Below are 72,089 nucleotides of genomic sequence, written 5' to 3'. Positions count from 1 at the left end.
TTTGGATTTGAATTTATGGCACATAGTCGAAAATGGATTTGAAATGTCTTCTCTCCCAATGAACCATTGGAATGATTTGGAGAAGAAGATGTTTTCTCTAAATGCAAAGGCTATGAATGCCTTATATTGTGCACTTGACAAAAATGAATTTAATCATGTTTCGATGTGTGACTCGGCTTTTGATATTTGGAGAACTCTAGAGGTCACTCATGAAGGCACTAGCCGAGTGAAAGAGTCCAAAATCAATATTCTTGTGCATTCTTACGAACTTTTCCGGATGAAACCAAGTGAGTCCATCGGAGACATGTACACCCGGTTCACGGATGTCATCAATGGACTCAAAGCTCTTGGTAAAAGTTTTTCTAATTTTGAACTAGTCACTAAAATCTTAAAATCACTTCCAAAAAGTTGGGATCCAAAAGTTACGGCCATTCAAGAGGCCAAGGACCTTAAAACATTCCCTCTCGAAGAACTTATTGGGTCTCTAATGACCTACGAAATGAACAATGTGACAAAAAAGAAACGCGAGAACAACCTTCCAAATGATAGGAAGGATTTGGGACATAGAATACATGAAGACCACTCGAGCATAAGCTCAAGTGATGGTGAACTTAAACTACTAATGAAACAAAAATTAAAAAGTAAAAAGAATGGAACTACTTGCTTTGAACGCAAGAAGAACAAAAGTTGGGATGAATTGAGCTCTTCCAAAGACGAGGAGAAAATCAAGAAAGGCGAGGTGGCAAACTATGCCTCACCCTCTTTCAACAATGAGGTAATCAAAATCCCACTAATTTATTTCGATATTACATAATACTTTCTTGAGTTATTTTTAATTTAGTTTAGGATTAATTTTCTTGAAAATTGCATGTGTTATGTTAATGCAGTAAAATGTTAAATATAAATCTAATGCTTATACACCTAGTAAGATTAATCTTATATATGTGCTTGAGAAGCAAGAATTTGTATTTTGACGATTTCCATATTGATTTTCAATGACGATGCATGACTTTTGAATGGAAGGCTTGATGATTTTTTTATGAACCTTATCTTTGGTTTTCAAACATGATGTATAGTTTTGACAAAAGAACAAAAATTTGAAGCATGCTAATATAAAGTCAATCATATAAAGTAAAACTAAAGAAATTTTAAATATCTATAAGAATCATTCAAAATTATGTTCAATAAAACCTTACTTGATGTTGTAATGAAACCATTGAAAGTTTTGATGCTATGATTTGATGATTTTATGCATGAGATTGTAAAGTTATACATGATGATTTTTATGATTTATTGGTCTTGATGGTTTTTATAATAAAATTCATTTTTCGATCCTAAATGTTGATGCACATTTTTATCTAGCATAAATGACATGAATTTAAATAACTAAAAAGAGAAAAGCATTGTTCTTGAAAATTATTTTTCTCTATCTTGTTGATTTATATGAATCCCTTGAAAATGATTTTGGTTTGATGATTTGAATTAGAAATGAGTTATATCAAAATCATGATATTGATTTGACAAAATTGAATGAGTTGAAAACAAATGATGATTTTTCTCTTGAATACAACTTGTAATATTTTTACATATATATTTTCATCTTGATTTCTCGATATTCGATACATGAAATTTTTTCATGAATCAAAATTCTTTCATGATGTGATTCTTCTCGGTATTCACTAAAAATGATACATTCAAATTAACCTACTCTACTTGACATCTTGATAATTTATGACTTGAATATCATGTATAATATGCTCATAATGATGATTGAGTTATGTATGAAAAATGGAAGATATAGTTTTGAAATTTTGCATGTTCGAATTTGAAAATATTTGATATGCATGAAAATATTAAACATTTTGAAACCATGTTTTAGTGTTATGCTTAATGATCATGCTTAATAAATTTCGAAATTATGGATGATGAATCTTTTACGATTTATGGATCATTGATTTTTACCATAATGAAAGTACCTTATTGATTTTTGTTGTAATAAATCTTACTCTTTCGGTTTTAAACATGATAAATATTTTTATTTGGTATAAATGAAACAAAATCATATGTTTTGAAATAATTGAAAAGAGGATAACATTCTTGAAAATTATTTTGCTCAATCTTATTGATTTTGATGAATCCATTTGTATCATCTTTGTGAATCTCTTGGATTTTGATAATGATTTTGATGATTTAAATTTGAATAATTTTTTATTGAAATCATGATCTTGATCTCTTGAAATTCATAACATGAAATCCTTTATGAATCAACATTTTCTTTTCTATTTAAAAGGAGATTTGTCGAAATGTTTCATAGTCTTTTAGTATTCATAATCTTGACAATTATGTTTTGAAACTTTATGTAAACCAAGAATGTTCATCATGATTCTCTCTTTGAATATTTAAAGAGGAGAATTTTCTAGATGGTTCATGATTTTGATGATTGAATATTTGATATGCATGAATTGAGATCTTGCTCTCCAACCACTCTTTTTGCTATTCACCAAAAGGAAGACTAATTCTAATAAACCATGATATGCTATATGAATTTTATTGTATTCATGAAGATCTCATCACTAATTTTTGTTTATATTCCTTCATGTGATGATATGAATGTATGAAACACTTATGATATGATTTTATACAATTCCATGTATTCGTGAAATATTAATCTCATCACCCAATTAATTCCTCTTGATACTCCTAATGTGATGAAGTGAAATTATGCATGAAATACAAATGGGGATAAGTTTTTGGTAGGATATAATTTGACAAATTGATACCATCATGATATGAAACATTTATTATTTGCAATGATATATACAATACTTGTGCTTTCTAATTATGATGTGATGTATTACATATGATGTAAATCATGATTTAAAATACTATGAGTTGTCGCTAAAATGATGTATTATAAATATTGATTTAATGTTTTGTATCATGAATACTCTAAATGATGAATATTTGGTATCATGATCAAAATGTTGACAAATAGTTAAAAATTTTAGTATCATGTATGATATCCTTATAATGTTGATCGATTTATTCAGTATCATGCATGAATGAATATAAGGTTTTTGAAAATGTGCATATTCTAATTTGAAAATATGATGATGCACAATTAAGATTGATACTTACCTTTGTCATAATTGATGTAATGGGTCTTCCCTTCTTTTTGACAATGACAAAGGGGGAGATAGCTTGCTTGCACAAGTCAAGAAGATGCAAAAACTTGATTGCTTGCTTGCCTATCTTAAGTAGCAAAGATTGCTAACTTGCTTATTTCAAGAAGCAAAAGTTGTCTTCTTGAACATCATTATCTTGCCCATCTCAAGAAGCAAGACTTGCAACCTGCACATTGCAATAGGAAGTAAGAATCGATAGCTTACACACTTCAACAAGAAAGCTATCTTGTATTTGCTTTTGAAATTTTTACTAGCTTGTATGTTACAAAACTTGCTCACTTTTTCAAATACTTTGCTAGCTTGCACTTTGTAAAGGAAGCAAAAATAACACTTCTCAAAAGAGAAGAAAAACTTACTGTCTTGAACATCTTTAATATGCTAGCTAGCATGATGTACAATTTGCTATTTTGAATATTACAAAGAAATACTATCATGCACATTGCAAAGAAAAGCAAAGTGCAATCGTGCACAAAAAGCAAGTGTTGAATTGCCATGATTGAACTTAAGAATCTTGCTATACTTTTGTGCTTATATGTTGTGATGAAAATCTAGCTTTATGTTGCAAAAACTTGCATATCTTTTAAAATAGCTAGAGCTACTTCTCCTTTTTGTTGATGACATAGGGGGAGAAGTATATTGATGACTTCATGCATTGAATTAAATATTTTATATATTTGCATAATAGTTTAAATGTTTTTCATAACATGTGATGAATGTTACTTGGATTTGGGATAATCCAAGTGTTCTATCAATGGCATATTGATAGGGGGAGTTTAGTTAAACTCCGGGGAGTTAAGGTTAACTCCGTTAGTCATCAATTAGTTGTCATCATCAAAAAGGGGGAGATTGTTGAATCTCGGATTTTGATGATGAAACTAATTGATTGTGTTTAAATGTTTGACTACATTTTGAGTGATACAGGTCTACTCGATCAGGATTAGATAATTAACGCAGGAGGAATTGACGTTGCGTCGGAGGAGATCACGTCAGGATATTGGATGGTAGAAGGCTTCGGGTGTTGGGCATCGGGCCAAGGAGAGCGAAATTACGCCAAGGATATCGGGGTTGCGGAGGTCAACCGCCGATTGGGCAACAAGCCGCAAGAGAGGACGATGCACTGAAGAATCGGATGAAGCGCCAACCAATGACGTGCCGGGCAACAGAATGTCAATTTGCGTTATAATAATTGTCTAGATCGGAGTAGAGTGTTTACTTGTGTGTGCAGGATTAACTACGATAACGACAAAGACATAAGGCAAAACAAAGTGCCGGAGTCAAGCGCGAAGGATTCGTTGGGAGTTCGAGAGTTCGACGGAAGTCCAAAGGTTCGTCGGGAATGCTGCCAGAACTAACCGAGAATGAGTAGGGAGCTTGCCGAAGGGTTTCTCGGAAGCTCGCCGGAAGGTTCGTTGGAAGTTCGCGGAGCTCGCCGAGAAAGATCGGAGCTTGCCGAAGAAGCTCATCGGAACTCGCCAAGATCAAATCGTGAAGTCTAGGAGCTTGCCGGGAGTCCGCAGAATGGTTTCCGAGAGTTTATCGGAAGACCGTCGGAAGTTCGCCAGAAGCTCGCCGGAAGAAGTCTTGACTTACGGACTTTGTAATAGCTTAGAAAATGTCTTTAAATTCGTAGTTAGCATGTTAATTAGGGTTAGGATTAGGTGTTAATCCTATAACCCAAGTAGGGGCCAATTGGACCCGAGTTCGGACTGGTTTGGGCCAAGTTTGGAGCCCAACCAGTGAGCTGATTTAGCCTAGGCGGTGGCACCGCCCAGCACCCGAGAGCTGGGCGGTGACACCTCCTGGCTGGGCGGTGGCACCGCCCAGCACCCGAGCGCTGGGCGGTGGCACCGCTTGGCTGGGCGGTGGCACCTCCAGCAGCGGGAACCCAAAGAGAATTCAAATTTTGAAGCCCAAATTTGAATCCTCTTGAGGCCTATAAATACCCCTCAAATCTCAGCTGAGAGAACAACTTTTTGAGCAGCAAGTGTTTGAGAGAAAGGCATTAGAAAAGTCCTAGCTAATCTTGTTTTCATTTTGCTAGTGTTCACCTCCTTCATTCTTGCAAAAAATTTGTAAGAGAGTGAACCGCTTGTAAAGAGTTGTAAGAGGGGTATTTACCTTTCGCTTTCAAGAGATTTGCTAGTGGAAGGTGGGAGCCTCATCGAAGAGGGGCCTCGCAAGTGGATGTAGGTCATTTGACCGAACCACTCTAAATCGGCGTAATCTCTGGTTTGCATTTCATTATTGTCATTTACATTACTGCAAATCTTCTTACTGCTTTAGTTCCTTATTACCCTTGTTGCGCAACTTTAAGAATACGCTTTCAAGTTAAACTTTTCAAGTTCTGTTCTTATCGTACGAAAAATTTGTCGAAATCAACGTTTTAATCCGCTGCACTAATTCACCCCCCCCTCTTAGTGCCGCTTCGATCCTAACACAACCGCCTCTGACAGAGGTGCAACCACCTGAGTTCGGTCTTCGAGCTCTGGCTGGGCGGTGCAACCGCCCCAGTCAAGCGGTGGCACCACCTGAGCTCCGTCTCTGAGCTCTGGCAGGAGGTGCAACCGCCCCTGATAGGAGGTGGCACCATCCAGAGGCTCAGTCTTCGAGCTTTGCCAGGCAGTGCAACCGCCAGACCTCGGAATTCCGGGAATTGATAGTTTTGAGCTCGGAATTCAAACTGGGTTGGGGCCTATAAATACCCCACCCTTTCAACAATGACAGAGTAACAAAAAACCACCGAAATCCTGATCTTACTCTATGATTTTTATAGCTCAAAAGTGTTGTATGAGTTAAAAGTTCTTCTCCCTCTTTTCTTCCAAGTTCTGATCTTTCAAGAGAGGAGAAAAAATTCTGTAAGGGTTGTCTCCTAAGCCCGTCAAAACGAGTGAAACTATAAAAGGGTGGTTGGCCTTCGCCTATTGAAAGAAGGCCTCTAGTGGATGTCGGTGATCTCATCAGTTGAGGAAGCCAGAAGTGGATGTAGGTCAAGATTGACCGAACCACTCTAAAATTATGGTGCTCTCTGGTTTGCATTTACTTTGAGCATATTATCTTTAATGCAAACCTCCTCAATAGCATACTGCCTTCTGCGCCTTTACAATTGTGTTTCAAAGTTTAGTATTTTTCGAATTGGCGTTTAGACATAAATCAGTTTTATCGTACGAACATCATATTTCAATTTACGCTTACATTCTAATTTCCATCATAACTACAAACTGCCTCCATAGACTTGCTTTAACTGCATCCTGCTTGATCACAAGTTAAAGTGATTTACGAATCAGCTTTTCTACCGAAATCGCTCTTATCGTACGAACACAATTTTAATCGTCGAAAGTTTTCTGCTGCACTAATTCACACCCCCCTCTTAGTGCTCTTGATCCTAACAATTGGTATCAGAGCGGGGTTAACTCTCAAACGGATTAAAACCCAAGAGAGATGGCATACGTCGGAAACCAAGAGGGCCATTCTATTACACGTCCACCCATGTTCAATGGGACGGACTACACCTATTGGAAGACCCGAATGAGGATTTTTCTTATTTCTATGGATTTTAAACTTTGGATTCTTGTCGAAAATGGATTTTCGAAGTCTTCTCTTCCAATGATCGATTGGAATGAATTAGAGAAGAAGGCTTTCGCTCTTAATGCAAAGGCTATGAATGCCTTATTTTGTGCGCTTGATAAAAATGAGTTCAACCGTGTTTCGGTCTGTGAAACCGCATTTGATATTTGGCACATACTCGAAGTGACTCACGAAGGCACAAGTAGAGTGAAAGAGTCAAAAATCAATCTTTTGTTACACTCTTTCGAACTTTTCTGAATGAAACTAAGCCAGACTATTAGCGACATATACACCCGTTTCACGAATGTCGTCAATGGTCTAAAAGGACTTGGCAAAAGTTTTTCGGATTTTGAGCTCGTAAATAAGATTCTAAGATTCCTTCCTAAGAGTTGGGACCCTAAAGTCACTGCTATTCAAGAGGCTAAAGATTTAAATAACTTCCCTCTTGAAGAACTAATCGGGTCATTAATGACCTATGAAATGACATGCAAGGCTCATGAAGAGCAAGAAGACATCCTTCCAAAGAACAAGAAGGATATGACACTTAGAACTTTAGATGACCACTTGAGAGAAAACTCAAGTGATGAGGACTGTGATGATGACTTGGCATTTCTAACAAGGAAATTCAAAAAATTCATTAAGAGTAACAAGTTTAAAAATGACACAAAAAATAAACTTGAACCCAAAAGGGACCAAGTTATTTGCTATGAGTGCAAAAAACCGAGACACTACAAAAGTGATTGTCTCTAGGCCAAGAAGAGAACATCAAAGAAGAAGGCATTCAAAGCAACGTGGGATGACTCAAGCGCATCCGAAGATGAGGAGTCCAACACCGAGCAAGTTGCTTATTACGCCTTAATGGCCATCGGAGAGGAGGTAACAAATTTAATTGATATAGATTTATCATTTGATGAGTTATTAAATGCCTTCCATGACTTATTTAATGAATGCAAGATTATTAGTAGAAAATACAAATTACTAAAAAAGGAGCATGATAGTCTTACTTGTAATTTTGATAAGTTAAAAATTGAATATCACGATAGTTTAGGTTCTTGTATAAAATGTCATGATCTAGAAACTATCCAAAAAGAAAACTTGCTACTTAAGGACACTTTGATGAAATTCGAGGTTGGTAGCAAGTCTTTGAACATGATCCTTACAAACAAGGGTCACGTTCCCAAAAGAAGTGGAATCGGATTTGTGAGAAATCCTCACCAAAATCCAACCACCTTCATAAAAAGCCCCATCCTACATGTTCGACACCAAAGCAATTGTAACTTTTGTTGTAAACATGGACACAAAACGTATTATTGTCCATTCAAGAAAATTAGTCCGAACAAATTAATTTGGGTTCCAAAAGGAACCATGATAAACTCTATACAACATGACAAACTTTGTAGATCAGTTTTTGAGGCACCCAAAAGTAAATGGGTACCTAAAAATTATCCTTTCTTGTAGAGACTATTGAATCTCGTATTTTGATGATGAAACAACTTGATATATGTTTATGATTTAATATGCGTTTTGAGTGATGCAGGATGCTTTGATCAGGATGAGATAATTAAAGTAAGAAAATCATGTTGTGCCGGAGGAACATGTCAGAAGATTGGACGTCGGGCCGGTGGATCGGTCGATGTATCGATAGAAGGCTTCGGGCCGTGGACTCGGGCATCGGGTCAAGAAGAGCGGGTATTGTGCCAAGGATATCGGAGTTGCGGAGTCAATTGGCCGACTGGGCAATAGGCTGCAGGAGAGGACGATGCGCCGAAGAATCGGACGAAGCGTCGAGGGACCAATGACATGCCGGACAACTTGGTTAATTGCTTAGGATTAATTGTCTCGATCGAAGTTTTGTTTTAAGTGTGCAGGATTAACTAGGATAGAAGAAAGACATGCAGCAAGAGTTGCGCCAGAGTCAAGACAATGATCAAGTTGGGAGTTCGAGAGTTCGACGGAAGTTCGGACAATCGTCGGAGGTTCTGCGGGAACAAATCCGAGAAGTCCATGAGCTTGCCAAAGAAGCTCGTCGGAACTCGCCAAGTGGATCGTCACAAGTTCAGGAGTTTGTCGAAAGTCCGCAGGAGCATCACCGAGGGTTCATCGGATGATCGACGAAAGTTCGCCGGAAGCTCGCCGGAAGAAGCGATTGACGCACCGGAGCAACTTGCAGTAAATGTCTTAGGAAAAATTGTAGTTAGCACAATGATTAAGTAGGAAATGGGAGGTGATCCCATTAACTTAATCTTGGGGCAATTGGGCCCCTGAAAAACCCAAATTGGGTCGAATGGATCAACCCATTCGGACCCTGATTTCTGGCGGGAGGTGCAACCGCCCAAGCCAGGAGGTAGCATCGCCTGGGCTAAGTCTCCGAGCGAGACTGGGCGATGCAACCGCCTCAGTCAGGAGGTGCAACCGCCTGAGCTCGGTCTTCGAGCTCTGTCAGGAGGTGCAATCGCCCCTAACAGGAGGTAGCACCGCCTAGAGGCTCAGTCTTCGAGCTCTGCCAGGCGGTGCAACCGCTCCAGTCAGGAGGTGCATCCGCTTGATCCCGGAATTCCGGGAATTGATAGTTTTGAGCTCCAAATTTGAACTGGGTTGGGGCCTATAAATACCCCACCTATTCAGCACTGAAAGAGCAAGAACAAACACCGAAATCTTGATCTTTTTCTATGATTCTTAGAGCTCAAAATTGTTGTAACGGTCAAAAGTTCTTCTCCCTCTTTTCTTTCAAGTTCTGAGCTATAAAGAGAGGAGAGAAAATTCTATAAGGGTTGTCTCCTAAGCCCGTCAAAAGGAGTGAAACTGTAAAAGGGTGGTTGGCCTTCGCCTATTGAAGGAAGGCCTCTAGTTGACGTCGGTGACCTCGTCGGTGGAGGAAGCCAAAAGTGGAGTAGGTCAAGATTGACCTAACCACTCTAAATCTCGGTTTACATTTACTTTGAGCATATTATCTTTGCTGCAAACCTCCTCTAAAGCTTACTGCTTTCTGCGCATATACGATCGGGTTTCAAGCTTTGCACTTTCCGAATCAGCGTTTAGACGTAAATCTGTTTTCTCGTACGACCATCATATTTCAGTTTGTGTTTACGTTTTGATTTCTATCTTAACTGCATACTGCCTTTATATCCTTGCTTAACCTGCATCTCGCCTAATCAAGTGATTTACGAATCAGCATTTAGACGTAAATCAGTTTCTTCGTACGAACGTCATATTTCAGTTTGCACTTATATTCTGGTTTTCATCATAATTGCAAACTGCCTTCATAGATTGACTTTAACATCATCTCGCTTGATCTTAAGTTAAAGTAATCTTAGAATCGGCTTTCACACCGAAATCATTTTTATCGTTCGAACGTTTTTATCGTCGAAAGATTTTTGCTGCACTAATTCACCCCCCCCCCCCCCCCCCCCCCTCTTAGTGCTCTTGATCCTAACAATTGGTATCAGAGCCCGGTTTTTCTCATTTCGGATTTACACCCAAGAGAAATGGCTCTTCATGGCTTTCAAGAGGGCTTATCGATCTTTCGTCCACCATTGTTTAACGGATTGGACTACACTTATTGGAAAACTCGAATGAGAGTTTTCTTGATTTCTATGAATTTGGATTTATGGAATATCGTTGAAAACGGTTTTCAACTTCCCTCTAAACCAATGAACGAATGGTCGGATTTGGAGATGAAGTATTTTTCTTTAGACGCAAAGGCTATGAATTCCTTATTTTGTGCTTTGGACAAAAATGAGTTCAATCGGATTTCTACGTGCGAAACGGCTTTTGACATTTGGCGAACACTTGAAATCACGCACAAGGGAACTAGTAGAGTCAAAGACTTGAAAGTTAACATTTTATTGCATGATTTTGAGCTTTTTCGAATGCAACCAAGCGAGACTATAGGTGACATGTACACCCGTATCACGGATGTCGTCAATAGTTTAAGAGCTCTTGGAAAATATTTTTCAGATTTTGAACTCGTAAACAAGATTTTGCGTTCTCTTTCTAAGAAGTGGGATTCAAAAGTAATTGCAATACAAGAAGCTAAAAACCTAAACAACTTACCACTTGAAGAACTAATTGGTTCGTTGATAACATATGAAATGGTGCATAATGCACATGATGAACAAAATCACCTTCCAAAGAACAGGAAGGATTTGGAACTCCGGACAAATGAATACCACTTGAGCGATGACTCAAGTGATGAGGACAATGATGAACTTGAACTTCGAACACTAAATCTTAATAAGTTTATTAAAAAAAAATCTAAAATAAATAATAAACTTGAACGAAGGAAGAGGCCAAAGAAGAAGAACATAAAGTGGGATAAATTTATTTTGATGTATACAAATGAAATGTTATGATCATGCATGGTTGGATATAATTTGACAAAATTGATACCATCATGATATGAAGCATTTATGATTTGCAATGATGCATGCAATACTTGAGCTTTTTAATTATGATGTGATGTATTGCATATGATGTAAATCATGATTTAAAATGTTATGAGTTGTTACTAAAATGATGTATTATAAATGTTGATTTAACGTCATGAATACTCTAAATGATGAATGTTTGGTATCATGATCAAAATATTGATAAATAGTTAAAAATTTAAGTATCATGTATAATATGCTCATAATATTGATTGATTTATTCAGTATCATGCATGAATGAAATATAAGGTTTTTGAAATTGTGCATGTTCGAATTTGAAAATATAATGATGCACAAATAAGATTGAAACCTACCTTTGTCATGATTTAGAAATTAATGTAAAGGGTCTTCCCTTCTTTTTGCCAATGATATAGGGGGAGAAAGAGTTGCTAATGTGCATATCTCAAAGAGAAAATTGCTAGCTTGCGTGTCTTAAAATGTTGAAAATTTTTTGCTAGCTTGTATATTGTAAACTTGCTATCGTACTACCATGATGATGAGCATGTCTTATCTTCATGATTGTATTTGAAAATCAATAGCACAGCCTTGTCCGAATGCATGAAAGTGTTAATTTCATTTTCGGATTCTCTTAACAATTGGATTTTCGAATTATCCTCTTCCAGACTTAATAAGCATATGTCATATCAAGTTTAATTCATATCATTGATTTTTGACATATGGAATCAACTAGCAAATACATCTCTCATACACTTATTATGTGAACAATATTTTGTTTTGAGAAATGGATTTGATGAAATGATTCCTGCTTATAAATTCCTTCTTGAAAAAGGAAGTCATTTTTACGTACAAAGATTTGATTCACATACATATCTTGATACGTGTAAAAATGAAACGTGCTTTAATATCTTATCAATTTTAACTTCATTCGAGTAAACTCACAAATAGCATGTATCACAAATAGTCTTCCTCCTTCATGCAGAAAGATAATAACAGATAAAAAGGAAGAAGTTTTCAAAGCTATGAATCATGTTTTCTGTGAGATGTTTGTATAATTGATATCCTATCACTCACTATTGGAAAATGATATGAACCTAGTTATGACATGAATAATTACAAGCACTTATGCTTAAAATTTGCTTATATCGTTCTCCTTTTTGTTGATGACAAAGGGGGAGAAATATATGAATTGATGCTATGAACACTGATGCTATGATTATGCCATGCTTACATCATCAAGAGATATATGAATTAATATGATTGCCATATTTGCAATGCTTGCATCATCAAGAGATATATGAATTGATGCTATGATTGCCAAATTTGCATTATGTCATGTTTGCATCATGCGTTAAGATATCAAGAACTTGTATCATAATTTTACGCGTTGATATCTTACCATGTGATGAAATGCTACAATTGATAAACACTTGAAATGTTTGCGTTATGATATCAAAAGCTTACATCGCAATTTTACATATTGATATTTGATAATAGCAAACTTGCATGATGATAAAACTTGATATTATATTTTTCATGCAATGAGTTGAACCAATATCACAAACACTTGATTGTGGTACTTCTACTTTTTGTTGATGACAAAGGCGAAGAAGTATGTTGATGACATGACATGTTATGCATAAGTTCATGATGACGTGTTGCAAGTATTCATGATGAATATTGCAATGACTTGAATTCAAGATTCTATCAATATGGCTTATTGATAGGGGGAGTTTGTTTAAACTCCGGGAGTTAAAGTTAACTCCATCATCAAGTAGTTGTCATCATCAAAAAGGGAGAGATTGTTGAAACTCATATTTTGATGATGAAACCACTTGATATATGTTTATGATTTAATATGCATTTTGAGTGACACAGGATGCTTCGATCAGGATGAGACAATTAAAGCAGGAAAATCATGTTGTGCCGGAGGAACATGTTAGAAGATTGGACGTCGGGCCGGTGGATCGGTCGATGTATTGACAGAAGGCTTCGGGCCGTGGACTCGGGCATCGGGCCAAGAAGAGCGGGTATTGTGCCAAGGATATTGGAGTTGCAGAGTCAACTGGCCAATTGGGCAATAGGCTGCAGAAGAGGACGATGCACCGAAGAATCGGACGAAGCATCGAGGGACAATGACATGCCGGACAACTTGGTTAATTGCTTAGGATTAATTGTCTCGATCAAAGTTTTGTTTTAAGTATGCAGGATTAACTACGATAGAAGAAAGACATGCAGCAAGAGTTACGTCGGAGTCAAGACAATGATCACGTTGGGAGTTCGAGAGTTCGACGGAAGTTCGGACAGTCGTCGGAGGTTCTACGAGAACAAATCCGAGAAGTCCATGAGCTTGCCAAAGAAGCTCGTCGGAACTCGCCAAGTGGATCGTCGCAAGTCCATGAGCTTGCTTAACCTGCATCTCGCCTAATCAAGTGATTTACGAATCAGCATTTAGACGTAAATCAGTTTCTTCATACGAACGTCATATTTTAGTTTGTGCTTATATTTTGGTTTTCATCATAACTGCAAACTGCCTTCATAGATTGACTTTAATGTCATCTCGCTTGATCTTAAGTTAAAGTAATCTTAGAATCGGCTTTCACACCGAAATCATTTTTATCATTCGAACGTTTTTATCGTCGAAAGATTTCCGCTGCACTAATTCACCCCCCCCCCCTCTTAGTGCTCTTGATCCTAACAAAGACATACACCATCACAAGCTAGGAGCAAGAGATGGTACCTTGATAGTGGATGCTCAAGGCATATGACTGGAGATCCATCTCAATTCTCTAAGCTCACTAGCATAGATGAAGGCTATGTCACCTTCGGAGACAACAACAAGGGTAAAATCATTGGCAAAGGAAACATAGGTAACAAATCAAACTTCTTTATTGAAGATGTTTTGTTAGTTGATGGTTTAAAACATAACATCTTGAGTATTAGTCAATTATGTGATAAAGGATATATCGTCAAATTCGAATCTAATGCTTGCATCATTGAAAAACAACATAAAAATACATCTATGATTGCATTAAAACAAAATAATGTATACACCATTAACATCAATGAACTTTGCAATGAAGTATGTTTCTCAGTTTTGAATAAGGATGCTTGGCTTTGGTATAGGAGATTAGGTCATGCTAGCATGAAACTAATCACTCAAATATCATCCAAAGAACTTGTACGAGGAATTCCTCACATCAAGTTTATCAAAGATAATGTGTGTGATTCTTGTCAATTAGGAAAACAAATTAAGAGTAGTTTCAAATCTAAGAATCAAATAAGCACATCTAGGCCCTTACAATTGATCCATATGGACTTTTTCGGACCAATCTCTACATCAAGCCTAGGAGGTAGCAAATATGCCTTCGTCATTGTAGATGACTATAGTAGATACACATGGACTTATTTCTTGAAACACAAAAATGAATGTTTTAAATATTTCACCAAGTTTTGCAAACTTGTTCAAAATGAAAAGGGTTTTATGATTTCATTAATTCGAAGTGATCACGGTGGTGAATTTCAAAACCGTGATTTCCAAGAATTTTGTGAATCTAATGGATACAACTACAACTTCTCTACTCCAAGAAATCCTCAACAAAATGGAGTAGTAGAAAGAAAGAATAGAAATTTACAAGAAATGGCAAGAACCATGTTGAATGAATATAGCTTACCCAAATATTTTTGGGCCGAAGCTGTAAACATTGCATGCTATATTTTGAATAGAGTTTTAGTAAGACCCTTACTCACTAAAACTCCCTATGAGTTGTGAAACAATAAAAAACCCAATGTTTCATATTTTAATGTTTTTGGGTGTAAGTGTTTTATCTTGAATGAAAAAGATTCCTTAGGAAAATTTGATGCTAAATCCGATGAAGGAATTTTTCTTGGTTATTCTTCGGTTTCTAAAGCTTTTTGTATCTTCAATAAAAGGACTTTAATTATAGAAGAATCTATTCATGTTGTTTTCAATGAGATTTCCGAAATCAAGAAAAATGACTTTGATGTTGATGTTAATTTCGATTCTTTGAATTTAAATGAAACCCCTTCTCCAACTAGCAACTTGGATGCATCCACTTCCGAAACATTCTTACCCAAGGATTGGAAATATGTAGATGCTCATCCTAAGGAGCTAATCCTAGGAGACACATCTAAGGGGGTTCAAACATGTTCATCTCTTAAATTTTTGTGTCAACGCCACTTTACTCTCCCAAATTAAACCTAAATGTATTGATGAAGCCATGAAAGATGATTCATAGATTATCGTAATGCAAGATGAGTTAAATCAATTTGAGAGAAATGAGGTGTGGAAGCTTGTTCCTAGGCCAAATGACCATTTAGTTATTGGTACTAAATGAGTCTTTACAAACAAGCAAGATGAATATGGTATCGTGGTGAGAAACAAGGCTAGATTAGTGACCAAAGGTTTTAACCAAGAAGAAGGTATCGATTACAAAGAAACCTTCACTCCTGTGACTGGATTAGAAGCTATAAGGATGCTCCTTGCTTAAGCTAGTAATAATAATTTTAAGTTGTTTCAAATGGATGTTAAAAGCGCTTTTTTTAATGGCTTTATTTCTGAAGAAGTTTATGTTGAACAGCCTCCCGGATTTGAAAATAATAGCCTCCCTAATCATGTATTTAAATTAACCAAAGCTCTCTATGGTTTAAAATAAGCCCCAAGGGCTTGGTATGATAGACTAAGTACTTTTCTTATTGAAAACAATTTCATAAAAGGCAAGGTCGATACTATATTGTTTATCAAGAATTTTGAAAATAATTTTCTCATTGTTCATATTTATGTTGATGATATTATCTTCGGTTCTATGAATAAATCTCTTTGTGAATCTTTTGCTAAAACCATGAGTCTTGAATTTGAAATGAGTTTGATGGGAGAATTAACCTTTTTCTTAAGCTTACAAATTAAGCAACTAAGCAATGACATCTTTATTAGTCAAACTAAATATGCTTTAGACCTACTGAAAAGATTTAATATGGATAGCTCAAAGGCTATTAACACCCCTATTAGCACATCCACTAAGTTAGAAGTTGATGAGAGTGGAGAAAGCTTTGATAAAAAACTTATAGGGGTATGATAGGAAGTTTACTTTACCTCACTACAACTAGACCAGATATCATGTTCAGTGTAGAACTTTGTGCTAGGTTTCAATCGAACCCTAAGATATCTCATCTCAAAGCGGTTAAAAGAATACTTAGATATCTTAAAGGTACCACAAATCTAGGATTATGGTATCCAAAATCCGAAAATTTTGAGTTAATTGTTTATGCTGATGCGGATTTTGCTGGGTGTAGACAAGATAGAAAAAGCACATAAGAAACATGTCAATTTTTGGGACATTCCCTTGTTTCCTGGTCATCTAAGAAACAAAACTCGGTTACTCTATCAACAACGGAAGCTGAATATATTACAGCTAGTGCATGTTGTGCACAAGTTGTGTGGATGAAAACACCTTAGAAGATTATAAAGTCTATCTTAAAAATATTCCCATTAAATGTGACAACACGAGTGCAATATGTTTAACAAAGAATCCCATTCAACACTCAAGAATAAAACATATTGATATTAGACATCACTTTATACGAGATCATGTTACTAATCATGATGTAATTATAGAATTCATAGATACTAAGCATCAACTAGCTGATATTTTTACAAAACCTCTAAGTGAAGAACAATTTGATTTTATAAGAAGAGAATTAGGAATGTTGATGTGTCCGAATACATAAACTTGTTAAAATTATTCGGACTTTATTGATTGAATGATCAAATCACTTAATTGCCATTACATGCCTAAAATAACATGTTGGAAATTAATACAAAAATTTCCATAACAATGAGCATGTCTTTATGATTGTATAGTAATGTCCGATTGCATGAAAGTGTTAAATTTAATTTTTTGTTCCAAACAGATTTCATGAATACATTATTCTCTTTCGGACTTTGATTCACATCATCTAGCAAATGCATATCTTTTAGACTTATCATGTGAAAAATATTCCCTTTGAGAAATAGATTTGATGATTCCTTCTTATAAAAGGAAGATATTTTTTTGTGCAAGGATTTGATTCACATAAATATTCTGATCCTTGTAAAGCATGCCTTAATATCCTATCAATTTGAACTACACAAATGGCTTTCCTCCTTCATGCAAAAAAGATAATAACAAATAAAAAGGAAGAAGTTTTCACTCTATGTAAATAATCTCTATGTCATGTTTTTCTTGAGATGTTTGTATCCTATAAATGACATGAACCTACTTATGGCATCGCACGTATATTTAAAAGTTGTTTATATCGTTCTTCTTTTTGTTGATGATAAAGGGGGAGAAATATATGAATTGATGCTATAAATGCCATATTATGTTGAAAGAAGCAGATATATGAGTATTGATGCTATGATTATGCTATGACTGCATCATCGAAAATATATGAATTGATGATAACTATGATTGCCATATTTGCATTATGCCATGTTTGCTATGATTGCCATATTTGCATCATGTTAAGATATCAAGAATTTGCATCGTAATTTTACGTGTTGATATCTTACCTTGTGATGAAATACTATGATTGCTAAAACACTTGAAATGTGTGCATCATGTTAAGATATCAAAATCTTACTTCAAAATTTTACATGTTGATATCTTACCATATGATGAATTGCTATCATTACCATCATTCACTTTGGAAATTTGAAAATGGACTTCAAGCTTTGACATCATTTTCAGAGAGATACATCATGATGAGAATTATGATGGGACTATTGATAAGGTTAAATGATTTTAACTTATCAATATGTCTCTTGAATTCAAAGACTTTGAATTCAAGAATGACTTATCTCAATTATGGCATATAGATAGGGTGAGTTAAGGTTAATTCCGTTATCAATTTATTGTCATCATCAAAAAGGGGGAGATTGTTGAATCTCGGATTTTGATAATGACGTCAATTGTCATTTGTTATCTAATCCATATGTTAAGTTAAGTGTGCAGGATTAACTATGATGAAAGTAAGACATGCAGTAGGAGTTGCGCCGGAGTTAAGACTATGATCACGTTGGGAGTTCGAGAGCTCGACGGAAGTCCAGACGGTCGTCGGAGGTTCTGCGAAAACAAATCCTAGAAGTCCAGGAGCTTGCCAAAAGAAGCTCGTCGGAACTCGCCAAGTGGATCGTCGCAAGTCCACGAGTTTGCCAGAAGTCCGTCGGAGCATCACCGAAGGTTCGTTGGATGTTCGTCGGAAGTTCACTGGAAGCTCGCCGGAAGAAGCGATTGACGCACCGGAAGCAAGCTGTAGTAAATATCTTAAGAAATTTGTAGTTAGCACGATGATTAAGTTAGAAATGGGAGGTGATCCCATTAACTTAAATCTTGGGCCAATTGGTCCCTTGATAGACCCAAATTGGGCCGAATGGATCAGCCCATTCGGACCCAGATTTTTGGCCAGAGGTGGCATCGCCTGGGTCGGCGGTGGCACCGCCCAGGGCTCAGTCTCCGAGCTTTGGCTGGGCGGTGCAACCGCCTCTGACAGAGGTGCAACCGCTTGAGCTCAGTCTCCGAGCTCTAGCTAGGCGGTGCAAACACCCGAGTCCGGCGGTGGCACCGCTTGTGCTCGGTCTCCGAGCTCTGGCAGGAGGTGCAACCGCCCCTGACAGGAGGTGGCACCACCCAGAGGCTCAGTCTTCGAGCTCTGCCAGGCGGTGCAATCGCCCCAGTCAGGCGGTGCAACCGCTAGACCTCGGAATTCTGGGAATTGATAGTTTTGAGCTCGGAATTCAAACTAGGTTGGGGCCAATAAATACCCTACCCTTTCAATAATGACAGAGTAACCAAAAACCACCGAAATCCTAATCTTACTCTATGATTTTTAGAGCTCAAAAGTGTTGTATGAGTTAAAAGTTCTTCTCCCTCTTTTCTTTCAAGTTCTGATCTTTGAAAAGAGGAGAGAAAATTCTGTAAGGGTTGTCTCCTAAGCCCGTCAAAAGGAGTGAAAATGTAAAAGGGTGGTTGGCCTTCGCCTATTGAAGGAAGGCCTCTAGTGGACGTCGGTGACCTCATTGGTGGAGGAAGCCAGAAGTTGATGTAGGTCAAGATTTACCGAACCACTCTAAAATTGCGGTGCTCTCTGGTTTACATTTACTTTGAGCATATTATCTTTACTGCAAACCTCCTCAATAGCATACTACCTTCTACGCATTTACGTTCGTGTTTCAAAGTTCAGTATTTTTCGAATCGACGTTTAGACGTAAATCAGTTTTATCGTACGAACATCATATTTCAGTTTACGCTTACATTCTAATTTCCATCATAACTTCAAACAGCCTCCATAAACTTGTTTTAACTGCATTCTGCTTGATCATAAGTTAAAGTGATTTACGAATCGGCTTTTCTACCGAAATCGCTCTTATCGTACGAACGTAATTTTAATCGTCGAAAGTTTTTCGTTGCACTAATTCACCCCCCCTCTCTTAGTGCTCTTGATCCTAACACCATTAAATTCAAATCATTTTCATAATTCATGAGATTCATAAAAGTAGGAAAAATAATTTTTTTAAAAAAAATTGATAAGGTAGGAAAAATAAATTTTTTAAGGAGAAACCTTTTATCTTTTTAGTTGTTTCAATTCATGTGATTTATTTCATTTAAGCATATGTCAATTTTCATTTATGTCACATAACAACATGCATCAATTGTTTAAAAACCGAAAAAAAACTTTCATTGCAACAAAGATCAATAAGCCAAAAATCATTATGCATAATTTTGAAATAGAAACTCATTAAGCATGATTTCAAATCAATATGCTCAAGTTTTTGTATGAAAACCATCCATCTTGTTTAAAATTGAAAAAGCAACATTTCATCATAAATAACTTCAAAGTCTCATGCATAGCATAAAATCATCAAGCATGATTTCATTAAACATAAATAATCTTCAATCAAAATCATGAAATCATCAAGATACACATTAATACTTCTTAAACTCATCTTGTTAAGTGTACAAGCATTAGATTTATATCTAACATTTTATTACATTATTACATCATTACAACATCAAGCATGATTTCATAAGGCATTCAAAATCATTTTGTTTGTTTATCATAAAATATATAATTTTCATGATTATTTTTTAAATTACTAGCATGATAAACATGATTCCTAATTTTTTATATTTTCATAATATTATTGAACATGAAATTTTCAAGAAAAATAATTTTTTTAATAAAAAAGGAAATATATCATGAGAAACATAATATAATTTCGAAATAAATTAAGGGAGTTCGATTACCTCATCATTGAAAGCCGTTAAGGCATAGTTTGTCACCTCGCCTTTGTTGAATTTCTCTTCGTCTTCGGAGGAGCTCGATTCATCCCACTTTGTGTTCTTCTTGCGTTCAAAGCAAGTAGTTGCGTTCTTTTTGTTCTTTAATTTTTGTTTCATGAACCTTTTAAATTTCTTAGTGAGTTCAAGTTCACCATCACTTGAGCTTTTACTCGAGTGATCTTCAAATGTTCTATGTCCCAAATCTTTCCTATTCTTTGGAAGGTGGTTCTCAAGTTCTTCACGTGCATTGCATGTCATTTCATAGGTCATCAAGGATCCTATTAGTTCTTCGATTGAAAATTGGTTCAAGTTTTTCAATTCTTGAATAGCCATTATTTTTGAATCCCAACTCTTATTAAGAGAATGCAAAATCTTGTTTACAAGTTCAAAATCTGAAAAACATTTGCCAAGAGCTTTTAAACCATTGACGACATCCGTAAAATGGGTGTATATGTCAACAATGGTTTCGCAAAGCTTCATTCGAAAAAATTCAAAATCATGCATTAAAAAATTAACTTTAGAATCCTTTAACTTTGCTAGTGCCTTTATGTGTGATTTCAAGAGTGTGCCAAATGTCGAAAGCCATTTCGCAAGTAGAAACCCGATTAAACTCGTTTTTTTCTAAAGTACAAAATAAGGCATTCATAGCCTTTGCATTTAGAGAAAACGTCTTCTTTTCCAAATCATTCTAATTATTCATTGGACGAGAAGACCTTTTAAAACCGGATTCGACAATATTCCATAAGTTCAAATCCAAAGTAAGAAAACTCTCATTCAAGTTTTTCAAAATGTGTAGTCCATCCCATTGAAAAAGGGAGGACAAATGAGAGAGTGACCCTCTTAAAAGCCGAAAAGAACAATTTCAATTTGGGTGTTAAACCAAATATGAAAAATGAGGCTCTGATACCAATTATTAGGATCAAGAGTCAGCACTAAGAGGGGGGGTGAATTAGTATAGCGGTAAAATAACGTTGGTTTAAAATCTTTCGTATGATAAAACCATTTACGTTGAAAACTGATTTCGGAAGCTTAATAACTTAGAAGCGTATGGAGGTGTAGTGACAAGTAAAGTAGTTTGCAGTTTGTAAATGGTAAGAATAAAATGCAAACCAGAGAACATAGTAGTTTTAGAGTGGTTCGATCAACGTGACCTACATCTACTTTCGGCTTCCTCCTCCGATAAGGTCACCGGCGTCCACTAGAGGCCTTCCTTTAATAGGCGAAGGCCAATCACCTTTTACACCCCTCTTCTCCTTTTACCGGGTTTAGGAGATAACCCTTACAAGCACTCACTCCTCTCAAAGAGGAGGATTTTCACAAGAGATTACAATAGCATTTTTCCCTCTTTAAATTCTCTGTGCTCATGGGCTTTAACCAGGGATGAGAGGGGTATTTATAGGCTTCAAGTTGATTCGAACTTGGAGCCTAAAACTTTCCCACCCCGGGTTCCCTGGGCACGGGTCGTACCACCGCCTGCATTGGGCGGTACCGCCACCCAAACTGGTGGTACCACCGCCTAGCACCCTGTTAGGGGTGGTACAACCACCCAGACTGGCGGTACCAACACCTGATACAATCTTAAAGACTGTGCCATAATGGTGAGACTTCTTGGGGCACTATTTTGGCCTCTCATTGGGCCCAACACAGTCCTTACATGGGTCTAACTGGCCCCTAATTGGGTTGGCCTAAATCCAAACCCAATTACGTGCTAACTATGAATTCTAAGACATAGTCTGAGCTAAACAAGTCCGTAAGTCTATTCTTCCGGCAAGCTTTCGGTAATGTTCTAACGGACTCCCGACAAGCTCCTGGACTTCACGACGATCTTCTTATCGAGTTCTGATGAGCTTCTCTGGCAAGCTTCGAGACTTCTCAACTGGTTCCGCCAGAACTTTCGGACTTCCGACGAACTCTCGAACTCCCAATGAAATCGCATCCTTGGTTCCGGGACTTCATTTTGCTTCATGCCTTGCTATCGTAGTTAATCCTGCACATGTAAAACACACTTCGATATAAATAATTAATACTAACTATTAATTAAGTTGTCCGGCATGTCATTGGTCCCTCGATGCTTCATCCGATTCTTCGACATATCGTCCTCTCTTGCGGCCTATTACCCAATTGGCCAGTTGACTCCGCAACTTCGATATCCATGACGCAATATCCGCTCTTCTTGGCCTGATGCCCGAATCCACGGCTCGAAGCCTTATGTCGATACTTCGACCGATCCACCAGTCCGACGTCCAATCATCTGACATGTTTTCCTCCGGCACAACATGATTCTTCCTGCTTTAATTGTCTCATCTTGTTCGAAGCATCCTACGTCACTCAAAATACAGATTAAAACATAAACATTTATTGATTGGTTTCATAATTAAAATTTTAGATTCAACAATGATAAGCCTCTCGTACCAAATGATAAGACCGTAATGTCTTATCATAAAAGAAATGGAAGAAATGGGGATGATCACTTCGAGTGGATCGACCTCCTTGATCACTTCGAGGGGATCGGCCTCCTTGATCGCTTTGAGGCCGATCCTCTCAAAGTGATTATCCCTTTTTCTTTCGTTTCTTCTATTTCTTTTATGATAAGACCTTAGGGTCTTAACATTTGGTATCAGAGCTCTTCTTTCTTTGACGATAAGACCTTAGGGTCTTATCATTTGGAATCAGAGCCTTATCATTTGGTATCAGAGTCGTAACATTTGGTATCAAAGCCTTATCATTTGGTATCAGAGTCTTAACATTTGGTATCAGAGTGAATAACAAGTCTTCCCTTAAATTGCACCCATGAGGAGACTCCATGGCAAGTTTCATACCAATCATACCACTGGATTGCATCCCCCTTTAGTTGGATTGAGGCTATTTCCACCATGGATTCTTCTAGAGTTTTGCGGAAACAGAAAAATTTTTCTGCCCTAGAGATCCAATTGGTCCGATCTTCATCTTCACATTGTGGAAATTCTATCATAATGCATGGGTAGTGTGTGTCACCATCCTGGGCCCTTTTCCTATACCTCGCAATATATTCAATGTAGAACTTAAACTCCCATCTTGTTGAAACCTGCTAAAGTGTTCCAACAAGCTATTTTGAAATCATGAAAGGTTTTTTGTAGCCGATTCTTAATTCTGATTTCCAATGCTTCCATTTATGCTTTCACTGATTTATCAGCAGCCATTGCATATGATTGCAAGTCGGTAATCCCCAGTTCTTGTTTCTGATGTCTAGTCAAGGGCATCCACACTATGGTTGCAAAGCTACCGAGGAAACGAACACCAAGGGCAGTGCTGCGGTTGCTGCGAGGAGGAAGAGGTGATGCCCTATGTTTTAGTCGCTGCGTGAGATGAGAGTGTCAGGGGCTAGAAGGCGACGACTGCAATTATTGTGACTCACAAGAGCGATCGCCAATTAGTTAGGTTGAGGCTGCAATGATGGCAACCAGCGGCTGTGAGGTTGAAGTGGCCGGGGTTGAGGTTGCAGTAAAGAATAGGAATCGACAGTGGCACTACGGGAACAAGGGCAATCGATGATTTACCTTGTTTCTGTCACTAGAGCAAGGGGGAGGCTGTGAGGATCATGGTTGGGCAACGAGTGGCATTGTCACTAGCTAGGCAATAGCAACGATGGTGGAGGCAGCCGGCATTCGCAGCAACAAGGGAACCCGCGATTGTGGCGCAGTTGGAAATAGGGGCAGTAAGGTGAGTTGCCCATGCTTGCTCTGTTTCGGTTACAAAGGATGCTAAGCTAGGGGAAGCGACTGTTGGGAGGTGAGCGGTGGTCGTCGCACAATGGCTGGCAGCGGTGGTGGGTCGGCTGGGCGGCGATGACTCTTAAGGGGAAGAAAAGTGCTAGAGGAGATGCGGTTTGAAACAAGGGCAACAGCGGTGAGAAGGAGGCAGCAAGGGTCGCTATAGGGTGCGGCCTGCCGGAGAGCAAGGGCAGCAGTGGGGGACCGGCTTAACCTTTGTTTTTTTAGGCAACACTGCAACGAGAATGCCAAGGATCGCCCCACGGTGGGCACCATTTCTTTTACAATAAAACCTTAGGGTTCTATCATTTGGCATCAGAGCGGCGATCCTTGGCGTTCTCGCTGCATCGTAGCTATCATAAAAAAAAAGAAGAAATTTGTGTCAGGAAGGGTGAAGCCGACAGCCACGAACAACGATCCTTCTCAACTGAGAAGGAACCTCTGAGTCTAGGCCAGTGACCACTGGTCGCTGCTGCTTCCCGGCCAGCAGCCTTCCCTCATTGCTGCTCCACCCTGCTCGAGCGAGAAGGGCCACGACTGTTGTTTCCAGGCTAGCGAACCAACCCCCTCATCACTTCTACCGTCGACGACGCTGCCCCAACCACACCACCATCGTTGCCTCCCCTTGGGTTACAGCTACAGTCGCTCGATCATCCCTCCTCGAAGCGATCATTCTCATTCCCTTTTCCCTTCTTTCTTTGATGATAAGACCCTAGGGTCATATCATTTGGTATCAGAGCCTTATCATTTGGTATTAGAGTCTTAACATGGTACCGCCCAATGTCAGTGCTATAGGTGGTGGTACCGCCCAACATAGGCGGTGGTACCGCCATTACCCTGAAAACAAAGGATGAGATACTTTTAGGCTCCAATTTTGAATCCATTTAGGGCCTATAAATACCCTTCTCATCCCTGCTTAGCAAACACAAGAACTGAGAGCAAAAAGAAAGAAAAACCCTATTGTAATCTTGTGAGAACTCCTCTCAAGCTCTAAGTGTTGGTGAAGTTTAAGAGAGGAGGTAGTAGGGTGTAAAAGTTCTCTCCTGAACCTATCAAAAGGAGAATTGAGTTGTAAAAGTAGTTGATCTTCGCCCATTGAAAAAGATCAGTAGTGGAAGCTGATAGCCTCAAGTGAAGAGGAATCGGGGGTGGATGTAGGTCACGATGACCGAACCACTATAAAACTTGGTTTGCATTTTTATTCTTGTTATTTAACTTTACTGCAAATTGCTTTACTTGCTTACTGCTTTCACTACGCTTATGAATGAGTTTTCAAGTTAAACTTATCTTTTTGATATTGGGAAATGAAGATTTCCAGGACTGATGTGATTTTTATTATAAGCACTAATTCACCCCCCTCTCTTAGTGCCGACTCAATCCTAACTGTTGGTATCAGAGCCATTTTTTTTTTTCTCATTTGGTTTAACACCTAAGAAAAATAGCTCTTTTCAACTTTCAAGAGGGTCACTATATCATTCATCCTCCTATGTTCAATGGGACATACTACACTTATTGGAAAACTTGGATGAGAGTTTTCTTTCTTTCTATGAGCTTTGATTTATAGAATATTATTGAACTTGGTTTTCAAACACCTTCTAAATCTATGAATGAATGGAGTGATTTTGAGAAAAAATCTTTTTCCTTGAATGCAAAAGCTATGAATGCTTTATTTTGTGCTTTGGATAAAAACGAGTTTAATCATATTTCCATTTGCGAAATTACGCATGACATTTAGTATACTTTTGAAATCATATATGAAGGCATTAGTAGAGTTAAAGATTCAAAAATTAATCTTTTGATGCATGATTTTGAATTATTTCAAATGAAACCAAACGAAACTATCGTTGTCATGTACACTCATTTTACGGATATCATCAATAGTTTAAAAACTCTTGGTAAATATTTTTTGAATCTTGAACTTGTGAATAAAGTTTTATGTTCTCTTCCTAAAAATTGAGATTCAAAAGTAACTACCATACAAGAGACAAAGGACTTAAACAAATTTTCACTTGAAGAACTTATCGGGTCTTTGATGACCTATGAAATGACTTATATGACACATGATAAACTTGAGAACAACCTTCCAAAGAACAGGAAGGATTTTGCACTTAGAACAAATAAAGATCACTTGAGCAAAAGCTCAAGTGATGATGATGATGACATAGAACTCCTCACTATAAAATTTAAAAAATTCATGAAATTAAAATCAAAGAATAAAAATAAACTTAAAAAGAATACAACTATTTGCTATAAACGCAAGAAGCCGGGGCACTCTAAAGATGAGTATATAAAACTGAAGAAGAAGTTTCCAAAGAAGAAGGAAGCACTCAAGGACGAATTGAGCTCATTTGAAGACAAGAAGCAAACCAATAAAGAAAAGGTGTCGAACTACGCCTTAATAGCTTTCGATGACGAGGTAACCAAAACCCCGTTAGTTTACTATGAAATTACTTGATGTATTTCATAAGTTGTTTTTAAATTACTATAAAAAATATAAATAAATAATTAAATAAAGGGGGATCATTCTTTTTTTCTAGAATTTTTGAAAAATTAAAAAAATTGATCATGACAATTGCATTTCTTTATGATAAAGGAACAAAATATTAGGTTTAAATCTAATGCTTGTACACCCAATAAGATTAATCCTATGAATATTTTTAAGAAGCAATAATATGTATCTTGATGATTTCCGTATTGCTTTTTTATTTTGATTTTGATTGAAAATGCTTTATGTTTAATAAAATCATGTTTGATGATTTAATGTGCATAATGATGTAAGACGTAATGAAAATGTTAAAAGTTTTGGTACTATGCTTAAATTATGCATGATGATTTGATGTCTTGATGATTTTTATGATGAATCTTATCTTTGTCTTTCGGTTTTAAACATAATGCATGGTTTTGACATAAAAATAAAAAATAAAAAATTCAACATACTTATATGAAATCAAATCACTTAAATTGAAACAAAAAGGGGAGAATGCATGTTTCTTGAAAATATCTTTAAAGCTTTTCAAAATTTCAATAAAGAATTCATAGTGATGAATTTATTTTATGTTATCTCTTGAATTAAGAAAAGTGATTTTGATGATAAGTTTGGACTTGACAAATTGAATTTGAATGAAAATTTTTCAACCAAATCTTGAATTTTCTTTTGATTTCTCTACTTGAGTAGTCTTTTATGAGAATCAAAATATTTTTTATCTTTGATGATTCCTTCTTACCGTTTATTAAAGAAGAGACTTATGCAAATAAACTATGACCTTGTTAATGATTTGTAATGGTTTGAAATTGTGCATGTTATATGTTGAAGACTTGAAACCATGTTTTGGTATCATGCATACAGTGATAATGATGATGACTTGACATTTCTTACAAGAAAATTTTATGGATTGAGATTTTTTTTATCCAAATCATGATCTTGATTTCTTTATATTTGATACTTGCAAACTTCTTAAAATTGTTGCTAGCTTGTATGTTGTAAAAGTTGAATATCTCAAAAACTTGCTAGATGCACTTCTCCTTTTTGTTGATGACAAAGGGGGAGAAATAATGATGATGATTTAAATCATGTATAGTATGATGTATTTTTATATTTTGAAATATTGCATGATTTTCTGAATTTAAAGGTTCTATCAATATAGCATATTGATAGGGGAAGTTAATGTTAACTCCGTCATCAATTGGTTATCATCATCAAAAAGGGGGAGATTATTGAATCTTTGATTTTGATGATTGTAGGGAAATCTAGGAGCGACATCACATGCGTAGCGAAAGAACAAAAAATAAAAACCAAAATTTCCCAATAAGTATTCATCGTCGTGCGAAGATTGGTGCGCGAAATCCGCTAAATTAAAACAGCATGTTGCATGCATTGTGTTGCCTACAAATTTTCTAATATCTCATATCCAAACCTCTACTCACCGACATTGTGTTGCCTACCTATGGCCACCGCTGCAAGTAGTTGCACGCATGCAGATGGCAGGAAGCTACAATTTTCTTGCTTTTGTATCAATGATTTTGAGGGCAAAAGCTTCTCCAAAAAATAATACACACAATTTAAAACAAATCTATCGTATGAACAACCTAGCTCTGATACCACTATAAGGAAATCTAGGGGCGACATCACATGCGTAGCAGAAGAACAAAAAAGAAAAACCCAAATTTCCTAATATGTGTTCATCGTCGTGCGAAGATTGGTGCAGGAAATCCGCTAAATCGAAAACTGCATATCAGAAAGATAGCTGTGTTACCTAGGGAGATCGTATATCCCCGAATCTCTACAAATTTGTAGGAGTAGATGAAGGAGGTCAAGTATCCTCCTCTCTAGTGGTGATCCACACAGCAAGGCTACAACGACGCTCCTCAAATCTCTAGGCCTGCTTTCTGAGGAGGAGAGAGGGAGAGGAGAATAGGAGGTGACAACTTAGAAGCCCTAGCTTATGGGCCTTTAGTTCTCTTTTATTTATAGAGGCCCTCAGTTAACCCTAATAGATCATGCCCTATTAGGTATTGGATCTCTATCCAATGACCCAAGCCTCTTAGATTTGTGAGTCTCTACCCAATAATCTTTTATTAGCTCTTATTAGATCTCATCCATGGGATCCAATAATTCAGGGGCTTATTAGATAACCAATAAGATAGAGGCTCCAACGGATATCTCATATCCGAACCTCTACTCGTTGCAACACCTACCATATGTGTGTGACCCTCTAGGCCCAATATCGAGTTGGCTATGAGTCATACTTGTAAGAACTCCTTCTAGCTAAGTGAATTACTATCTCTATAATAATTCACTCGACTCATCGACTACGGACGTACTAAGCCACTACACCGTAGTCCCTGGACGATGCAAGGGAATCCAATCCTTAAGACCTATTTATCCTCGGTTACCATGTACCTATAGTCCCTCATCCATCTAATATTTCAAAGACTATATACTAGGCATGGTGTTGTTAGGCCCATGCGATTTCTCCTCAAGTCTCGCTCTAATTAGATTCTCCCAGATAACTCTTTCTTTTTCAATTCGAATGACCTTAGTCAATGATTTGTTTGAGCAAGAATATATAGGATATTCCTCTCATGATACCAAGAGTGGATGATCCTCTATCGACACTCAATAGCCCTTATAAGGTTGACTGCCACTCCTAATAACCGGCTATACTAGATTTGAAACTTTTAAATCTATAAGTCTAGTATCAATGAGTGGAGTACTCATACAGGACATCCTTAGTGTCTCAAGTCTAAGGACCAGATACACTACTAGGACTACAAAATCGTTATCTAATAATAAGGCATCATTAACCATCCATTATTCCGTGAGTGGATCAATAAGTGAACTAATTCTCCAATGAGCACCTGCATTGTATCCTTAGTATCCCCACATGAGCAGCTATGAGACCAACTGCGTCTATCATATGGACGGGTATACATCACACCAATATATCTAGTTATCTCGATGTCCTTCTTGAGTAACTTATGATTAGGATTATTTAGGGTCTGTGTTTAAAGGTGAATCAGTCTCATTATCGTGATCTCATCATGATCTGATTCCCATTGCACAGATCCATTGACATTACAATATATATGTGTATATGCATATATATAACAATCAATATAAAGAGATAAAATGTCAAATAATAATAAACATAAAGAATGCGTATCATGTCACACGTGCCATCACTCACGTGATTGACTTATAGGGCACCTATGACTAGCAATGATGAAACTAATTGACAATGTTTTGATCTAATCTGTATTTTGAGTAACGCAGGACTAGCTTCGATCAAGAGAGGCAAATTGATTAAAACATGAAGAATAAAATGTTGGGCCGGAATTGAACATATCAGAAGATTGGACATTAGACTTGAGGAATGGTCAACATATCCGTAGAAGGCTTTGTGCCATGAGTTCGGGCATCAAGCCAAGAAGATCGGACATTGCGCCAAGAAAATAGGATGTTGCGAGAAGGCAACATGCCGATTAGGTAATACGCCGAAGGAGAGGACGATGCACTGAAGGGTCGGATGAAGCGTCAGATGAACCAATTACATACCGGATAACTTAGTATTCTTACTTGTAATAATTTGTTTAGATTGAAGTAGTTTTAGTTGTAATTGGGTTGGTTTAGAACATAATTAGGCAACCCAATTAGGGGCAAACTTGGCCCGAATTAGTGCTATTTTGGGCCAAGAGAAAGGCCCATTCAGTGACCCAAAAGTTGGGTCAAGTGATGGCACCGCCAATGGCTCAGTATCTGAGACACAGTCTCCAAGACTGTGTCAAGTGGTAGTATCGCTAGATTAGGCGGTGGTACCACCTTATGTAAGGTGGTAGTTTCGCTAGTCTAGGTGGTACCACTACCTAGACACAATCTCCCAGACTGTGTCAGGCGGTGGTACCGACAGACTGAGCGGTGGTACTATCCAGTGTCAGTGCTGTAGGTGGTGGTACTGCCCAGCACAAGCGGTGGTACCGCCAGTACCCAAAAAACTAGGGATGAGATACTTTTAGGCTCTAAGTTTAAATCCATTTGGGGCCTATAAATACCTCTCTCATCCCTGCTCAGCAAACAAAAGAACTAAGAGTAAAAAGAAGAAAAACACTATTGTAATCTTGTGAGAACTCCTCTCAAGCTCTAAGTATTGGTGAAGTTTAAGAGAGGAGGTAGTGAAGGGTGTAATGGTTCTCTCCTGAACCTGTCAAAAGGAGAATCGAGTTGTAAGGGTAGTTGATCTTTGCCTATTGAAAGATGATCGGTAGTGGAAGCTGGTGGCCTTGAGTGAAGAGGAATCAGGAGTGGATATAAGTCACGACGACCGAACCACTATAAAACTTGGTTTGCATTTCCATTCTTGCTATTTACACTGACTGTACTGCTTTCACTACACTTATGAATGGGCTTTCAAGTTAAACTCATCTTTCCGATCGGTTTTTATCAAAATGAAGAATTTTAGAACCGACATGATTTTTATCATAAGCATTAATTCACCCCCCCCCACCCCCCCCCCACCTTTTAGTGTCGACTCGATCCTATCATTAAGAGAGTAGTTGGTCTTAGCCCATTGAAAGAAGATCATTAGTGAACTCCAGTGGCCTTGATGGAAGAAGAAACGGGAGTGGACGTTGGTCACGATGACCGAACCACTATAAACTCAATTCGTAATTTCTATTATGTTTTTTATTGCTATTACTTTCTGAGTTAATTTTTTAGTTCACTTACTCTAAGTCCAGTGCATTTCTGATATAATTTTCATCGAACGAAAATTTTCTAAAATGTCAATATTTTACGAAATCACTAATTCACCCACCCTCTTAGTGTCGAAATGGTCCTAATAGTTGGTATCAGAGCTAAGTTTCTCTCCATTGGTTTAACACCCAAAGAGAGACTAAATTACTTTTATCAGTAATCTAGAGGGTCACTCTATCACTCGTCCTCCTATGTTCAATGGGATGGACTACTTCGTATTGGAAAACTCATATAGGGATTTGTTTGACTTATATGAACCTTGATTTACAGAATATTATCGAATATGGTTTTTAAACACTCTCTAAACCTTAATTTTTGGAATATTGTTGAATGAAATGACTTTGAGAAAAAATTATTTTCCTTAAATGCTAAAGCTATAAATGCTTTATTTTGCGCTTTAGACAAAAATGAGTTTAATCGTGTTTCTATACGTGAAACTATATATGACATTTGACACACACTCGAGATTACACATGAAGACTCAAGTAGAGTTAAAGAGTCTAAAATCAATCTTTTGATAAATAGTTTTGAATTGTTTCGAATGAAACCAAGAGAAACCATTAGAGTCATGTACATCCGTTTTACGGATGTCATTAATGGTTTGATAGCTCTTGGCAAATGGTTTTCTAATCTTGAACTTTTAAACAAAATTCTAAGATCCCTTCCAAAGAGCTGGGATCCGAATGTAATTACAATACAAGAGGTAAAGGACTTAAACAATTTTTCACTGGAAGAACTCATCGGTTCATTGATGACATATGAAATGACTTATTTGGCACATGACGAATATGAGGACAACGTTCCAAAGAACATGAAGGTTATTATACTTAGAACCAAAGAAGACTACTTGAGTAATAGCTCAAGTGAAGATGACATATTACTCCTCACAAAAAAATTTAAAAAGTTCATGAAAAAGAACAAGACTAAATTAAAATAAGAATTTAAAAATGAACTCAAAAAAGATGCAACCACATACTATGAACACAAGAAGTTGGAGCACTCCAAAGATGAGTATACAAAACTGAAGAAGAAGTAACAAAAGAAGAAGAAATCACTCAAGGCGACATGGGATGAATTGAGTGCATCCAAAGATAAGGAGCAAACTAATGAAGACGAGGTGGCAAACTACGCTTTAATGACCCTCGACGACAAGGTAAGTGATTCAATTGAAACCCATTTACCTTACAGTAAATTACTTAATACATTTCATGATTTGTTTGATGAGTTTAAATTAGTTCATAAGAAATATAAAATGCTAAAAAAGGATCATGTTTCTCTTTCTAGTGAATTTCAAAAATTAAAAAATGAGCATGATAATTGTATGTTAACACCTTGTACTAAAAGTGAAGAATTTATACAAAAAGAAAATTTTTTTATTATAACAAACATTAGAAAAATTTAAAATTGGTAGCAAATCTTTAAACATGATTCTTGCCAATAAGGGTCATGTTCGTAGAAAGAAAGGAATCAAGTTTTATGAGTAGTAACACTCAACAAAAGCTAGCTACTTTTGTTAAATGACAAACTTTACATGTTCCCCCTAAGGTTAAGTGTAATTTTTGTGGTAGACATGGTCATTTTAATTATAAACATTTATTAAAAAATTATAGGTCGCATGAATTTGTTTGGGTTCCTAAAGGAACCATAAAGAACTTAATGCCAATAGATAAGATAGGACACAAAGTCAAATGGGTGCCTATAGCAAACCCACCTTTCTCGTAGAAATGTCTAAAATCGAAAGCTAGGACCAAAAATAAAATTTTGATAATAGATACTCAAGGTATATGACTAGAGATCCAAAACACTTCACAAAGCTCACTAACCGAAACAACAATAATAAAAGAAAAATCATTGGCATAGGAAATATTTGTAACTAATCAAATCTTTTGATTAAAGATGGTTTGTTAATGGTTACATTATTAATCTTAGTGAATTTTGTGATGAAACTTGTTTGTCGATTTTAAATGTTAATGTATGGTTTTTGGCATAAAAGAAAAGGGCATATTTATATGAAGTTAATCACATAAATTGAATAAAAAAAAGGGGAATGCATTTTTGTTAAGACTCTAGATAGGAGAGTCATAATTGAGTTTCATTGAAAGGGGCATTCATGTAAAACCTACATAGCTGACCCCCATTAAAGAGGTGAAGAGGTCGACTAAGGTTAGGATTAGTTTGGAGGTTGCTTCTTGGAGAAGCATTAGGAGTTGGTTAGAAGTAGGAGTCTTGAGTTAGGAGTCCTATTAGGAGTTGGTTAGAAGTAGGAGTCTTGAGTAGGAGTCCTATTAGGAATTAGGGTTTAGAAGCCCTATAAATAGTCATGCATTTATCTTCTTTTCTCAATGAATAGATAAGTCCTTTTAGCAGCCTTTGAGCAGCAACCTGAAGGAAGGAACCCCTATAAAGTTCCAAGGAGGCTGATCCCTTAAAGAGATCAATCCTAAGTTTAGAATCCGCAATGGTTCTAACACTTGGTATCAGAGCTCTATTCTTGACATCTTGCTATCCTTCGATAGCCATCTATCAGCCCTCTATAGCTACACAAAGCAATTCCCACAATTGCTTAAAAGATCATCGCCAAATTCCATTGTTATCTCCACCACCGCGGATCATCCTTTGATCTCCCCGTGAATTGCAACAGGTTCTGGTTTCCTACCTTACTACTACTGCAATTTAGTTATCCTTATTCAAAAATCTCTAAAAAAAAATTGTTCCTATATTGCTGCATAAAATTTTCATCGTAAAGTTTTCATCTCTATGACGAAAGATGCACTTACAGAATTCCAGTAGAATAGCACAATGTGTTTAATCTTGCTACTGCATTTTTTCTTTCCAAATCTCTACAAAAGTTTTACGACAACTTTGACACTTCCTAATAGTGGATTTCCCTTTAGTTTCATTAAAAAATTCTTAATATAAACCACTGATCTTTTACATCCAAGCTGCTACACTTTCGACGTAAAAATCTGTCGCAGTACCTTTCCTTGATCCTTAATTTTTCCGAACCTTCCCCCACCCCATGCCATTAACCAATCAACAGAAAAAAGATAGGGACATCTCTGATTTATGGTATATGCTATGGCTTCTCAAGATTCAATTAATACCAAATTTGAAGCATTGAAATCTCGGACTGAATCACGCTTGGAAGACAAATTACGTGCTTTGTTTGCAGAATTCAAAATTGGACAATCGTAGATCCAACCAAATTTCAACGAGGAGAGTTTAGAGAGGCCTCCAGAGAAGGAGGGATAGCCCTCGGATATGGTTCAACCATGCATAAGGTATACTTCCCCCGATGGGAAGGAGACCCGACGGAGTCGATTTCGCACGCCGAATGTTTCTTTCGCTACTACCGAACGTCGGATGATGATATAGTAGAAATTGATGTCACCCACCTTGAAGGAGATTCTATTCAATGGTACAATTGTCTATAATATAATCATGAGGCTTTGATGTGGAATTAATTTAAGAATGCACTGTAGAATCATTTCGGACCTACGGAGTATGAAAATATCGATGGCCAACTCGTAAAGATTCGACAAACCTCTATGATCCAAGAGTATCAAACCAGATTTGGAAAGCTATCCTACCTTACTCGTGATTGTACTGAGCACCAATTGTTAGGAACATTCATTGAAGGTCTCAAGCTAGAGATAAAAGGGAAGGTTAAGGCACGATAGCCCCGTACCATGACAGTTGTGATTTCTTTCACCCAAATACAAGAAGAACGACTCAACCAATATGCTCATAGGATGAGAACCTCTCCTAGGCCCATGGCATATAAACCTCCTTCTACTCCCAGCCATCCTTCGCTGCCAAAAAAATTGACAAGAGAAGAACTACGTGACCGATCAGCAAAGGGTCTTTGTTGGCATTGCGACGAACCATGGAACCGCGATCATCTCTGCAAAAGGGGCCACCTCCTACTGATTGAACCTCTTGAAGACATAGAGGAGGAGGTCCAAGAGTATGAGGAAGAGGTCATGGATGAAGAACAATAGCTGATTGGTATTACGATGCATCCCTTGCTAGTTATGTGAACCTGCAAATGATGAAAGTGGGAGGGAAGCAACTGTTAGGACTCTAGCTAGGAGAGTCCTAATTGAGAGGGACATTCATGTAAAACTGTTAGGACTTTAGCTAGGAGAGTCCTAATTGAGAGGGACATTCTGTTAGGACTCTAGCTAGGAGAGTCCTAATTGAGAGGGACATTCTATTAGGACTCTAGTTAGGAGAGTCCTAATTGAGAGGGACATTCATGTAGGAGATTTTTTCTTATAGAAGAATTAGGAGTTGTAAGAGAATAGGAGTCTTGAGTAGGAGTCCTATTAGGAGTTGGTTAGAAGTAAGAGTCTTAAGTAGGAGTCCTATTAGGAGTTAGGGTTTAGAAGCCTTATAAATAGCCATGTATTCCTCCTCTTTTCTCAAGCAATAGATGAATCTTTTATGCAGCCTTTGAGCAGCAACTTGGAGGGAGGAACCCCTATAGAGTTCCAAGGAGGCCGATCCCCTAAAGAGATCAACCCCAATTTTAGAATCTGCAAGGGTTCTAACACCTGGTATCAGAGCAGTGTTCTTGGCTTCTTGCTGCCCTTCCACATCCATCCATCAACCCTCTACAACCATCCAAAGCAATTCCCACAATTGCTTAAAAGATCGTCACCGAATTCCGCCATCATCTCCACCACCGCGGATCATCCTTTGATCTCCCCGTGAATTGCAACAGGTTCTGGTTTCCTACCTTATTGCTGCTGCAATTTAGTTATCCTTATTCGAAAATCAAAAAAAAAAAAAAATCGTTTTTATATTGCTGCATAAACTTTTCGTCACAAAGTTTTCATCTCTACGACGAAAGATACATTGCAGAATTCCAACCGCATAGCACCATCTATTTGATCTTGCTACTGTGCTTTTTCTATCCAAATTTCTACGAAATTTTTATAACATCTTTGACACTTCCTAACAGTGGATTTCCCTTTGGTTTCATCAAAAAATTCTCAATATAAATTACTGATCTTTTATGTCCAATCTGCTACACTTGAATTACAGAATTCAAGCCGCATAGCACCAGCTGTTTGATCTTGCTACTATGCTCTTTCTATCCAAATTTCTACGAAATTTTTATGACATCTTTGACACTTCCTAACAGTAGATTTCCCTTTGGTTTCATCGAAAAATTCTCAATATAAACTACTGATCTTTTATGTCCAATCTGCTGCACTTGAAAATCTATGCTGCAGAAAATTTCAGCTGCATATCGTTGCCTTAACCCGTCTATTTGCAATCTTTTTTGAATGAAATTTCTTATAGACTTCATATATCATCTTGGCTTCCATCTAAGATTGATCTATTAAGAAATTCATCTCTAAAAATGATTTTATGTTGCTGCAAATTTTCATCGTATCCCGCTGAAATTTTTCGACGATAATTCTGCAATTGCAACTTGCACCAATTTCTTTGCTGTTATACTGCCGAAATTTTCTTGATTAAATTAGATATTCTTGCTGTCATATAAACTGTGATTTTGCTATCAATTCCCTCCTCAATTCTCTCAAGTTTTTGGTGGAAATTACGTCGAGAAACCGTTGTTTCTTCGACGATAATTCTACTCTTACAAGACAGCACATACTTGCTGCAACTTCCACGGATTTCTATCAAACCTTTGCTACCATCTACCATAGATCCAAAACTTTCATCCACAGCCCTAAAACTCTACCAAACCACACCCTCAAACTGCACCCAAAACAGCCACAAAATAAGCCTAAACCGCAGCCTATATCCACCAATCCACCAACACTTTCGACCATCACTTCTCTCAACCTATACATGCCTTTAACCCAATAGCAAAAGAGAGATCTTAACATCATTGATTTGGGGCCATATACTATGGCATCTAAGGAGGCAATCAATGCTATATTCGAAGCCTTGGAGGCGCGAATGGAGGATAAGATTCGGACGCTCTTTACCGAACTCAGATTGGGCCGACCACTAAGCCCGAAGAAATCATATCAAGGAGAGAGCTTTGCCCAATCACACCAAGCCCGAAGAGATGACTTCCAAGAGAGAGTAGGCTCTATGACCAACCCCAACTATCCATGCATGAGAGTGGACTTCCCTAGATGGGAAGAAGGAGACCCGATTGGTTTGATCTCGCGCGCGGAGCGATATTTTCGGTACCACAAAACCGCGGATGTATCTATGGTGAAAATTGCAGCTATACATCTTGAAGGGGATGCTATACAGTGGTTTGACTAGTTTGAACATACTTATGGAGTCCTTTCATGGCGACAATTCAAAGAAGGACTGCTGATTCGCTTCAGACCAACCGATTACGAGAATATTGACGAACAACTAGCAAAGATCCAACAAACCTCCACCATTCAGGAGTACCAAACTAGGTTTGAAAGGTTATCTAATCAAACTCATGATTGGTCTCAAAAACAGCTATTGTGGACCTTCATTGAGGGCTTGAAGCCGGAGATCCGAGGAGAAGTTAAAGCGCGACAACCGTATACGCTTATGGCAGCCATCTCTTTCGCACGACATCAAGAGGAGCAATTGAACCATGAAGCTCGGAGGACTAGGGTCTCTCCTCAACTAGTAATATTGAAGCCCTTAGCCCCTCCTATTATTGACCAAGTCCCTACACCAAAGAGGTTAACAAGAGAAGAGCTTCGGGAGCGATATGCGAAGGGGTTATGTTGGCATTGTGACGAGCCGTGGAGCCGTGAGCATCGTTGTAGTAAAGGGGGACTTCTTATGATAGAACCGATAGAAGAAGAGGTCATTGAATATCCAAAAGAGATCCTTGAACATGAAGAAGAAGATGCAGAAGAAGAGCCACAACCAACCGAAGTTACGGTACATACACTAGCTGGCTACTCAAACCCGCAAACGATGAAAGTTGGAGGCCTTCTCAAACAACAACCGATCACTGTTCTTATCGACACGGGCAGCACTAATAACTTCCTAAATAGTAAGGTTGCTGTCCATATGAACTTACCTATTGAGAATTGCAGCAGGTTTGTCGTTAAGGTCGCCAACGGACGGATTTTGAAGTGTGATCATCGGTGCCCGTAGGTGAAACTGTTGCTGTAGGACCAAGAGATAATTGCAGATTTCTTCCTCCTCCCTCTTGATGATCATGAGGCCATACTTAGAATTAAATGGTTGATGACATTAGGTGATATTTCTTGGAATTTTATGCAACTATTTATAAAATTTTACAGTAAAGAGAAACAGGTGATACTGCATGGGAAACGTGAGGGCGACGTAACGATGATTTGCACACAACAAATGGAGAAGGTTTTGCATAAAGCATGCAGGGGCTTTTTAGTACAACTTGAGCAGCAAACTAAGGGAGAGCCAACAAAATTTGAAGATCCAAATCTACTTCCTTTGCTTGCTGAATTTTCAGATATATTGGACGAACCGCGCAACCTACCTCTTACCCGTCGGCATGATCATTGTATAACGATTCTTCCAAGCAAATCTCCAGCAAATGCTTAGCCATATCAGTATCCACATCTCCAGAAGGATGAAATAGAAAGGATTGTAAAAAAGATGCTCAAAACAGGAGTTATTCGGCCATGTTGCAGCCCCTACTCTTCACCGATGCTCCTTATACGAAAGAATGATGGAATATGGCGATTATGTGTTGATTACCGAGCTCTCAATGGCATAACCATCAAGGATAAATATCCTATTCCAGTAGTAGATGAGTTGCTAAGGGAGCACAAATCTTCACAAAGCTGGACCTTCGATCCGGGTATCATCAAATACAAGTATGCAAAGAAGACATACCAAAAACCACCTTTTGAACACACAACAACCACTATGAATTTTTGCTTTCTTCAAAAGAAGGTGGAATATCTTGGGCATATCATATCAGAGGAAGGTGTGACAGTGGACCCCATCAAAATTGAAGCAATGCAAAACTGGCCTACCCCGAGGAACGTAAAATTGCTACATGGCTTTCTGGGTTTAACAGGCTACTACTGCAAGTTCGTGAAAAACTATGGCGAGATCAGTGCACCACTTACTTCCTTACTGAAAAAAGATGTCTTCCAATGGTCGGACAGAGCCTCCGCTACCTTCGACACACTTAAGACAGCCATGACGACGACGCTAGTGCTAAAACTACCAGATTTCAATCGACCCTTCATTATTGAGGCCGACGCATCTGGAGTCGGAATTGGAGCCATTCTCATGCAAGATGGTCAACCACTCATATACACAAGCAAGGCATTATCTCCTTCCCATCAAAATAAGTCAACATATGATAAAGAGATGCTTGCCATTGTGCGCGCAGCAACGAGGTGGAGACCCTATTTGATTGGTCGACGATTTCAAATTAAAACCGACCATAAAAGCCTCAAGTACTTTTTGGAGCGAAAGATATCATCCCCTGAGCAGCAAAAATGGGTAACAAAACTTCTTAGATTTGATTATGAAATAACTTACAAAAAGGGGAAAGAGAATGTTCTTGCATATGCGCTTTCGCAGCTACCCGAGCAAACTGAAGTTTTGGCCATTTCACTTCCGACCAACGACTTCCTTAAGGATATTAAGATGGAATGGCAGGAAGATTTAGAGACTAGTAAGATTATAAAAAAATTGGAGGAAGCACCAAGCTCCGTATCTCATTACAATTGGGACTCAAAAGAATTACACTATAAGAGTACTAAATTGAAAAGGAGTATGTCATATCACTCACAAACCGATGGTCAGACAGAAGTTGTAAATAGGTGCTTGGAGATAGCCCAAAGCTACTCACCAAATATGACTACCCAAGGAGGACTTCAGACTCAGCCAAGTGCCATTATTGATCGACGGATTATGACTCGACGACGACGATCCACTACTGAATTGCTAATACAGTGGGCAAACCTACTAACAGAAGATGCCACTTTGGAGAACTATGATGACTTGAAGATCAAATTCCCAAAATTCATGAATCGTTAGCCTCGAGGACAAGGCTGATTTGAAGAGGGCGGGTTTGTTAGGACTCTAGCTAGGAGAGTCCTAATTGAGAGGGACATTCATGTAAAACTGTTAGGACTTTAGCTAGGAGAGTCCTAATTGAGAGAGACATTCTGTTAGGACTCTAGCTAGGAGAGTCCTAATTGAGAGGGACATTCTGTTAGGACTCTAGTTAGGAGAGTCTTAATTGAGAGGGACATTCATGTAGGAGGTTTTTTCTTATAGAAGAATTAGGAGTTGTAAGGGAATAGGAGTCTTGAGTAGGAGTCCTATTAGGAGTTGGTTAGAAGTAAGAGTCTTAAGTAGGAGTCCTATTAGGAGTTAGGGTTTAGAAGCCCTATAAATAGCCATGTATTCCTCCTCTTTTCTCAAGCAATAGATGAATCTTTTATGCAGCCTTTGAGCAGCAACTTGGAGGGAGGAACCCCTATAGAGTTCCAAGGAGGCCGATCCCCTAAAGAGATCAACCCCAATTTTAGAATCTGCAAGGGTTCTAACAGCAACCACCTATCACTATTCGTGTAGACACTGGGAGCACTAATAGTTTTATAAATAGCAAGGCTGCTATCCAAATAGCCTTACCTATCGAGAATTGTAGCAAGTTTGACATTAAGATTGCCGACGAATGAATTTTGAAGTGTGATCATAGGTGCTCGCAGGTGAAACTTTTGATGTAGGACCAAGAGATAATTACAGATTTTTTTCTCCTCCCTCTTGATGATTATGAGGCCATGCTCAATATTAAATGGCTAATTACATTAGATAATGTTTCCTAGAATTTTGTGAAACTAATTATAAAGTTTTACAATAAGGGGAAATAAATGATACAGCATGGGAAACGTGGGGGCGAAGTAACGATGATTTGCACACAATGAATGGAGAAGGTTTTGCAGAAAGTATGCAGCAGCTTTTTGGTATAACTTGAATAGCAAACTAAGGGAGAGCCAATAGAATTTGAAGATCCAAACATACTTCCTTTGCTTGCTAAATTTTTAGATATATTTGACGAACCGTGCAACCTACCTCCTACCCGTCAGCATGATCATTGTATATCAATTCTTCTAGGCAAATCTCCAGCATATGCTTGGCCATAACAATATCCACATCTCTAGAAGGATAAAATAAAAAGAATTATAAAAGAGATGCTTGAAACAAGAGTTATTCGGCCAAGTTGCAGCCCCTACTCTTCACCAGTGCTACTCGTACGAAAGAAGGATGGAACATGATGAATGTGTGTTGATTACCGAGCTCTCAACGGTATAACCGTCAAAGACAAATACCCTATTCCAGTTGTAGATGAATTACTTGATGAATTAAAGAGACCACGAGTCTTCACAAATCTGGACCTTCGATCCGGGTATCATCGAATACGAGTGTGCGAAGAAGACATAACGAAAACTGCCTTTCCAACACACAATGGCCACTACGAATTTTTGGTAATGCCCTTTGGTCTCAGCAATGCTGCCTCCACCTTTCAGAGCTTTATGAATGATATTTTCCAGAATTATCTTCATAAGTTTGTGCTAGTTTTCTTCGACGATATCCTTATTTACAGCCTTTCTCTTGAAAGTTATTTTCAGCACTTACAACTTGTTTTGACGATTTTATGAGAACATGTCCTTTTTGTCAAAAAATTGAAGTGTAACTTTCTTCAACAAAAGGTGGAATATCTTGGGCATATCATATCAAAGGAAGGTGTGATAGTGGACCCCTCCAAAATTGAAGCAATGCAGAACTGGCCAACCCCAAGGAACATAAAATCGTTACGCGACTTTCTCGGTTTAACAGGCTACTATCGTAAGTTTGTGAAAAACTATGAAAAGATCGGTGCACCCCTTACTTCCTTGCTGAAAAGAGATGCTTTCGAATGGTCAGAGAAAGCCACCACCTCCTTCGATGAACTTAAAGCCACAATGATGACAATGCCTATACTAGCGCTACCCGACTTTGGCAAGAATTTTGTTATTGAAGCTGATTCCTTTAGAGTCGGAATTAGTGCTATACTAATGCAGGGTGGCCGCCCCTTTGCTTAGACTAGTAAGGCATTATCTTCTTCCCATCTCAAGATAACTATTTACGATAAGGAAATGCTCGCGATTGTGCATGCGGTGGCCAAATGGAGACCATACTTGATCGAGTGATGCTTTCAAATCAAGACCGACCATAAAAGCCTAAAATATTTCTTGGTATAGAATATATCTTCCCCTGAGCAGCAAAAATAGGTAACAAAACTTCTTGGATTTGATTATGAAATAACTTATAAAAGGGGAAAAAGAATGTTGTTGTAGATGCACTTTCGTGGCTACCCGAGCAAGTTGAATTTTTGGCCGTTTCACTTCCGACCAGCAACTTCCTTGAGGATATTAAGAGGGAATGACAGGAAAATCTAAAGACTAGTAAGATCATAAAAAAATTGGAGGAAGCACCAAGCTCCATGGCTCATTACAGTTGAGACTTAAAAGAATTGCACTATAAGGGACGCATTGTGCTTGTGTCAAATTCTACTTATATAAAGACCATCCTTCAAGAGATGCATTCCACACTTATGGTCGGGCACTCCGAGTTCCTTAGAACCTATAAGAGAATTAAGCAAAAATTTTATTGGGTAGAGATGAAAAATATTGTTGCTAAATTTGTGGCACAATGTGATGGATGTCAACGACATAAAGGCGAGACAGTGGCAAGTCCTGGAAAGCTACAACCTCTACCCGTCCCGGACTCAATATGGACTGATATATCAATGGACTTCATCAAAGGGCTTCCCTTATCATAAGGAAAAGAGTTATTCCAGATGCATGATACTAAATTGAAAATGAGTACAGCGAATCACCCACAAACTGATGGCCAAATTGAAGTGGTGAACAGGTGCTTGGAGACATACCTCAGATGCTTCACTAGTGACCAGCCAAAAGAGTGGATAAAGTGGCTTCCCTGGGCCGAGTGGTGGTATAATATAACTTACCATTCATTAACAAAATATACTCCCTATGAGGCTATGTATGGCCGACCTCCCCTTGTGATCCCAAAATACATGTTGGGCACTTATAAAGTAGAATAAGTAGATAGGGAACTACAAGACAGAGACAAAATTCTAAAGTTGCTAATGTTAAGATCAAGAGCACTAAGAGGGGGGGGGGGTGAATTAGTGCAGCGGAAAACTTTCGACGATTAAAAAGGTGTTCGTACGATAAAAGCGATTTCGGTAGAAAAGATGAATCGTAAATCTCTTTAACTTGTAATCAAGTGAGATATAGTTAAAAGAAATCTATGAAGGTAGTTTGCAGTTATGATGAAAGTTAAAATGTAAGCGTAAACTGAAATATGATGTTCGTACGATAAAACTGATTTACGTCTAAACGTCGATTCGGAAAATACTGAACTTTAAAACACGATCGTAAATGTGCAGAAGGCAGTAAGCTATTGAGGAGGTTTGCAGTAAGGATAAGATGCTCAAAGTAAATGCAAACCGAGATTTAGAGTGGTTCGGTCAATCTTGACCTACATCCACTTTTGGCTTCCTCCACCGACGAGGTCACCGACGTCTACTAGAGGCCTTCCTTCAATAGGCGAAGGCCAACCACCCTTTTATAGTTTCACTCCTTTTGACGGGCTTAGGAGACAACCCTTACAGAATTTTCTTTCCTCTCTTTAAAGATCAGAACTTGGAAGAAAAGAGGGAGAAGAACTTTTGGCCTTTACAACAATTTTGAGCTCTAAAAATCACAGAATAAGATCAAGATTTCGGTGTGTTTTTGGTGCTCTTTCAGTGCTAAAAGGGTGGGGTATTTACAGGCCCCAACCCAGTTTGAATTTCGAGCTCAAAACTGTCAATTCCCGAAATTTCGGGATCTGGCAGTTGCACCTCCTGACTGAGGTGGTTGCACCGCTTGGCAGAGCTCGAAGACTAAACCTCTGAGCGGTGCCACCTCCTATTAGGGGCGGTTGCACCTCCTGCTAGAGCTCGAAGACCGAGCTCAGGCGGTGCCACCGCCTGACTGAGGCGGCTGCACGTCCTGCCAGAGCTCGAAGACCGAGCTCAAGCGGTGCCACCTCTTGTCAGGGGCGGTTCCACCGTCCAGTCTCGCTCGAAGACTGGGCCCAGACGGTGCCACCGCCTGGCTGGGGCGGTTCAATCGCCTGGCAGAAATCAGGGTCCGAATGGGTTGATCCATTCAGCCCAATTTGGGTTTTTCAGGGGCCCAATTGCCCCAAGATTAAGTTAATGGGATCACCTCCCATTTCCAACTTAATCATTATGCTAACTACGATATTTCCTAAGACATTTACTGCAACTTGCTCCGGTGCGTCAATCGCTTCTTCCGGCGAGCTTCCAGCGAACTTCCGTCGATCATCCGATGAACCCTCGGTGATGCTCCTACGGACTTCCGGCAAACTCCTGGACTTGCGACGATCCACTTGGCGAGTTCCGACAAGCTTCTTTGGCATGCTCATGGACTTCTCGGATTTGTTCCCGCAGAACCTCCGACGACTGTCCGAACTTTCGTCGAACTCTCGAACTCCCAACGTGATCTTTGTCTTGATTCCGGCGCAACTCTTGCTGCTTATCTTACTTTCATCATAGTTAATCCTACACACTTATCTCAACATATAGATTAGATAACAAATGACAATTGACTTCATCATCAAAATCCGAGATTCAACAATCTCCCCCTTTTTGATATTGACAATCAATTGATAATTGAGTTAACCTTAACTCCCTCTATCTATATGCCATACTTGAGATAAGTCATTCTTGAATTCAAAACCTTTGAATTCAAGAGACATATTGATAAGTTAAAATCATTTAAACTTATCAATACTCCCATCATGATTCTCATCATGATGTTTCTCTCTGAAGATGATGTCAAGGCTTGACATTCATTTTCAAATTTTACATTACAAGTTTGAATGATGGTAATAGTAGCAATTCATCATATTGTAAGATGTCAACATGTAAAACTGTGAAGTAAGATTTTGATATCATTACATGATGCACACATTTCAAATGTTTTAGCAATTATTACATTTCATCACATGGTAAGATATCAATACGTAAAATTACGATGCAAGTTTTTTGTTTGATATCTTGACACGATACAAACAAGGCGTAGCATAGCATTAATACTCATTTCTCCCCCTTTGTCTAATAGGATCAAGAGCACTAAGAGGGGGGGGGGGGGGGTGAATTAGTGCAGCGGAAAACCTTCTGCGATTAAAATCGAAAACTGCTTTCGTTCGATAGAAGTGATTTTGGTAAGAAAGCCGATTCGTAAATCACTTCAACTTTAGGAGAGATGCAGCAAAGATATGAATGCAGTTTGCAGTTATGATGGAAATCAGAATATAAGCGCAAACTGAAATACGACATTCGTACGATAAAAGCGATTTCGGTATAAAAGCTGATTCGTAAACCACTTTAACTTGAGATAAGGTGAGATACAGTTAAAGCAAAGATACAAAGGTAGTTTGCAGTTATAATGGAAATCAGAACGTAAGCGCAAACTGAAATACGACGTTCGTATGATAAAACTGATTTGCGTTTTAAACCTCGATTCGGAAAGCACTGAACTTTGAAACACGTTCGTAAAAACACAGAAGGCAGTAAGCTATTGAGGACGGTTGCAGTAAAGATAAGATGCTCAAAGTAAATGCAAACCGAGATTTAGAGTGGTTCGGTCAATCTTGACCTACTCCACTTTTGGCTTCCTCCACCGACGAGGTCACTGACGTCAACTAGAGGCCTTCCTTCAATAGGCGAAGGCCAACCACCCTTTTACAGTTTCGCTCCTTTTGACGGGCTTAGGAGACAACCCTTACAGAATTTTCTCTCCTCTCTTTACAACTCAGAACTTGGAAGAACAGAGGGAGAAGAACTTTTGGCCTTTACAACAATTTTGAGCTCTACGAATCATAGAAAAAGATCAAGATTTCAGTGTAAGTTCATGCCCTTTCAGTGCTGAATGGGTGAGGTATTTATTGGCCCCAACCTAGTTCAAATTTGGAGCTCAAAACTGTCAATTCCCAGAATTTCGGGATCAGGCAGTTGCACCTCCTGACTGGAGCTGTTGCACCGCTTGGCAGAGCTCGAAGATGAGCCTCTGGGCAGTGCCACCTCCTGTCTGGGGCGGTTGCACCTCCTGCCAGAGCTTGAAGACCGAGCTCAGGCGGTTGCACCTCTTGACTGAGGCGGTTGCACCGCCTAGCAGAGCTCAAAGACCGAGCTCAGGCAGTGCCACCTCCTGTTAGGGGAGGTTGCACCGCCCAATCTCGCTCGGAAACTAAGCCCAGGCGGTGCTACCTCCTAGCTGGGGCGGTTGCACCACCCAATCTCGCTCGGAGACTTTGCCCAGGAGATGCTACCTCCTGGCTTAGGCGGTTCAACTGCCTGGCAGAAATCAGGGTCCGAATGGGTTGATCCATTCGGCCCAATTTGGGTTTTTCAGGGGCCCAATTGCCCCAAGATTAAGTTAATGGGATCACCTCCCATTTCCAACTTAATCAATGTGCTAACTACAATTTTTCCTAAGACATTTACTGCAACTTGCTCCGGTGCGTCAATCGCTTCTTCCGACGAGCTTCCGGCGAACTTTCGTCGATCATCCGATGAACCCTCGGTGATGCTCCTGCGGACTTCCAGCAAACTCCTGGACTTGCGACGATTCACTTGGCGAGTTCCGATGAGCTTCTTTGCCAAGCTTATAGACTTCTCGGATTTGTTCCCGCAGAACTTCCGACGACTGTCCGAACTTCCGTTGAACTCTCGAACTCCCAACGTGATCATTGTCTTGACTCCGGCGGAACTCCTGCTGCATGTCTCACTTTCATTGTAATTAATCCTACACACTTATCTCAACATATAGATTAGATAACAAATGACAATTGACTTCATCATCAAAATCCGAGATTCAACAGTGAGTGATAGGAAATCAATTATACAAGCATATAAAGGAAAGCATGATATTTAGATCGCTTTGAGTACTTCTTCCTTTTTATTTGTTATAATCTTTTTGCATGAAGGAGGAAGGCTATTTGTGAGTTTACTTTGAGTGAAGTTAAAATCGATGAGAGATTAAATCACGCTTCATTTTTACAAGGATCAAGATATGTATGTGAAACAAATCTTTGCAAGTAAAAACACTATCATCCATATTTCAAGATGGAATTTATAAGCAGGAATCATTTCATCAAATCCATTTCAAAAAAATATTTTTCATATAATAAGTGTATGAGAAAATCTGATTGTTAGGATACCAATTGTTAAGCGAATCCGAAAATGAAATTAACGCTTTCATGTAGTCGTACAAGACTATGCTATAGATTTTCAAATACAATCATGAAGACAAAACATACTTATTGTTATGGAAATTTTTGTATTCAACATATAATTTCCAACATGTTATTTAGGCATGTAATGACAATCAAGTGATTTGATCATTCAATAAAGTCCGAGAAATAATTTTAACTAGTTTATGTATTCGGACACATCAACATTCCTAATTCTCTTCTTATGAAATCAAATTGTTCTTCACTTAGAGGTTTTGTAAAAATATCAGCTAGTTGATGTTTAGTATTATGGTAATATAATAACATGATGCATCAACTGCATTGGTATATCATTTTCTCAAATCATATTTATCATGGAAACCAAGGCACAAGGTTTTCAAGGTGGTTATAAAAATATTTAGTTTCAATGTAAAATCCGACAGTGAGTAACGAGATTAAACAATGAGTGATGTTTGTAACTCTGCTCACAAATAAATACATCAGGTAACCATATCAATGATCAAGGCACAAGGTATTGTGATCATGGTAACATAAAGAGTTTATAATACACATATAAACTCATTCAGGAGGTGGAAAATTAAAATACCTAAATAAAGAGTCAAATTATCGATGAATTTGCTGTAGCTCAGATAGGATTTGATCTTGTCGATGTTCAAGCCGTTCTTGTCTTTGTTCAAATCGGTCCATCCGAATCCCAATATCTTCGACAGATGATGCAGGAGCTTGCTCAAATGAATGTGTTTCCTCTAAGGGACAGATCAGAGGAGATTGAGTACCCCTAAAGACTGGTGTTTTCGGTTCTGGTTCAGGTTGAGGGGGATCGGTTCTTCTAGGCATTCTAACCCAGTTACCGTTTCTATAAACACATCTCAATCGATGAAGTAGATTTTTATTTATTATGCTAAACCTATCTACTTTTATTACTTCTTCGTCGAATGGTATTGGAATATCATATGCTTTCAGTATTCTAGTGATTATACCACCATATGGAAGCATCATGTCTTTCTTAAATAGTTCTAGCATGTTTTGTTGGATAAGATAACCAAGACAGATGTCATGTCCTTTCATGATCTAATACATAGTTCCTAATTCTATTTGGCTTACTTCATCATGATGGTATTGTTTAGGGAGAATGATGCTAGTTAGGATATGATGAAGTACCTTAGTGTTTAGTGGTAATAGATGTCCACAACTTTTATGAACAATCGCTAAATTGGGATTGGCGAAAATTGTTCCTAAGGCTTCAATATATGTTGTCCCAACAGTTTCATCATCCCATGATCCTCTAAAGTAAAGTCCTCTATTTTTTATGGGAATGCCTATCATGTCGCAAATGAGTTTATCCGTAATGGAGATGTGTTGTCCTAAGAGATAGGTAGACATTCATTCTTCTTCATCTACTTGTATATTATTGTAAAACAATCTAACAAGTCTTGGATAGATGGGTTCATTAATTTGTAAAATAGGGAGTAGATCTAGGTTTGCAAACCATTGGATTATCTCTAAGTCTCTTAGTTCATCTAAATCTACATGTTTTCCCTTATTGATACTTCTAAATTTGAAAGAGGAAAACTTTTCAGCATGATATTTTGAATCGAAAAGGGTAAGATCAAAGTCTTCCACAAATCTCCTCTTCCCTTTGTCCCTTGATGATCTCCTAGACCTCATAACTACTGCTATTTAGGAGGATAGTAATGAGCAAGAGTAAATGAATCAAAAACAGAATTTAAGGGCTTCTTAGAGAATACCTTAGTGAGATCTTCAAGAGAAGGAGAGATTGTTGATCTTTTGCTTTGAAATGAGGAGTATTTGGGATGCTGTGAGGGGAGAAATGGAGGTGGAGAAGCTTTGGAAGAGTAAAGAGGGGAAGGGAGTGAGTTGGGGTCGGTTCCACCGCTGGCTCTAGCTCGGGTTAAAAGGGGGCAGGATTGCGGGCGGTTGCATCGTTGGCTGGGGCGGTGCAACCACTTGCAATACGTGATAGCCGGAGGTGCTACCTCCAGCTGGGGCGATGCAACCGCTGCAGGCAGTGAGCATGGTTCTGACTGCTGTGTGGTCTGATTTGAATGTTTTTGACTTTGAGATGAATTTTTATTTGTGGATCAATCAACTTTACTTACGTAATTACGTAAGAATTTTCATTTTAAGATAAGAACTTTTGCACGATCAAGATAGATCTTTTGACGTGCATACTCTCAATGTCGTACACATGTTTGTGACAGATTGTTTAAGTTGTTAAGCCTTACAAGTTCATGACAAACTTAGTCAGTTCATGATATAGTTGGATTCGAAAGTTATGAACGGATGAAATCGATGGGTTCGAAAATCCAGAGGATATGTGAAGGGAGAATCATGGGTTTCCAATTCTGAGGGATCAAATGGGATTGTATCCATATCACATTTGTAATTTTAATTTTATAATCCTCGTTTTGTTATTTAGGCTAGAGAGCATCATGTGTTCTTTTTGGATCTCGGGTCATGAATATCGAGAATCCAAAGAGCAGGATATTATTTCTTGCTCCCAGCTTATGATGTTTTACGTCTTTACAAGAAAGGATGATTTTTAGGTACCCATTAGTTTTGGGTGCCTCAAAAATAGATCTACATTGTTTATCAGGTTGCATAGACTTTATCATGGTTCCTTTAGGAACTCAAATTAATTTGTTCGGACTAATTTTCTTGAATGGACAATAATGTGTTTTATGTCCAAGTTTGCAACAAAAGTTGCATTTTCTTTGGTGTCGAACATGTTGTTGGGAAATCATAGGGGGGCGACATCATATGTGCAGCGGAAGAACAAGAAAACAAAAATCCCCGATTCCCAAAAAGATGTTCATCGTCGTGCGAAGATTGGTGCGCAAAATCCGCAAAAACACAAAACTGCGTATAGAGATTGTGTTACCTAGGGAGATCGTATATCCCTGTTTCCTTGCAGATCCTTAGGAGAGGGTGAAGGAGGTCAAGCGTCCTCCTCTCTAGCGGTGATCCACACAGCAGGGTTGCGACGACGCTCCTCAAAACTCCAGGCCTACTCTGAGGTGGAGAGGGAGAGGAGAATAGGAAGGGCAAGCAAAGACTCTAGCCTATGAGGCTGTGAATCCCTCCTATTTATAGAGATCCCGTGTCAAAACCCTAATGGGTCCTTTCCCTAGTGGGTATTGGATCTGCATCCAATAAGACAAGGGCTCCGTCGGATATCTCATATCCGAACCTCTACTCATCGCAATGCCTACCATATGTGTGTGACCCTCTAGGCCCAATATCGAGCTGGCCGTGAGTCATACCTGTCAGAACTCCTTCTAACTCAGTGAATTATTATCTCTGTAATAATTCACTCGACTCATCGACTACGGAAGTACTAGGCCACTACGCCGTAGTCCCCAGACGATACAGGGGAATCCAATCCATTGGACCTGTTTGTCCTCAGTTACCATGTACCTATAGTCCCTCATCCATCTAATATCCCAGAGACCGTATATCGAGCATGGTGCTGTCAGACCCATATGGTTTCTACTCGAGTCTCGCTCTAATCGGATTCTCCCGGAGAACTCTTTCTCTCTCAACCCGAATGACCCTGGCCAGGGATTTGTCTGAGCAAGAACACATGGGATATTCCTCTCATGATACCGAGAGTGGATGATCCTCTATCGACACTCAATAGCCCTCGTAAGGTCGACTACCACTCCCAATGACCAGCTGTACTAGATCTGGGAACAGCCAAACCTATAAGTCTGGTATCAAAGAGTGGAGCACTCATACAGGACATCCTTGGTGTCTCAAGTCTAAGAACCAGATACACCACTAGGACTACGGAATCGTTGTCTGACAATAAGGCATCATCAACCATCCAGCATTCCGTAAGCGGATCAATCAGTGAACTCATTCTCCAATGAGCACCTGTACTGTATCCCTAGTGTCCCTACACGAGCAGCTATGAGACCAGCTGCATCCATCATATGGACGGGTATACAGCACACCAGTCTATCCGGTTATCACGATGTCCCTCTCGAGTAACCTATGACCGGGATTATTTAGGATATGTGTTTAAAGGTGAATCGATCTCATTATCGTGATCTTATCACGATCCGATTCCCATTGCACAAATCCAAGGACATCACAATATATATGCATTTATGCAATAGTTATAAAGTGATATACGCCAAAATATAATAAGCAAAAAGATTCTGTATCAAGTCACACGTGCCATCACTCACGTGATTGGCTTGCTGGGCACTTATGACTAGCAATCTCCCACTTGACCTAAAGCCAATCACCTATGTGTCTGATCCCCATCAGACCCCTGTGACGCTCAAAGACAATCTGAGACAATGGCTTTGTTAGTGGATCTGCAATGTTATCTTCGGATGGAACTCTTTCCACTGCTACATCTCCTCGGGTCACGATCTCTCTGATAAGGTGGAACCTCCTCAGAACATGCTTAGATTTCTGATGAGACCTAGGTTCCTTCGCTTGAGCAATTGCCCCGTTGTTGTCGCAATATAGGGAAATCGGCTCCTCACTATCTGGCACGACTCCCAAATCTGTGATGAACTTCTTCAACCAGACTCCCTCCTTTGCTGCATCTGATGCAGCAATGTACTCCGCCTCTGTGGTCGAGTCAGCAGTGGTATCTTGCTTGGAACTCTTCCAGCACACTGCTCCTCCATTCAAGGTGTACACATACCCTGAATTCGACTTGCTATCATCGACATCAGACTGAAAACTTGAGTCAGTGTAGCCTTCAACCTTAAGGCTATTACCTCCATATACTAGTAAAAGATCCTTAGTCCTTCTCAAGTACTTAAGGATACACTTTACTACTTTTCAGTGCTCCAAGCCTGGATCCGCCTGATACCTACTCGTGACACTCAGAGCATGCGCTATATCAGGCCTAGTACATAGCATGGCATACATGATAGACCCTATTGCTGAGGCATAAGGTATCATATCCATGTTCGCCCTTTCTTCTGGAGTCTTTGGGGACATACTCGTAGAAAGCGATATCCCATGTCTCATCGGTATGAGACCTCTTTTGGAATTTTCCATGCCAAACCTTTTGACAATAGTTTCTATGTACCTGGACTGGGACAAGCCAAGCATCCTTTTGGATCTATCTCTATAGATTCTAATCCCCAAGATATAAGATGCTTCTCCTAAGTCCTTCATGGAGAAGTGTCTAGATAACCAAGCCTTTATTGTGGATAGCATTCCTATGTCATTCCCAATGATGAGGATGTCATCCACATATAACACCAAAAAGCTAATAGCGCTCCCACTTACCTTTCTATATACACAAGGCTCATCTTCGTTCTTAACGAAGTCATAAGATCTGATTGCCTCATCAAATCTTATGTTCCAACTTCGGGAAGCTTGCTTTAGTCCATAAATGGATCTAAGCAACCTACACACCTTATCTGGGCAGTTCTTGGACACGAATCCCTCAGGTTGCATCATATACACCTCCTCCTCCAGGTTCCCGTTGAGGAATGCGGTTTTCACATCCATCTGCCAGATCTCATAATCATAGTGTGCTGCAATAGCCAATAGAATTCTGATGGATTTTAGCATTGCTACGGGTGAGAAAGTTTCGTCGTAGTCAACACCTTGCCTTTGACGATACCCCTTAGCCACTAGCCTTGCTTTATAGGTCTCTACCTTTCCATCTACTCCGATCTTTTTCTTAAAGATCCACTTGCAACTGATGGGTACAATACCTTCGGGTGCATCAACTAGGTTCCAAACCTTATTGGAGTACATAGAATCCATCTCAGAATTCATGGCTTCTTTCCACTTCCCGGAGTCTATACTCATAATAGCCTCCTCGTAGGTCTGAGGATCAATATCCTCAGCATCCTCTCCTCTAATATGTCCCACATATCTCTCAGGAGGATGAGATACTCTATCAGACCTGCGTAAAGTTGAAACTTGTGTATTAGGTACCTGAACAGACTCGGGCTGTAGAGTGGTGCTTGAGCTTGGTTCCCTAACTTCGCTCAACTCTATCATTCTCCCACTGTCTCCGCCAAGAATGTGTTCCTTCTCAAGGAACACTGCTCTCTTAGCTACAAAGACCTTTTGGTCCTCGAGATGATAGAAATAATACCCACAAGTTTCCTTGGGGTATCCCACAAATTTACATCGCCCTGTCCTTGATTCTAACTTATCGGGGTTGTGTCTTTTAACATGGGCAGAGCAGCCCCAAATCTTAACTACTTTAAGATCAGGCTTCTTCCCTTTCCATATCTCATATGGTGTAGACACCACCGACTTAGTTGGAACTCTGTTCAGAAGGTAAGCTGCGGTTTCTAGGGCATATCCCCAGAATGAGATGGGTAGGTCAGCGAAACTCATCATGGACCGTACCATATCTAATAATGTACGATTTCTCCTTTCAGAGACACCATTGAGCTGAGGTGTATAAGGAGGTGTCCATTGGGATAATATCCCATGGTCCTTGAGGAAGTGAGTAAACTCTGTACTTAAGTACTCACCTCCTCGATCTGATCGAAGAGTTTTGATACTCTTTCCAGTCTGGTTCTCCACCTCATTCTTATACTCTCTGAATTTCTCAAAGGCCTTGGACTTGTACTTCATTAAGTACACATATCCATACCTTGAGAAATCATCAGTAAATGTAATAAAGTAGGAGTAACCTCCAATGGCATGAGTTGACATGGGTCCACATACATCACTATGTATGAGTTCCAACAACTCAGTGGCTCTCTCTCCAGTTCCACTAAATGGAGAGTTGGTCAGTTTTCTACGAATGCAAGGCTCACAAGTTGCATATGACACATAGTCGAATGGATCTAGATATCCATCATTTAGCAACTTTTGAATCCTTCTTTCATGGATGTGACCTAGCCTACAATGCCACAGGTATGCACTGTTCAACTCATCTCGTTTCCTTTTGGACACATTTATATTCATGATATGTGGAGTGGTGTCTAACATAAATAAACCATTATGCAATGTTCCTTTCGTGATGATCTTATCATCTAATAATATCGAACAACCATTGTTCTCAAAAACAAATTTATATCCACTAACTGTTAAACATGAAATGGAGATAATGTTTTTGATAATAGAAGGAACAAAATAACATGCATCTAATGCAATAAAAGCTCCACTAGGCAAATGTAGGGCGACCTCGCCAACAGCTAATACAGCAACTTTTGCTCCATTACCCATCTTGAGGTCCATCTCGCCTCTCTCTAGTCTCCTAGGCCTTGCCAGAACCTGCAACGAATTACATATATGATAAGCACTACCGGTATCTAATACCCATGTGTTATCATAAGAGTCTGACAAATGGAGACTGATCATGAATGTACCTGAAGCTTCATCAAGCTTTTGTTTCGCCCTTTCTGCAAGGTACTCTTTGCAGTTTCTCTTCCAGTGCCCATCTTTACCACAGTGGAAGCACTGGCCTTTGTCCTTTGTTGGGTCTTTCTTAGCAACCTTTGCTTTACCTTGTTTGCCCTTGCCCTTTCCCTTCTTAAGGGACCTTTCTGCTTTCCTTTTCTTTCTGGTCTCACCAGTGTAGAGAACTGGCTTCTCTTTCTTAATAGTACTCTCTGCCTCCCTCAACATATTGAGGAGCTCTGGGAGAGTCACCTCAAGCTTGTTCATATTAAAGTTCATTATGAACTGTGAAAAGGAATCTGGTAGGGACTGAAGCACAATGTCCACACACAAGTTATCCTCTAGGACCATTCCTAGACCTGTGAGTTTCTCTATCCACTCAATCATCTTTAGGACATGGTTCTGAACCGGTGTCCCCTCAGTCATCCTAGCGCGGAAAAGGCTCTTGGATATCTCATATCGTTGAGTCCTTCCCTGTTCCTCAAACAATTTACGGATATGTAGGAGAATGGATCTGGCATCCATCTTTTCATGTTGTCTCTGTAACTCTGGAGTCATAGAGCCCAACATATAGCACTGAGCAAGAGTGGAGTCATCAATGTACTTCACGTAGCGAGCGATCTCATCCTCGCTTGCCCCTTCTTCGGGCGTAGGCATCACTGTATCAAGGACGTACACGATTTTCTCCGCTGTGAGAACAATTCTCAAGTTACGGAGCCAATCCGTATAATTTGGACCAGTGAGGCGGTTGACATCAAGTATGCCACGTAAGGGATTTGAAAGCGACATTTTCTGAAAATAAAGATGTAGCAAAAATGAATAACATGCAGATTTTGCAATAAATAAACTATCAAGATATGGACTTCTATCTTAATATGCTCCCACTATTTTACTAACGAGTCACGCGACACCCTCAGCACGTGAAACGGAAGTCTCCGGCAGACTTCTAGTGGGGATCAGGATCCAATCAGCGTCTTAGTGTAACCTCGAGGGACTCGACCAATCACACTAAGCCTAAAAGGTAGACAACTCTTGCCGATCACAACTCCTTGTGATTCCCGTCCTGTCGGCCTCCGAATCACCATGGCCTCGAAGGACTCGACCAACCATGATGCTCGGTTAAGTCAACACCTTCGTTACAAGATGAGTCTGATTTGATGATATACCCTCGAGGGACTCGACCAAGCATATCATGCCCTCAGGTCACCGGTGACATCTCTATGTCGTAAGCAAGATAGCGAATCGCGATATAGGTGAGTCTCGAGGGACTCGACCAACTCAACCTACACCGGGATTCAGTTCCTACTCATAACGATGGAAGGCCACGTGGGTCAATCTAATTGCCTCACGTTTACCGACTTAATATTATCGAGAGATGTTTCTATGATTTGGTCTCCTAATATGACATGTCACACATATACATATTTAATATATATCTACATCGCATGCAAATATATATATATATCTAGTATGTGTATAAGCAATCACACCAGATGATCATGGACCACAACCTAATATGATTAGGCCCGAGCCAGTAGGCCTAATCACTCACATCAAGATCTATGTGTGCAACGGTGCATCTCCATGCCTTGTGATCGTCCATCTCGTCCTCGTTGGTTCCGTCGACATCTTGATGCATCTCCATGCATCACGATCGTCCGTCTCGTGGGTCCCGCTATGGCTTCCACGCTCCCGCTGCGCCTCCTCATGTGATTACAACTTAATCATAGGCACGTAGGCCTGACAATAAACGAGAAATATAATGGAGGTTCGCAGACCTCAATAATAATAATCACAAGTACACACATCACACGGTCCATGATCATCCGTCCACTCATCATACATCACATGTATAAATAATCATCATCATGTAGGACTACTAGATAATAATAAAAATAATAATCAACTAAACCTTTTAATTAATTAATATTTTCTGAAATCAGGGATATATAGGGAATTTCTCAATTCCTAAGGGTATTTTCATAATTTGGACAAAAGACAGAAACTGGAATTTCTCAAATTTCGAGGGGCAAAACTGTCTTTTGCACAGAAAACCCTAATACCCTTTCCCCTTTTCGCTGCTGCCGCCGCCGCCACCCTGCCGGCGGCGGCCTGTGCGGCGGGGCGAGGGCACTGCCCTCGCCTGCAGGCGGCACGCCCGCTGGCGGCGATGCCGCTGCGGGTGGGCGCCCTCTTCGGGCGCCGCCGCCTCCGCGGGCGGTTCTGCCCGCGAGTCAGCGCCCGCAGGTGGTGCTGCCTCGCTGGCGGCCGCCCCTGCGGGGTTTTTTTTTTGCCCGTGGGAGCAGCGGCCACAGGCGCCGCTGCCCTGCGGTGCCTCAGCCCGCGCTGCTGCCCCGCGGCGCCTCTGCCCGCGGGCTCAGTGGCCGCAGGCGCTTCTACCGAGCGGGCTGCCAGCCCCGCCGGCCGCAAGCCTGCTGCAAGCAGACCGCCGGCCGGCTGCTGCAGGCACAGCGCTTGCGCATGCGCCGGCGCTGTGCTGCCTGGCTGCGGCTGCGGCTGGCTGCAGGCATGCAGATCGAGGGCAGCAACTGTTGCTGCCCTTCCTTGCTTTTGCGTCAACGATTTTGACGTCAATATTCTTCCTAAACACAACACACGCAGTTCAAAAACCAATCATTCGCACGAACAACCTGGCTCTGATACCACTGTTGGGAAATCATAGGGGGGCGACATCATATGCGCAGCGGAAGAACAAGAAAACAAAAATCCCCGATTCCCAAAAAGATGTTCATCGTCGTGCGAAGATTGGTGCGCAAAATCCGCAAAAACACAAAACTGCGTATAGAGATTGTGTTACCTAGGGAGATCGTATATCCCTGTTTCCTTGCAGATCCTTAGGAGAGGGTGAAGGAGGTTAAGCGTCCTCCTCTCTAGCGGTGATCCACACAGCAGGGTTGCGACGACGCTCCTCAAAACTCCAGGCCTACTCTGAGGTGGAGAGGGAGAGGAGAATAGGAAGGGCAAGCAAAGACTCTAGCCTATGAGGCTGTGAATCCCTCCTATTTATAGAGATCCCGTGTCAAAACCCTAATGGGTCCTTTCCCTAGTGGGTATTGGATCTGCATCCAATAAGACAAGGGCTCCGTCGGATATCTCATATCCGAACCTCTACTCATCGCAATGCCTACCATATGTGTGTGACCCTCTAGGCCCAATATCGAGCTGGCCGTGAGTCATACCTGTCAGAACTCCTTCTAACTCAGTGAATTATTATCTCTGTAATAATTCACTCGACTCATCGACTACGGAAGTACTAGGCCACTACGCCGTAGTCCCCAGACGATACAGGGGAATCCAATCCATTGGACCTGTCTGTCCTCAGTTACCATGTACCTATAGTCCCTCATCCATCTAATATCCCAGAGACCGTATATCGAGCATGGTGCTGTCAGACCCATACGGTTTCTACTCGAGTCTCGCTCTAATCGGATTCTCCCGGAGAACTCTTTCTCTCTCAACCCGAATGACCCTGGCCAGGGATTTGTCTGAGCAAGAACACATGGGATATTCCTCTCATGATACCGAGAGTGGATGATCCTCTATCGACACTCAATAGCCCTCGTAAGGTCGACTACCACTCCCAATGACCAGCTGTACTAGATCTGGGAACAGCCAAACCTATAAGTCTGGTATCAAAGAGTGGAGCACTCATACAGGACATCCTTGGTGTCTCAAGTCTAAGAACCAGATACACCACTAGGACTACGGAATCGTTGTCTGACAATAAGGCATCATCAACCATCCAGCATTCCGTAAGCGGATCAATCAGTGAACTCATTCTCCAATGAGCACCTGTACTGTATCCCTAGTGTCCCTACACGAGCAGCTATGAGACCAGCTGCATCCATCATATGGACGGGTATACAGCACACCAGTCTATCCGGTTATCACGATGTCCCTCTCGAGTAACCTATGACCGGGATTATTTAGGATATGTGTTTAAAGGTGAATCGATCTCATTATCGTGATCTCATCACGATCCGATTCCCATTGCACAAATCCAAGGACATCACAATATATATGCATTTATGCAATAGTTATAAAGTGATATACGCCAAAATATAATAAGCAAAAAGATTCTGTATCAAGTCACACGTGCCATCACTCACGTGATTGGCTTGCTGGGCACTTATGACTAGCACATGTAAGATGGGGCCTTTTATAAAGGTGGTTGGATTTTGGTGAGGACTTCTCACAAATCCGATTCCACTTCTTTTGGGAACGTGACCCTTGTTTGCAAGGATCATGTTCAAAGACTTGCTACCAACCTCGAATTTCTTCAAGGTGTCTGTAAGTAGCAAGTTTTCCTTTTGGAGAGTTTCTAGATCATGGCATTTTATGCATGAACCTAAACTATCATGATATTCAGTTTTTAACTTATCAAAATTACAAGTAAGACTATAATGCTCCTTTTTTAGCAATTTATATTTTCTACTAATAATCTTGCATTCATCAAATAAGTCATGGAAGGCATTTAATAATTCGTCAAATGATAAATCTGCATCTATTAAATTCGTTACCTCCTCCCTGATAGCCATTAAGGCGTAATGAGCAACTTGCTCGGTGTTGGACTCCTTTTCTTCGGACGTGCTCGAGTCATCCCACGTTGCTTTGAGCACCTTCTTCTTTGATGTTCAATTTTTGACTTATGGACAATCACTCTTGTAGTGTCCCAGCTTTTTGCACTCATAGCAAATAACTTGGTCCTTCTTGGGTTCAAATTTATTTTTTGTTTCATTCTTAAACTTGTTTCTTTTAATAATTTTTTTAAATTTTCTTGTTAGAAGTACCAAGTCATCGTCACAGTCCTCATCACTTGAGTTTTCTCTCAAGTGGTCTTTTGAAGTTCTAAGTGCCATATCCTTCTTGTTCTTTGGAAGGAAGTCTTCTTGCTCTTCATGAGCTTTGCAAGTCATTTCATAGGTCATTAATGACCCGATTAGTTCTTCAAGAGGGAAGTTGTTTAGATCTTTCGCCTCTTGAATAGCAGTGACTTTAGGATCCCAACTCTTAGGAAGGGATCTTAGAATCTTATTTACGAGCTCAAAATCCGAAAAACTTTTTCCGAGTCCTTTTAGACCGTTAACGATATCCGTGAAATGGGTAAACATGTCGCCAATAGTCTCACTCGGTTTGATCCTGAAAAGTTCGAAAAAATGTATCAAAAGATTGATTTTTGACTCTTTCACTCTACTTGTGCCTTCGTGAGTCACTTCGAGTGTGTGCCAAATATCAAATGCGGTTTCATAAACCGAAACACGGTTGAACTCATTTTTATCAAGCGCACAAAATAAGGCATTCATAGCCTTTGCATTAAGAGCGAAAGCCTTCTTCTCCAATTCATTCCAATCGATCATTGGAAGAGAAGACTTCGAAAATCCATTTTCGATAGGATTCCAAAGTTCAAAATCCATAGAAATAAGAAAGATCCTCATTCGGGTCTTCCAATAGGTGTAGTCCGTCCAATTGAACATGGGTGGACGTGTAATAGATTGGCCCTCTTGGTTTCCAGCGTATGCTATCTCTCTTGGGTTTTAATCTATTTGAGAGTTAACCCCGCTTTGATACCAATTGTTAGGATCACGAGCACTAAGAGGGGAGGGGGGGGGGGTGAATTAGTGCAACGGAAAACTTTCGACGATTAAAAAGGTGTTCGTACGATAAAAGTGATTTCGGTAGAAAAGCCGATTCATAAATCTCTTTAACTTGTAATCAAGCGAGATGTAGTTAAAGGAAATCTATGAAGGCAGTTTGTAGTTATGATGAAAGTTAAAATGTAAGCGCAAACTGAAATATGATGTTCGTACGATAAAACTGATTTACGTATAAACGCTGATTCAGAAAATACTAAATTTTAAAACACGATCGTAAATGTGTAGAAGGTAGTAAGCTATTGAGGAGGTTTGCAGTAAGGATAAGATGCTCAAAGTAAATGCAAACTGAGATTTAGAGTGGTTCGGTCAATCTTGACCTACATCCACTTTTGGCTTCCTCCACCGACGAGGTCACCGACGTCTACTAGAGGCATTCCTTCAATAGGCGAAGGCCAACCACCCTTTAACAGTTTCACTCCTTTTGACGGGCTTAGGAGACAACCCTTACAGAATTTTCTCTCCTCTATTTAAAGATCAGAACTTGGACGAAAAGAGGGAGAAGAACTTTTGGCCTTTACAACAATTTTGAGCTCTAAAAATCACAGAATAAATCAGGATTTCGGTGTGTTTTTTGTGCTCTTTCAATGCTGAAAGGGTGGGGTATTTATAGGCCCCAATCCAGTTTGAATTTCGAGCTCAAAACTGTCAATTCCTAGAATTCCGGGATCTGGCGGTTGCACCTCCTGACTGAGGCGGTTGCACCGCCTGGCAGAGCTCGAAGACTGAGCCTCTAGGCGGTGCCACCTCCTATCAGGGGCGGTTGCACCTCCTGCCAGAGCTCGAAGACCGAGCTCAGGCGGTGGCACCGCCTGACTGAGGTGGTTGCACCTCCTGCCAGAGCTCGAAGACCGAGCTCAGGCGGTGCCACCTCTTGTCAAGGGCAGTTGCACCGCCCAGTCTCGCTCGGAGACTGAGCCCAGGCGGTGCCACCGCTTGGCTGGGGCGGTTCAACCGCTTGGCAGAAATCAGGGTCCGAATGGGTTGATCCATTCGGCCCAATTTGGGTTTTTCAGGGGCCCAAGTGCCCCAAGATTAAGTTAATGGGATCACCTCCCATTTCCAACTTAATCATTGTGCTAACTAAGATATTTCCTAAGATATTTACTACAACTTGCTCCGGTGCGTCAATCGCTTCTTCCGGTGAGCTTCTGGCGAACTTCTGTTGATCATCCGATGAACCCTCAGTGATGCTCCTGCGGACTGTCGGCAAACTCCTGGACTTGCGACGATCCACTTGGCAAGTTCCGACGAGCTTCTTTGGCAAACTCATGGACTTCTCGTATTTGTTCCCACAGAACCTCCGACGACTGTCTGAACTTCCGTCGAACTCTCGAACTCCCAACGTGATCTTTGTCTTGATTCCGGCGCAACTCCTACTGCATATCATACTTTCATCGTAGTTAATCCTGTACACTTATCTCAACATATAGATTAGATAACAAATGACAATCGACTTCATCATCAAAATTCGAGATTCAATAGCTAAAACATAATCTAACTACAGCTCAAGTAAGGATGAAACAATAATATGATCAACACAAAGGTGAAAGAGAATTTTCAATAGAAGATTTGGTCTTCCTACTCCTCTAGCCATACAAGCAAACATCAATCCAGATCAGAGTATCTATGAAGCTTTCACCTCGGTTCTATAGACTCTACCAAATTTTGGAGCACATCGGAGTGGTAGCATATAGATTGCTAGCTCCCTAATCCATCCAGCCTTTCATATGTCATGTTTAAAGCTCAATATAGGACAAAACGAAACAACCTAAAGCCATCTACCAAATATGACTACCCAAGGAGAACTCCAAACCCAATTGTTAGGACTCTAGCTTAGAGAGTCTTAATTGAGAGGGACATTCATGTAAAATCTACCTAAGCCGACCCCTATTAAAGAGATGAAGAGACTGGCTAGGGTTAGGAGGTTATTTCTTAGAGAAGAATAAGGAGTTGTAAAGGAATAGGAGTCTTGAGTAGGAGTCCTATTAGGAGTTAGTTAGAAGTAGGAGTCTTGAGTAGGAGTTCTATTAGGAGTTAGGGTTTAGAAGCCCTATAAATAGTCATGTATTCCTCCTCTTTTCACAAGCAATAGATGAATCTTTACTGCAGCCTTTGAGCAGCAAATTGGAGGGAGGAACCCCTATAGAGTTCCAAGGAGACCGATCCCCTAAAGAGATCAACCCCAAGTTTAGAATCTACAAGGATTCTAACACCTGGTATTAGAGCAGCGTTCTTGGCATCTTGCTGCCCTTCCACAGCCATCTATCAACCCTCCACAACAGCCCAAAGCAATTCCCACAATTGCTTAAAAGATCATCGTCAAATTCCGTCGTCATCTCCACCACTACGGATCATCTTTTGATCTTCCCGTGAATTGCAACAGGTTCTGGTTTCCTACCTTACTGCTACTGCAATTTAGTTATCCTTATTTGAAAATCCCAAAAAAAAATTATTCCTATATTTCTGCATAAACTTTTCGTCATAAAGTTTTCATCTCTACGACGAAAGATACATTGCAGAATTCCAACAGTATAGCACCATCTGTTTGATCCTACTACTGTGTTTTTTCTATCCAAATCTCTAGAAAATTTTTATGACATCTTTGACATTTCCTAACAGCAGATTTTCTTTAGTTTTGTCAAAAAATTCTCAATATAAACCATTGATATTTTACATCTAATCTGCTATACTTGAAAATCTGCACTGTAAAATTTCAGCCACATAGCATTGTATGTTTGATCTTGATACTATGTTGTTTCTATCCAAATCTCTATGAAATTTTTATGATAGCTTTGACACTTCCTACCAGTGGATTTCCCTTTAGTTTCATCAAAAAATTCTTAATATAAACTACTGATCTTTTACGTCCAATCTGCTATACTTAAAAATCTGTGCTGTAGAAAATTTCAGCCGCATATTGTTGCCTTAACCAATCTATTTGCAATCTTTTTTGAATGAAATTTCTTATACATTTCATAGATCATCTTGGCTTCCATCTAAGATTGATCTATTAAGAAATTCATCTCTAAAAACGATTTTGTGTTGCTACAAATTTTCGTCGTAACTCGTTGAAATTTTTCGACGAGAATTCTGCAATCGCAACTTGCACCAATTTCCTTGCTGTTATACTGCCAAAATTTTCTTGATTAAATTAGATATCCTTGCTGTCATATAAACTGTGATTTTGCTATCAATTTCATTCTCAATTCTCTCAAGTTTTTGGTGGAAATTACATCGAGAAACCATTGTTTCTTCGACGATAATTCTACTCTTAAAAGACAGCACATACTTGCTGCAACTTCCACTGATTTCTATCAAACTTTTGCTACCATCTACTACAGATCCAAAACTTTCATCCATAGCCCTAAAACTCAACCAAACCACACCCTCAAACTGCACCGAAAATTGTAACATCCCCCATTTTTAAAAATTTAGTAAAAGGTTTGTTTGTAAAAATAAGGATTATTTAATAATTATTTTATATTAAATGATATTATATTAAAGGTTTATGGCAAGGGACCTAAGAGTAAATATTAGAAGTTTGATATAATTTTTGAAAGATTCAGATTTAAGTTAGAAAAAAAAAAATATATAGTGGACATGTGTCACTAACTAACATAAGGTTGGTGCCACTTATCTTTGCTCTAAAGATGACACCTAGCCCCTTTCATGCATGCATGACACCTTGCAACTTTTGTATTAGCCAAAACCTAAATAATTAGATGAAAGGTTCAAGAAAACAAACCTGAAGAGTTGCAGCCAACGTGAGTTTGAGAGAAGAAGAAGAAGAAGAAGAAGAAGAAGAAGAAGAAGAAGAAGAGCTTGAGGTTTTTCATCAATTTTCTCACATTTGGGATTCAAATAATTTGAAGGCAAGTGTTCTAACCCAATCCCACAGTAACCTTAATCTCTGTTTCCATTTTTATTCTGCAAAATTTGAAAGATTTCAACTGAGAACCAGTCCTTCTTTCGTTTTGATATAAAGCTATGAATCTGTAATTTTTCGGTAATCTGACCTCTATGCAATGTTTTGATCATAACATTTTGTAATAAACTCTGATTTAGACAAAACCTATTCCATTTGAAAGTAGACAAGAAAATCTTTATTTTGATATAAAGATCGAATGATTTGGAGTTTAAATGACTACTAAGACTTCTGTTTAAATTAACCCTACAGATTCTGCAAAACAGAGACTGAAATTTCTGACCTCTTGTTGCTTAACTACTTATAACTTTCTGTTGTGAACTCAGATTCATACAAAGTATGTTTTATTCGAAGCTAGACTCAAAATTCTTTCTGTATATACCTAATTTGAAATTTTTGGAGTACAATTGCTAACTGAAACATCTACTTTCATCGACCCTATGGATTCAGTAAAATAGAGCTAATATTTTCAGACCTTTCGCTACCAAATTATCTGTAACTCCCGGTTGTAAATTCCAAATCTTGTAAAACTTGATTTGCATTAAACTAGAATGACAAAGCTTTCTAATAACACCTATTTTGTATAAATTGGAGTATAATTGGTTATCCAAATAATTCATACAATGTTCCTATAAAATTCTGCCAGAATCGAGCTTTGGTCGATTTTGGCTTTCCTTGTTACTTCCCTTTGGAAATCAATTTTGGCAAAAACTCTTACTTCAGTTAAGCTTTACATTATTACCTTAAATTCCTGTATACTTTTGTCCTTTGTTTATTTGTATATCTGCAGCTATCATCTAAAGTTCATGTTTGCATCGTAATGATTCGGCATATGCATCCCATTGTTCCGCATTTGCCTTTGAAATGTGCCTCTTCCAGTTTCATTTCGTTGGCCATTGAATTCACTTAACTTTCTTATTTCAATTGAGCTATATATGATTTCTTGAAATCCTTGTATGCTCTTGCTTTTGCTTCCTTTCAAATCTGAATACATTTGTGAAAGATCATGTTTGTATCGTATTGACTCGAAAGGCATATGTCCATTTCATTGTTCCGCATATGCTTCCAATATATGCTAATTTTGATTATTCATACTGTCCCTTTTGTTGCGAAATCATAGGGGGGGGCGACATCATATGCGCAGCGGAAGAACAAGAAAACAAAAATCCCCGATTCCCAAAAAGATGTTCATCGTCGTGCAAAGATTGGTGCGCAAAATCCGCAAAAACACAAAAACTGTGTATAGAGATTGTGTTACATAGGGAGATCGTATATCCCTGTTTCCTTGCAGATCCTTAGGAGAGGGTGAAGGAGGTCAAGCGTCCTCCTCTCTAGCGGTGATCCACACAGCAGGGTTACGACGACGCTCCTCAAAACTCCAGGCCTACTCTGAGGTGGAGAGGGAGAGGAGAATAGGAAGGGCAAGCAAAGACTCTAGCCTATGAGGCTGTGAATCCCTCCTATTTATAGAGATCCCGTGTCAAAACCCTAATGGGTCCTTTCCCTAGTGGGTATTGGATCTGCATCCAATAAGACAAGGGCTCCGTCGGATATCTCATATCCGAACCTCTACTCATCGCAATGCCTACCATATGTGTGTGACCCTCTAGGCCCAATATCGAGCTGGCCGTGAGTCATACCTGTCAGAACTCCTTCTAACTCAGTGAATTATTATCTCTGTAATAATTCACTCGACTCATCGACTACGGAAGTACTAGGCCACTACGCCGTAGTCCCCAGACGATACAGGGGAATCCAATCCATTGGACCTGTCTGTCCTCAGTTACCATGTACCTATAGTCCCTCATCCATCTAATATCCCAGAGACCGTATATCGAGCATGGTGCTGTTAGACCCATACGGTTTCTACTCGAGTCTCGCTCTAATCGGATTCTCCCGGAGAACTCTTTCTCTCTCAACCCGAATGACCCTGGCCAGGGATTTGTCTGAGCAAGAACACATGGGATATTCCTCTCATGATACCGAGAGTGGATGATCCTCTATCGACACTCAATAGCCCTCGTAAGGTCGACTACCACTCCCAATGACCAGCTGTACTAGATCTGGGAACAGCCAAACCTATAAGTCTGGTATCAAAGAGTGGAGCACTCATACAGGACATCCTTGGTGTCTCAAGTCTAAGAACCAGATACACCACTAGGACTACGGAATCGTTGTCTGACAATAAGGCATCATCAACCATCCAGCATTCCGTAAGCGGATCAATCAGTGAACTCATTCTCTAATGAGCACCTGTACTGTATCCCTAGTGTCCCTACACGAGCAGCTATGAGACCAGCTGCATCCATCATATGGACGGGTATACAGCACACCAGTCTATCCGGTTATCACGATGTCCCTCTCGAGTAACCTATGACCGGGATTATTTAGGATATGTGTTTAAAGGTGAATCGATCTCATTATCGTGATCTCATCACGATCCGATTCCCATTGCACAAATCCAAGGACATCACAATATATATGCATTTATGCAATAGTTATAAAGTGATATACGCCAAAATATAATAAGCAAAAAGATTCTGTATCAAGTCACACGTGCCATCACTCACGTGATTGGCTTGCTGGGCACTTATGACTAGCAATCTCCCACTTGACCTAAAGCCAATCACCTATGTGTCTGATCCCCATCAGACCCCTGTGACGCTCAAAGACAATCTGAGACAATGGCTTTGTTAGTGGATCTGCAATGTTATCTTCGGATGGAACTCTTTCCACTGCTACATCTCCTCGGGTCACGATCTCTCTGATAAGGTGGAACCTCCTCAGAACATGCTTAGATTTCTGATGAGACCTAGGTTCCTTCGCTTGAGCAATTGCCCCATTGTTGTCGCAATATAGGGAAATCGGCTCCTCACTATCCGGCACGACTCCCAAATCTGTGATGAACTTCTTCAACCAGACTCCCTCCTTTGCTGCATCTGATGCAGCAATGTACTCCGCCTCTGTGGTCGAGTCAGCAGTGGTATCTTGCTTGGAACTCTTCCAGCACACTGCTCCTCCATTCAAGGTGTACACATACCCTGAATTCGACTTGCTATCATCGACATCAGACTGAAAACTTGAGTCAGTGTAGCCTTCAACCTTAAGGCTATTACCTCCATATACTAGTAAAAGATCCTTAGTCCTTCTCAAGTACTTAAGGATAAACTTTACTGCTTTCCAGTGCTCCAAGCCTGGATTCGCCTGATACCTGCTCGTGACACTCAGAGCATGCGCTATATCAGGCCTAGTACATAGCATGGCATACATGATAGACCCTATTGCTGAGGCATAAGGTATCATATCCATGTTCGCCCTTTCTTCTGGAGTCTTTGGGGACATACTCGTAGAAAGCGATATCCCATGTCTCATCGGTATGAGACCTCTTTTGGAATTTTCCATGCCAAACCTTTTGACAATAGTTTCTATGTACCTGGACTGGGACAAGCCAAGCATCCTTTTGGATCTATCTCTATAGATTCTAATCCCCAAGATATAAGATGCTTCTCCTAAGTCCTTCATGGAGAAGTGTCTAGATAACCAAGCCTTTATTGTGGATAGCATTCCTATGTCATTCCCAATGATGAGGATGTTATCCACATATAACACCAAAAAGCTAATAGCGCTCCCACTTACCTTTCTGTATACACAAGGCTCATCTTCGTTCTTAACAAAGTCATAAGATCTGATTGCCTCATCAAATCTTATGTTCCAACTTCGGGAAGCTTGCTTTAGTCCATAAATGGATCTAAGCAACCTACACACCTTATCTGGGCAGTTCTTGGACACGAATCCCTCAGGTTGCATCATATACACCTCCTCCTCCAGGTTCCCGTTGAGGAATGCGGTTTTCACATCCATCTGCCAGATCTCATAATCATAGTGTGCTGCAATAGCCAATAGAATTCTGATGGATTTTAGCATTGCTACGGGTGAGAAAGTTTCGTCGTAGTCAACACCTTGCCTTTGACGATACCCCTTAGCCACTAGCCTTGCTTTATAGGTCTCTACCTTTCCATCTACTCCGATCTTTTTCTTAAAGATCCACTTGCAACCGATGGGTACAATACCTTCGGGTGCATCAACTAGGTTCCAAACCTTATTGGAGTACATAGAATCCATCTCAGAATTCATGGCTTCTTTCCACTTCCCGGAGTCTATACTCATAATAGCCTCCTCGTAGGTCTGAGGATCAATATCCTCTACATCCTCTGCTCTAATATGTCCCACATATCTCTCAGGAGGATGGGATACTCTATCAGACCTGCGTAAAGTTGAAACTTGTGTATTAGATACCTGAATAGACTCGGGCTGTAGAGTGGTGCTTGAGCTTGGTTCCCTAACTTCGCTCAACTCTATCATTCTCCCACTATCTCCGCCAAGAATGTGTTCCTTCTCAAGGAACACTGCTCTCTTAGCTACAAAGACCTTTTGGTCCTCGAGATGATAGAAATAATACCCACAAGTTTCCTTGGGGTATCCCACAAATTTACATCGCCCTGTCCTTGATTCTAACTTATCGGGGTTGTGTCTTTTAACATGGGCAGAGCAGCCCCAAATCTTAACTACTTTAAGATCAGGCTTCTTCCCTTTCCATATCTCATATGGTGTAGACACCACCGACTTAGTTGGAACTCTGTTCAGAAGGTAAGCTGCGGTTTCTAGGGCATATCCCCAGAATGAGATGCGTAGGTCAGCGAAACTCATCATGGACCGTACCATATCTAATAATGTACGATTTCTCCTTTCAAAGACACCATTGAGCTGAGGTGTATAAGGAGGTGTCCATTGGGATAATATCCCATGGTCCTTGAGGAAGTGAGTAAACTCTATACTTAAGTACTCACCTCCTCGATCTGATCGAAGAGTTTTGATACTCTTTCCAGTCTGGTTCTCCACCTCATTCTTATACTCTCTGAATTTCTCAAAGGCCTCGGACTTGTACTTCATTAAGTACACATATCCATACCTTGAGAAATCATCAGTAAATGTAATGAAGTAGGAGTAACCTCCAATGGCATGAGTTGACATGGGTCCACATACATCACTATGTATGAGTTCCAACAACTCAGTGGCTCTCTCTCCAGTTCTACTAAATGGAGAGTTGGTCAGTTTTCCACGAATGCAAGGCTCACAAGTTGCATATGACACATAGTCGAATGGATCTAGATATCCATCATTTAGCAACTTTTGAATCATTCTTTCATGGATGTGACCCAGCCTACAATGTCATTGGTATGCACTGTTCACCTCATCTCGTTTCCTCTTAGACACTTACATTCATAATATGTGGAGTAGTGTCTTGCATAAACAAACCTTTATGCAATATTCCTCTCGTCAATCTCCCCTCGGCTTTGCTAGAATTTACAATAAATTGTAGATGTAATAAGCAATACTGGTATCCAATACCAACGCACTATCACAAAAATCTACCAATTGGAGAATGATCATGAATGTACCTGAAGCTTCATCAAGCTTTTGTTTCGCCCTTTCTGCAAGGTACTCTTTGCAGTTTCTCTTCCAGTGCCCATCTTTACCACAGTGGAAGCACTGGCCTTTGTCCTTTGTTGGGTCCTTCTTAGCAACCTTTGCTTTACCTTGTTTGCCCTTGCCCTTTCCCTTCTTAAGGGACCTTTCTGCTTTCCTTTTCTTTCTGGTCTCACCAGTGTAGAGAACTGGCTTCTCTTTCTTAATAGTACTCTCTGCCTCCCTCAACATATTGAGGAGCTCTGGGAGAGTCACCTCAAGCTTGTTCATATTAAAGTTCATTATGAACTGTGAAAAGGAATCTGGTAGGGACTGAAGCACAATGTCCACACACAAGTTATCCTCTAGGACCATTCCTAGACCTGTGAGTTTCTCTATCCACTCAATCATCTTTAGGACATGGTTCTGAACCGGTGTCCCCTCAGTCATCCTAGCGCGGAAAAGGCTCTTGGATATCTCATATCGTTGAGTCCTTCCCTGTTCCTCAAACAATTTACGGACATGTAGGAGAATGGATCTGGCATCCATCTTTTCATGTTGTCTCTGTAACTCTGGAGTCATAGAGCCCAACATATAGCACTGAGCAAGAGTGGAGTCATCAATGTACTTCACGTAGCGAGCGATCTCATCCTCGCTTGCCCCTTCTTCGGGCGTAGGCATCACTGTATCAAGGACGTACACGATTTTCTCCGCTGTGAGAACAATTCTCAAGTTACGGAGCCAATCCGTATAATTTGGACCAGTGAGGCGGTTGACATCAAGTATGCCACGTAAGGGATTTGAAAGCGACATTTTCTGAAAATAAAGATGTAGCAAAAATGAATAACATGCAGATTTTGCAAGAAATAAACTATCAAGATATGGACTTCTATCTTAATATGCTCCCACTATTTTACTAACGAGTCACGCGACACCCTCAGCACGTGAAACAGAAGTCTCCGGCAGACTTCTAGTGGGGATCAGGATCCAATCAGCGTCTTAGTGTAACCTCGAGGGACTCGACCAATCACACTAAGCCTAAAAGGTAGACAACTCTTGCCGATCACAACTCCTTGTGATTCCCGTCCTGTTCGGCCTCCGAATCACCATGGCCTCGAGGGACTCGACCAACCATGATGCTCGGTTAAGTCAACACCTTCGTTACTGTTGGGAAATCATAGGGGGGCGACATCATATGCGCAGCGGAAGAACAAGAAAACAAAAATCCCCGATTCCCAAAAAGATGTTCATCGTCGTGCGAAGATTGGTGCGCAAAATCCGCAAAAACACAAAAACTGCGTATAGAGATTGTGTTACCTAGGGAGATCGTATATCCCTGTTTCCTTGCAGATCCTTAGGAGAGGGTGAAGGAGGTCAAGCGTCCTCCTCTCTAGCGGTGATCCACACAGCAGGGTTGCGACGACGCTCCTCAAAACTCCAGGCCTACTCTGAGGTGGAGAGGGAGAGGAGAATAGGAAGGGCAAGCAAAGACTCTAGCCTATGAGGCTGTGAATCCCTTCTATTTATAGAGATCCCGTGTCAAAACCCTAATGGGTCCTTTCCCTAGTGGGTATTGGATCTGCATCCAATAAGACAAGGGCTCCGTCGGATATCTCATATCCGAACCTCTACTCATCGCAATGCCTACCATATGTGTGTGACCCTCTAGGCCCAATATCGAGCTGGCCGTGAGTCATACCTGTCAGAACTCCTTCTAACTCAGTGAATTATTATCTCTGTAATAATTCACTCGACTCATCGACTACGAAAGTACTAGGCCACTACGCCGTAGTCCCCAGACGATACAGGGGAATCCAATCCATTGGACCTGTCTGTCCTCAGTTACCATGTACCTATAGTCCCTCATCCATCTAATATCCCAGAGACCGTATATCGAGCATGGTGCTGTCAGACCCATA

This window comes from Musa acuminata, chromosome BXJ3-1 (genome assembly GCF_036884655.1).
Source record: "Musa acuminata AAA Group cultivar baxijiao chromosome BXJ3-1, Cavendish_Baxijiao_AAA, whole genome shotgun sequence".
NCBI classification, from domain to species: domain Eukaryota; kingdom Viridiplantae; phylum Streptophyta; class Magnoliopsida; order Zingiberales; family Musaceae; genus Musa; species Musa acuminata.
Note: the sequence above shows the minus strand (reverse complement) of the source record.